General features: G+C 43.2%; 1 protein-coding gene across 2 annotated transcripts; it reads left to right on the plus strand.

The window, feature by feature from the left end:
- The first annotated feature begins 19,907 nt into the window (after nt 1-19,907).
- LOC120734981 (aryl hydrocarbon receptor-like) lies at nt 19,908-51,058 on the plus strand. Of its 2 annotated transcripts, none has more exons than XM_040034113.1 (11): nt 19,908-20,367; nt 30,946-31,136; nt 39,449-39,549; nt 41,887-41,976; nt 43,797-43,908; nt 44,996-45,123; nt 45,206-45,408; nt 45,572-45,681; nt 46,447-46,588; nt 46,699-48,406; nt 49,083-51,058. In XM_040034113.1, the coding sequence occupies exons 1-11, from the start codon at nt 20,309-20,311 to the stop codon at nt 49,152-49,154; spliced, it is 2,916 nt and encodes a 971-aa protein (XP_039890047.1). In that variant the 5' UTR covers nt 19,908-20,308; the 3' UTR covers nt 49,155-51,058. The 2 variants fall into 2 exon arrangements, with proteins under 2 accessions (XP_039890047.1, XP_039890048.1); XM_040034114.1 differs by having other exon boundaries at nt 49,086-51,058.
- Nucleotides 51,059-53,037: the final 1,979 nt, after the last annotated feature.

Raw genomic sequence — 53,037 nt, forward strand, 5'->3', positions numbered from 1 at the left:
TGCAGGGACTGATGATGGCAACATGCTGTGAGCCTTTTAAGAGAAGTAAAAGTGAGTGCTGGTTATTTCTTTAATAATACTGAAGGATGCTGTCATGACAACGGTTAGTATCCACATCAGTCTCTGTAGGCTTTATCTTCATCACTGAGATTAAATTCAAATTCAAATTCAAATTTTATTTGTCACGTACACAGTCATACACAGTACGATATGTAGTGAAATGCTTGGACAACTGCTCGTGACCTAAAGAAAACAAAAAGGAAAAGGCTATGAATAAGATAGGAAATAAATATGAAAAATTAAAAAGGGTAAATTTAACTAGGAAGGAATAAAATATAGATTAAGGTTAAAAATGAAATAACTGTACAACACAAATTAGAATGAAGGGTAAATTTAACTGGGAAGAATAAGATAAAATATATAAATTAAAGTTGAAAATAAAATAACTGTACAACAAAATACACAATATAGAACTATATAAGAATGTATGAAGAAATCTAAATATAAATAAATATATACACAATAACAGCAGCTGTACAAGTATTAACCGGAAATGAAGAATATAGTGACCAGTGTTGTGCAAAAACAAAGTCCAGAAAGTCCAGTGTGTGTAAGAACTGTATGTGTGGGTCAGTACTGTGTGGTGGTGTGATTGAGAGACCGTATCGCCTGCGGGAAGAAGCTCCTCCTCAGTCTCTCTGTGTTGGTCTTCAGGGAGCGGAACTGAGGAACTGAGCTCGTCTTTGCGTCTGCTGCTGTTAGTGTCATGTAACAGGATTTAACTTCAGATCAGAAGTTTAGTCTCTGCATAAACTGAGTTCACTTAACTTGATTTAATGCTTTTAAAGCAGGAGGTTAAAGAAAGTGATGACCGCTGGTGCTAAAATAGTTTATACTTCACTAACAAGTGCAGAATGTATGTTATTCTGTAAAATGATCCACTGCTGATTTAAATAAAAGCATTTTGTTTCCAAGGAGCCAGACTTTGACTCTTTTAAAGTGGTCCTGAGTGTTAGTTCCCCAGGATTTATGAGTTTATGTCTGGGGGTTGTCCTCCCACTAGGGTCACTGACCCACTACTGATCATGTGCCTCGTCACATAGAAAAGGCGTGATTCATTATCAGCAGAGGTTTTGGGTGAAACCATTGGGAGATCTTGCCTCACTTGATCATGTGACTGGCTGAGGTCACCTGATGCAAGATGTGAGGGGGGATTGAAGCGCCTGAGAAGAGATCTCCACACTGCAGACGCTCCCTCTTTCATCAGTATGATTATAAGCTTTGTGCCATCTAAAAACAAATGTTAAACAAATGTTCCAAATGTTGGATCATTTATGATTTTGCTGTTGTTAACATCATCATTATTATTATTATCATCATCGTAATACATTAGTTATCCTAACCCCGCTCTACAATTGTACTATCCTTCATCCTCTTCCACTCATCTAATGATACTTTTACCCACCAGCATAAAGCACACTGAAATACTACACACATTCTAACAGTGCATGGTGTTTCTTTTGGGGGTTTTCTTTCAGTTAAACAAATTATAGATGAACTCAAAATGCAAAAGTCCACATACTGCCACTTCAGTGTGACGTGCTGCGGCGCTGCTACCAAAGTCCAAAGTGGACAAGTGCAGGAAATAAATGTCAGGTCGAAACTGTTGTTGTTTTTTGGTGCTTTACAAATAAAATTGAATTGAACTGCAAAGCTGAGGTGATTATCCTGCTTTATTCGTGCTGCTGTGCAAAATACATGGAGTCATTTTCAGCAATGCTGTGATCAGCAGCCTTAGTAAATATTAATGCCTCAAATGATTTCTCTCAGAGGATGCAGGCTGTACAGAGTACTGCACATATCAGTTTTTAAACAATTCATTGGGAAAACTCAAACTGCTTTGTGACACGGATGCTTGAAACATGAGCGCTCAAAGCTGAAAATAGAAAAAGAGCCTGTAAGTACAAAGATTAAACATATTTGGACCTAATGGTTTGCTAAGCGTCATTGTGGCTCAGGGGGTTGGGAATCGCATCTGTAACCGGAAGGTCGCCGGTTCGATCCCTGGCCTCTCTGTCCTGGTCGTTGTGTCCTTGGGCAAGACACTTTACCCTACTTGCCTACTGGTGTTGGCCAGAGGGGCCGATGGCGCGATATGGCAGCCTCGCCTCTGTCAGTCTGCCCCAGGGCAGCTGTGGCTACAACCGTAGCTGCCTCCACCAGTGTATGAATGTGAGAGTGAATGAATAGTGGCACTGTAAAGCGCTTTGGGTGCCTTGAAAAGCGCTATATAAATCCAATCTATTATTATTGTTTGTTTTCACTTTGTTGTTGTTTTTATTTGTTTTTTAGTGTTTTATTGATTAAGTGCTTTATAAACTCAATAACATATAGTCTGTTTACAGACTTATTTATTTCAACATGGTTTTTTGATCAGCTGACGAGTCCCTCTTCCTCCTCACTGCTATGACCTGATGCAGGATAGAAGAGAGCAGGTGTTCCCTACTGTTTACTTCTCTTTCCTTAAGCTGTCTTTCTTGCCATTGGGATTAGCAAATCCAATCAATCCATATTGTTCTTGACAGTCTAACACCAACACTGAGCTGTAGTGGGCACCTTTTTGTCTCTCTTTGCACTAAAGTCTCTGTGAGTACTTCTGTCGGGACATCAGCATCTCTGGCTGCCTCACTCGTTCTGTTTACAGGACCGACTGCAGGCGTGCTGTGACTCCATGTTTGCACCTGACACTGTCTGGCTGTCCTATGTCCTAAAAGATATGCAGCAGGTACTGAAACTGCTCACCTGAGTAAACAGTTTCAGTACCTGCTCAATATCTTCTTACCTGAAAGCCCAATCGAACAGTCTCTGTAGTCAGGGCAAATTCACTCATGTCCAGGCTTATCTTTATGAGAGTCATCTGTCCACCGGCAGATTGTTTAATCGCTCCTCCACGTGTTTGATCTTCTTATGCCTGATCTCCAGGATTTGATTACAACAGTCCATCAGGAGGTGTGGTCTGTAGTCTGCTAGATTAATATGCACACTTCTGCTGAAATTATGTTGCAGGGGTGGTGGTGTGGTGTCAGTTTGCTCAGTGGAGGCAGTCTGTGGGGTTCACCTGCTTCAGCTGTTGTTGGTCTTTCAGCCCCCACAGAGGACAGTGAAATTATAACATACTTGAAGTTCAACTAAGTGTTAAGAACAGTGAGGAGGGTCCACTGCAGCCCCTGTACGTATTTTTCACAGTTCACAGTTTTTCCTAATTCAGTTACAAGAAAGCTTCCTAAGAGAGTTTGGGCTGGAGGGTGGAGGGTGGGCGTAGCAAACACCTGCTGTATAGGCTGTTTTTGTCTCTGTTTTCATGTGTGGTTGCACATGTTTCAATAAATCACATTACTGACTGTTTTCCAAAGTTTAATAATGACGCTGTAAAAGATGTTTTTAAGATAAGAAAAGATAAACCTTCTTTATTCCATAAATGATGCATGTGCTCATCTGTGCAGCTTAAGAAAAAACAAGCGTTCTAGCTCAGATTATTAGCGACCTTAGGCTAACCTCAGGTGGGACAGCTATATATACTATAAGCACACAGATACTGCAGTATAGTACATTTCCTGAAAAAGTACAATTCTTTTTATGATGCTGCAGTGTCCTGACGGGAAATGGGGATTTCTACCAGCTGCCTTAAATAACCTGGAGTTGAGGATATAATAGAGTTAGTCAGTCACATCTCACTGTGAAAAATTCCCTCCTGTCTTCACACGCAATTCTTCCCTTTCCAAAGGGCAGCAGTCCTGCTTCTTGTCAAGCCTCTGCCTGTTTGAAAAGCCCTGCAGTGCACTGTTGTCCAACAGGCATCTGATGCAGTTTTCTTTCAAACACGCAGCAAAAAATGAATCTTTCTGTGGTATGTAGCAGCCTCACAAACTAACAACACAGCATCACAACAACCCAAGAGCTGCAGTACAGGAGGTTCCACATTTACCTCGGTTCCTTCACCAACAGACGGAGAACTAATAACAGAGATGCTGCTCCTCCCACGTGATCGTCTTTACATCCATGACATATAAAACCTACAGAAGTTCTGTTGCTCGCACACAAAGACCTTACTGACCAAGTTTAATGTCAGGGCCCACCCTTCTGTGCAGCTGATTCCACTCAGCAATTAGGCCCGGAGTACTTCAGGCCAGGCAGCGCAGCGTGCCAGAGAACGTCTCCTTGCACTGAGCTGTGTTTAAATGCATTCTTGTGCTCAGTGGAGAAGAGGGTATAAGCACTCAGTGCAGCCCTATCATCAGTTATTCTTCATGTATTGGGAGAGTCAAACCTGTCTCATCTGTTCAGACTGTTGCAGCATCACCTGCTGTATAACAGCCTTTAAATGCTCCTCTTATTATCTATAGGAACAGGCCTGGGGAGTAACAAAGCACAAATACTTCATTACTGCACTTAAGCACAATTTTAAGGTGTCTGTACTGTACACAGTGTTGGTCAAGTTACTTGAAAAAAGTAATCAGTAACTAATTACTGATTACTTCCCCAAAAAAGTAATCCCGTTACTTTACTGATTACTTATTTTCAAAAGTAATTAATTACTTAGTTACTTAGTTACTTTTTAAAAACACGATTTACAACCTGAACAGGTGATAAAGTGATAGATCTTTCAGCCCAATTCTACTTTTTCTGCATAATCCATCATACAAAATGTAATCAAATGGAAAAGTCTCTTTTTAAACTTGTTTTATTAGTTTTAATCTTTTAACTTTATGCATCAAGCAAACATGTAATTATCTGCAACATTCTCTGACTGGAAGAAATTAGTTTAACATTTAAACCTATTTTCTGCACATTCCAGCACATAAAATAAAATATTTTTTGTGTTTACACTCAGTCTTTCAAATAGATGCAAGTAAAACACAGCAGAAAATAAATAAAGTCAAAGACTCAGCGGTCCTGTTGCTCGATTTTCACCTGTAAAGCAGGAGTGGGGTAGGCGGAGGTTTACCCTGGTGCAGGTGTGCCGCGGTCAGTGGAAGAATCCGCGAGTTTCTCTGTGAGTTTCCCATTACGTCGTAGCTACTCGGTGCTTGTTGGAAGTTTAGGGGTTTTTTCGCTGTAAAAAGAAGTTTTCTTCCCACGCACAGCGGACACTAATGTTTTTGTCACTTTTTATGGAATCAAACTCAAAGTAAGGTCAGTACTTCCACGCTTTAAACGCTGCACGCTCATACTCTCTCTGCACTCGATATATGATCCATTGTTGATCTGCACACAGCTGTTGTCACCAACGTCGCACTCGCTTACGTCACTCTCGTGAGACACTCTCGCAAAAAAATCACGGTTTTAGTAACGCAGTAACGCAGTGTTCCTACGGGAAAGTAACGGTAATCTAATTACCGTTTTTGCAATAGTAATCCCTTACTTTACTCGTTACCTGAAAAAAGTAATCAGATACAGTAATGCGTTACACGTTACTGCCCATCTATGACTGTACATGAGTATTTTCTCTGACTACTTTACTTTAACAAATAGCTGTACTTTGACTTTACGTTTAACACATTTGAGGGGCGTTATTGTTTCATCACTGCAGGCCTTTGAACATCAAATTGATTTGAGCCTGAACAGAAACACATGAAAGGCAGACATGTTTGTGTATTAAACACCAGGAGAGACACAAAAAGATATGAAAGAGGCAAAACTGTGTGCCTGCCAGGGTTCGAGTCTGACGGTGCTTTTTTCAGTTTGTTGTTTTTGCCCAACACTGGAACAACTGCAGGGGTCCACACGTTTCAGTTGCGGTATTTCAGCATCATGCTAGCCCCACTGAAGACCAGTGATGGGAATAAACGGCGCACCAGTTACTGTGAGTTGTGAGCCATTACTCCACCTGCTGAATCCACTTTAACCTCGTCCCTTCTCATTTTCCTGTTAGAGGCAAAGTCATTGTCTACAATGTAGCTCATGTTTTTTCCTCCTTAAAGGGAAAGACCATCTCTGAGTCGAGGAAGGGGCCTAAGGGTGCATCTGTCACCATCTTACAATGCTGTGATTGCAGCCATTCCCCAACTCTCTGTGAATGGGACTCATGGACACTGATCAGTGGTCAAGACAATTTGCATATTACTGATCAAGGAAGTGATGTCTCAGCCCATTGTTCCTTCAGTGGGCTGGTTTCAGTCATTATGCAAATCTAAGGTTTTCTAAGGTTGGAAACCTGCAGTCAGCTGAGACTGAAGACGTCACCTGGATGATGACGAAACGTTTCTCCCTCTGAAAACATCCAGATGGACAGAATCAACGTTTTGGGAACTCCTTAAAGGAAAATTAAAATTTAGACTGAAATTGTTTTTATTTCCATCTTCTAACATTTTGTTATTATTACATTAATAAAGCACAAGGTTTAGTTAGCTTTGCAAACAGATAGCTGGCAGAAGCGTCCTCCAAAGAGCTACTCTTTACTTTTTTACTTTCAGTACATTTAAGAATCTGTACTTTTCACTTGTACTTGAGTAAAGAAAGAAAGTTGAATCTGTACTTTTACTTGAGTATTTTTTACTAGTATCTAGTACTTCTACTTCAGTAGTTTCTGTAGTTTGGCCACCTCTGTGTAAAAAAAGTTTGAATTACTACATTTTGAAAAATACCTAACAAAAGTGAATATATTCAGTATTGTTAGTTATTTTTCAAACTGTAGTAATATGATACTATGATATACTATTATACTATAAACTATAATATTTGGCATTATTTAAATTTAAACAATGCCAAGTATTATAGTAAGTGTATCCTCAGAACCTAGGAAGCATTATTTAAAATGAGTGGTTTTAATGGAGTTATTTTTGGTGGCAAAGCAGCAGCTTATTAAAGACCTGTGGATTCACCACAGCCTCCCAGCACTACCAGCACTGCATCACCTGCTTAGAAAGCAGCTGCAGTGACAGAAGCCTCAGAAACCTGTCGCTGCTGCATGCTGTGCTGCTGCCAGTGTCTGCATTTCACTCCAACGTTTGCAGCGATGCATTCTCACCGGCTCGGTTTGGTGGATGTAGGTAGCTAATCACAATCAAGCTCATGTTCATTTACAGCTGAATTCATTTCTGTTTCAAAAATCATGCCAATCAAAGACCGTGTGGAAATGATCTTGATGAAGTGTGCTGATGATGTGTAAATTAAACTGAGATAATTTAAAAGCCTATGAAAAAAAACCCTTCTTATTGGGAGAATCGGTAAAAGTAAAATTTCCAGGTCGACCTACAGTAATCACTTTCCCTGCTGCACTTTACAGCAGATCTCATTCACAGTAACTGAAGGCCTGAAGGCAACGTGGTAGAGCTTTCTTTCTAAAGCCTCCATCTCAGGCAGTGCTCTGCAGGAATACAAGATATTTGCACACGTCTTCTTTTAATGTCAAAGTTTATGTTTAAATCAAAATTGTCGGCTCTTTCAGAAAGTCATGACCTTACTGACACAAAGACAAAACAACCCAAAACACTTGAAATCTGACAGCACTTTTTCATGAAAACAAAGCATTTACATTAACACGCTGTGTTTGTGCTGCAGGTGGAAACTGTATCTGACATCCTGTTTAAAATGATTCTTTGTGTGTATTTGAACCAGTGACAGTTTTTCAGGAGGGAATGTGAGGATGGCATCTGTTATGAGGAAGTAGCTGTTTACAAAGAAACGATCTGGGTAGCTTAGGGTGTGAGCAGTCTCAGCGAGAACTGTCTGTCAGCAGGGTGAGGTCAGGTGACGCGGTGAAAATCACCCTGTTAAACGTCTGAGAGATGCTTTTCACAGTACTAACATGAAAATACTACACTGCGTCCCAGACAGAGGTGGGTAGTAACGAGTTACGTTTACTTGAGGAAGTTTGGGTAAAAAAATGTACTTGTAAAAGTTCAGTTTTTCAGATCATTTATTTCACACATTAGGTACTGCTAATAAGAAATCATGCTGCCAATGGATCTACCTGTAACTTTTTCACCAATCAGATGTAGCCGTGCAGTCACATGGCCAGATACAAAGTGTGTGGTGTGTCCTGTGTGAGCCGAAACAAACGGACATTTCAGCGAACAACAGCTCACCTTCTCACCTGAGGAAACATGTGGCAGTCACTTGGCTCTAAATATCTTTTTGCTGTGGTAGGTGGACGTCAGTCTTACGTTACAGCAGCTGTGTCCCTGATCCAACACGTGAATCAAGTGGCTGAAGCACCACCTCAGCATGCAGTCAAGTTCCTGATCATTTTATCCAGGTGTGCAAGTTTAAAAGTTTCAGGACAGTGGCCCTCGAGGACTGGAGCCTGACTTCTCTGGGTTATAGAATCACAGTCTCAGGCCTTGTTCACATTTACATGTATATGTCACGGCTGCCGAGGCGAGCCGTGTGGATTTAGAAGGAGGACCCAAGATGCAGGCAGTGGATGAGATACCGGTGGTTTTATTTACAGAGGTGTAGTGGCAAACAAACAGTGGGGCATAACAAACAACTAAAGACACCTAAACTGGGAGAACTAAAAATAACAGACCTGGGAGCATATGACAACGGATGATGAATAGCAGAGAGACGCAGACGAGGAACAGGACACCGTGGAACACAGGGTAACAGACTGACACGGAGGAACACAGACGAACCAGCAACAGGCAGGAGAACACACAGGGCTTAAATACACACACCAGTAATCAGGGGATGAGAGACAGGAGGGCAACACAGCTGGGAGGAATCTGAGCTGACGGGACAGGGGAAACGTAAACTGAGCACACTCACATATGACACAGACCTTCACAATAAAACAGGAAACTCAGACACATGGAACCAGACAAGACATTGAACTAAACAGACAGATTCACAAACAGATGGGGAGACACCATAGACAGACAGATACAGATGCGGACTCAGAGGCAGACTGAATATAACACATAGAACTTAAACAATCATCATCAAGAAAATGATAACGAACTAAAAGCGCTGGGTCACCGACCCAGGACCATGACAGTATATTTCTGCTGCGTTTGCAACTTTATTATAAGAAAAGGTTTTTGTTTTCTTTTTTTACCTGAGTATGTGGGGATTGTTAGAAAAAAAATATCCCTTTCTCTGCTGGAGACTACATCAGCAGGGGCAGCTACCAGAGGGGAAACCGGGGGCCTCCCCCTCCCAAAATACTAGTCCCTAAAATACTTCTTATAGACTTTGTTTTCTTAGAATATGATACAATAACTTGATTTAAAGTGTTTTTTGTGGATGTTTTGTTGACTCCATTTACACACAGGGGATTTTCACATACTTTACTGTACAGCTATGTGCCACCCTGCTTAGACCTCTTGTGCCTCCTTTGCCACCCCATGAAAATTATCCAGAGCCGCCACTGTTCATCAGTAATTAAGCTGTTTTATTATCTTTTCATCATCTTTGTCCTGACTCCTTCTTCAATGAACTAAGAGGAAAGGCTAAACGCTGTCAGAGAAACTTCCAGTTACAGTTTTTTAAAAGACTCTTTTAGCTAGCGCTGCTTAGCCTTGTATATATTCATCTTTTTAATCTTGATTTTGAAATCACCACAAACTTCTTCGGCCACAAGCGGATAGACAAGGCGACATGGAAGGCCCCCGGTGGCGGATATTCAAACGAGATCAACTACATCTGCATATCATCCCGCTGGGCGTCCACCATTAGCAATGTGAGAGGGTGGCGTGGAGCCGACCTCAACTCTGATCACTACCTGCTAATCGCCAAATGTAAACCTCACCTGAAGCGCCTCCAACCACGATGGCCAAGTCCTGTTAACGTTCAATGCCTAAAAGATGCAAATACGGCAGCGGAATTTCAACTCGAATTGAGAAACCGCTTCCAGCCAGGAAGGAAATAATGGAAACAACGAAAACTCAGCTACACTCTGGGATGAGCTAAAGGAGGCTGTAGTTGGTGCAGCAGAATTGAAGATTGGTCGTTGATGGGGCGGTTGACCAAGCTGGCATAGGTGTCCCCTGGCACGAAGCGCATAATCTCACTGACCTGGACTCGACTCGGACTAAACTCAGGAAGACTTCCAAAAGTTGACCACGGCCCTGCAGAGGGAGGCAAAGAAAGTCGGATTAAGAATCAACGCAGAGAAGACCAAGTTGGCTATGCACGTGCCCGCGTTCCTGTCATGATCAACCAACAACGTGCTGAAGAGGTAAAGAATTTCACATATCTTGGCAGCATCATCTCAAATGATGGGATCTCTGACTGAGATGTTGACGTCAGAGTAGGGAAGGTGGTCGGTGTCCTGCGACGTCTCCAACCTATTTGGAACTCAACCTCCCTGAATGTTAGGGTCAAGATCAGACCATTGAACTCTATCGTCTTTCCTATACGCTAGTGAAACCTGGCGCTCAACAAATGCAATTACTCGACACATGAAAGTGCTTCAACAACGTGGCCTGCGGTGAATCCTGAGAATTTCCTACCGAGACCGAATAACGAATGAAGAGGTCTTACGAAGAGCAGGCACCCGCCCTTTAGCCAATGTTGTTGCAGAAAGGCGCTTCCGCTTTGCGGGCCATATTTTACGTCTACCCCCTTATCGCCCGGCCAAGATTGCCATTAGATGGCTCCCACGCACTGGCAAGTGAAACCAAGCTCAACCAAAGATCACATGGCGTCGAACATTTATTGATGATCTGAGAACCGTTGACATTGCCTGGGACGAAGCTTAAGCAGTCGCCGCTGACTGACATCGATGCCCGATGCGACTCCCGGCGTAGGAGGAACTAAGTAAGTCACCACAAACTGTTTGCGCAGGATATGGATGGCACAATTTTTGTTTTTTAGTGGAAACACACAGACGGTATGACCTTTTTTTTTTCTTTCAAAAAGGGGGGAAAATATATTTCTTAAAGTGTATACAAACTGCTTAGTCACATGTAGTTTCATAGTCTGATTTCTTTTTTCTGCCAACAGAGGGACCAACCCCACAAAATTAAGATCTATACAGAACAAATAGACTAGGAAGACAAAAGTCTTCCTCTTCTACTGAGCCACCTGTGAAGAACTCACTGGCTCTACGCAGGTGAAACTTCTGCTCCTCCTGCAACTCCTGCTTACGTTGGTGAGGCCAACCAACCATTTCCTATAGCTGAGATAGCCTCCTAAAGAATATCATGGAAACCTAGCAACCTCAGTGTAATGCCAAGGAAAACTTTGTGCTCAAAAATACAAGAAGCTGCCAAGAACAAGAAGAACATAACCATCAAAAAACTGAGCACTGTCAACTATGTTGCTACCACACAGACTGCTGGTCAGCCAGAAAACAGCACCTACAAGTCACTTGTCCCTGGATGACATCTCTTTTTTGCACTGACTTGTAGACCTCTTAAAAGTTTGACTTTCTTACCGCAGCATTAGAAGAAATCCATTCAAGGGACCAGGACATCAGATAGTGGTTCAAACTTCTTGACGGCCTTTGGATTATATATATATATATAAGCCACCAATGGACAGGAGGATGGAGGGTTCTTGATGATGCAGTTAGAGGTGGAGTATCAAGATGTGTGTGCGTGTCATCTGCTCAACCTTATATCATCAGCCACTGCTGCAGAAGCTGCTAATGATACATACAAGAGGTTGTCTCAGTTAGAGTCTGCAAAATGACATGCTCTGTGAAATGAAACCAGCAAGTCAATCATCGCTAACGACAAAGTGGAACATGAGTAAGCAAGTTTCAGTTTTTCTGACCCCGTCAGTCTCGTTGGAGCTCCGTGGTCCTTGATGTGCAAAGAGTTGTGCGCATTCATAGAGAGAAAGCAATCTGCAATGTTTGCATGCCGTTAACAATCAAGATGTAAGTTGACAGAACTTGTACTGTTTGTAAATATTAATGTGTGACTAATGGGTGAATCCACACTTCTTTAGTAACTCTGTGTCACACAGACAATGCACAGTAATCATATTATTGTGAGAATGGCTATGGTTTATCTTTTTAAACCTTTTTAGGTTAAATGCTGCTGAAATGGGATTTTTGGCTGAGTACACTGCTGTGATGAAGCCTGTTGCCATGGCCCGTTACATCCTCCAAGGGAAATCATCTGTGCACATGCTGTCAACACTTTACCAGCTGCTGGAGAAGCTGAGGAGGCTGAGTCATCTTGCAAAATGTGTAGAAGTGTGTTGATACCCTGCAGGACGGGATCCAGAAACGTTTCGGGGAAGTAATGAAAAACCCTGATTGCAGCTGCAGTACTTCAAGATTCAGGACATCCTGGACCACAGAGGAGAGCATCTTAAAAGCTGGGAAATATGCTTGTTATGCATTAAATTGTGAGCCACTGGACACTGACTTATATTGACTTTAATGGTTACTGTGATTTAGGATTATAGTGTTAGTTAGAAAAAAACATCAGTGTTATAAAGTTGTCATGGCAAACATGAGACGCTTGGAAGTCTGTACAGCACAAGAATCACGCACAGACAGAAACCTCTCGACTTCATCAGACATCACCCTGACACAGATGAAACCAGCACAGAGTAATATTATATGAGCAATATTAATTTAAAGTAATGCTACTCGAGTACAATTTCTGGCTCCTCAACCCACCTGTGGTCCCAGATCATACTGTTACTTCATATTGTGCCAAGACAAAACTGTAAAAAATTATTTACATTTCAATCCTTGCACAATCCTGAACTTTTATTGTACTAAAATGTTTAATATTGTTTTTCTTCCAGTCTGTGTTCCTAGTTTCAACAAAATTAATGGAATTTTTAAAGCCACAACACAAAGATGTGTTTAGACCATAGTGCTTCTAGCGTTGCAGCGGTTTTTTTTTTGTTTTGTTTCCTGTTCTCGTGCTGTCCTACCATGGAAGCACAGCATGAGTGGAGGTCTCGTTTTTTCCTCTTGTACCTTCCCGTTGTTGTGCACATTTCAGTGTTTTTCTGTAACGCTACCGATCTCCGACTTGTAACCCCATGTGATGTCTGTGTTATGTGTGTAAGGTCGGGGGGGGGGGGGGTTCCCATCTCGCTGCAGGGCAACCTGCTTGTGACAAATAAAGCTTTCATTCATTTTCCTGCTGTAACATCACAATAGCCCAGTCCACAGAATGAAGTCATTAAAGCAACACGTTTGGGTTCTCAGGGACTGCTGGAAACATCCACTTTTTTATCATTTAATTCCAAAAAATAAACTATTTTATATTCATTTCACATAAAGTCAAATGATTCAAGCTTCTTTTTGTAATCATTGTGATTATTATGGCTCATAGTTCATTCAGAAATCCAGTAGAGAGGCAAAGAATCCAAAGTGTTTTAAGTTCAGTGTGAAGCTTCCAGTCTGTGATGATTTAGGTGCCGTGTCGTGCTGGTGTTGGTGGTGGTTCGTCCACTGTATTTTATCAAGTCCAAAGTCAACACAGCTGTTGACCACATTTTAGAGCACTTCATGTTTCAGTCATCAAGCCTGACAGAGATGTTCATTTATTTTTCCAACAGAACTCGGCATCCCCCAAATGGTCTGCTGACCATGCTAACATGTTAACAACCGCTCATCTGACCTGAACCCAATCCAGAATTTGTGGGATATTGTCAAGAGGAAGATAAGAAACCCAAAAATACAGATGGGTTGAAGGCTACTTTCAAGGAACCTGGACTTCAGTAACAGCTCAGCAGTCCCACAAGCTAACTGCTACATGCCGCGTGACTTTGATAGAGTAATTTGTCATGAAGGAGCCCCAACAAAAAAACTTTCAGAAGCTGGACGTTTCTTCCAAATCCTTTTTTGATTGGTCTTAGAAATATGTTCTAATAACATGCTGGATTTCACGTAATCATGGGATATATAATAATAACAATGACAACAAAAGTTCCAATCCTCTAAGTTTCCTCTAACAGCTTGAGTGTTGATTTCTGTGCCAAAGACTCAATTTTCTGTGAAAATCCAAAGGATCTGACATTGATGCTCCCTCCTGTGTGCCATGCCTCACTCCCCTCTTCTACTTTCTCACAACTGTGTAAGTAAAAGACACACTACAGGGATGGGGAACTCCAGGCTTCAAGGGTCAGTGTCCTGCAGGTTTTGGATGTGTCCTTCATCCAACACAGCTGGTTTAAATGTCCTGAAATTCTCCAGAGGCCTGGTGATGAACTAATCATTTGATTCAGGTGTGTTGACCCAGGGTGAGATCTGTCCCTCAAGGACACCTTCCCTCGAGGCCTGGAGTTCCACACCCCTGCCAAGAAGATTACAAATGAAGTCCACTACATCAACAATCGATCAGCTCACAGCACAGTCAATCAACACAAACACCAAACAAACAGAAAAGAAAACAGGACTGGCTTCAGATAGTAGCTATGGTGAAGGGCTCACTGCCAACCGGAAGAAGTGTGTAGATGGACAGAGTTAGGTACCCGGATTGCCGCTTGCACAGAGAGGTCTATATTTTCTTACAGGACAAATATTTACCCTAATCCAGTCTTTAAGAGATGATGTGATGAATCCTGCTTCCGGGTCCAGACTACTCAGCGTTTAATAAGGGTCTTGTGTTTTTAACATGTTTTAATGCTCTGTATCTTGTTCTATTTAATCTGAACAAGCCCCTAAAAACAGTCAGTGATCACTGTCAGCCTCTCTCGGTTTTTATTACCGCTGTTCATTTTAAAGCTCAGTTTTTAAACCCTTCCGATGTAACTGCAGCCCAGCCCATGCAGCAGTATGTTATGACTAATCTCGTATTGTGGATGGATTAGGATGACCATGTTTTGATTTCCAAAAACGAGGACACTTAGCTCAGTCATGAAGAAACATATTTAACATATTTAAACCATGCCTTCTCTGTGAGGTTAATGAATTGTGAAATAAAATATGTCATATTGTGGTGGACCACCAGGTGTCTTCCCTCACACCCAAGTTGAAGGGAAGTGCTGGGGTGGAGATATTGGCGCTTACTGTATATGAAGTTCTACAGAGTCAGTTAATAAAGCTGGAGTGAGACACTGAGACCTCTCCTGTCGTTATTACATACCTCCACAATATAGGCTTTTACAAGTCAACAAGTGCAAAAAAAACCCCAAACTTATAAATCTCTGGAATTAAATAATGGTACAGAAATAATGCCTCATCTGCATAAGAAAAGAGGGCTGGACTGGAACAAAAATCGGCCCGGGCATTTTGACTAGAGACCGGCCCACCAGGTATTACAGGAAAAGCGATAAAGCCTTTGAATGAAACGCTGTTGTGACAGTGATGTACACTGTCTTGTTGGTATATGTATGATTTCTATACATTTTACATCAGATAAAACTTTGGTCGTAAGATTCAGATAATTATTTATTAAAAGCGAGACATTTTAAATGAGAATAAGAAAGAAAAGTATTTCTTTGTGCCCCCCTCTCCCTGTTAATGTCCTACCTGGCCCCCCTCATTCCTGTCACCTAAAAGGTAAACCTGTTTCTCCATCACTGTTCAGCTCTGATGATTCAGTAAGGACATCTCCTGGTTTCATCTTCATGTTTCCCTCTCACCACATATCTGTATAGAAGCTGTATAGCTGTATAGAAACTCCTTCATGCTAGCTAGTACACAGTACGAGTTATTGTAACTGACTGTAAAAAGTCAGCACAACAAAAATAAACTCCACCTAAACTTGGTTTATATCTGACCCAGATAGACTGCAGGTCATAACTTCTTACATGAAGTTCAGTTCACCTGACACTCGCCTCGGGTCTCTGCTCCTCCTGCCTCCCTTTTCCCTCATCAACCTGCTGGCCTCTGAGGAAGCTCCACCATAGCCACCACCAAACAACTGAGTTATTTTTACACATCGGCCATCGGGAAATTTCTTTTGCAGTTCAAAAAGATGTACATCTGAAAAGATGCACTTGCGCTTTGGGATCTTTTAAACATCATTAGGCGCATTGCTGCGCGCTGTCAGTCCCGTCTGTGAGCACAGAACAAGCGCTCACAAAGCAGCAGTTTGGGGATGACGTCACATACATGGGTCCTCTGTCGGAATATAGGAAAACCCGGACATTTTTATCAATCTCGAAAATCCCGGAACGTGAAAAGTGGACATGTCCAGGGAAAAGAGGACGGTTGGTCACCCTAGGATGGATTATCTCAGTTGTTCTCCTGACTGAAGTTTGGTCTGTTTACAGCATCCTGCCATGTGATTGCATTTGTCCCTAACCATCAGGAACCCTCACGTTAACTTTTATCGAGGGGATGACGTTAGCGTTCATCCTCCAGCTTCACTGTGTTTATGTTATGCTAACAGCATAACATAAACTGTGTAGCTATCCACCACGTAGCACATCCAGAGCGTTCTCACTCCCGAGGCGTAACATGTCGACGTTTTGTCACGTCCCGCGGCGTTCCTGAGGAACGCGAAAGGAGACCTTCGGCGTTCTTATGGTACGCGGCGGGTTATGGCTGGAATCCAGTGCAATGACGCTCCCGCGGTAATAGACGTTCCAGCCCTGTATTCCAGCCCTAAACCTAACCTTATCCCTAGCCCTGACCATAACCTTATTCCTGACCTTAACCAGGACTTTAATGATGTTAAATAGCGTGTTTCTAAGCGATTTGAAGAAAAAGAGCGAACATGTGTAGATTCAGTCCAGACGGTTCTCATATTTCCTCTTTTTTCTGAGGTCGTCATTTAGGAACGTGGTGGGTAGCCGAAAATGTAATATGGTGACGATTTGTCACCTAGCGTAAAATGTTACGCTTTGGGAGTGAGAACGTGTTGGCACATCATTATATACCAGCTAACCCAACTTCAGTAACCCTACAAACGTCACTGCTGTTTAATTTCCTGTTTTCATTTATGTTGGAAGTGATAACAGAGCTGTACGTTTTAATTTGTTTCAGAAATCTCTCAATAAGAACATGGTATATCATGTTTAGGTGGAAACTGGTGAGCTAACTTCCTGCTAACTGCTAACTCTGTTAAATTTAATAAATCCTGTTTTCATGGATGCCTGGATGTTAAACTTAGTAGTTACACCTGGTAAAGCAGCAACACTGATCATTTTATTAAAGATGAAAGAATTTAGACATTTTGTAACTCTCAGTGATGCTGCAGTGTTCGTTTGGGACCTTTGGGACCTGAAGTGGACGGAGTTTAGGACCCAGGCATGGCTAATGACATCAGACTTAAAGACCAGATTAGACATTTTTGCAGACACTGTGTGGCACAGTCATCTCACATTTAACTTCAATATTTAATATGATATAATATGATGGTATAATTTCAATAGTACAGAATTCCAATGAAGTTGGGACGTTGTGTTAAACTAAATAAAAACAGAATACAATGATTTGCAAATCCTTGTTAACCTATATTCAATTGAACACACTACAAAGACAAGATATGGAAATATGTCAAATGTCAAGATATGTCAAGATATGTCAAACTGATAAACTTTATTGTTGTTCTGCAAATCTTCACTCATTTTGAATTTAATGCCTGCAACACGTTCCAAAAAAGCTGGGACCGGGGCCTGCTGACCACTGTGTTTTATCACCTTTCCTGTTAACAACACTCAGTAAGTGTTTGGGAACTGAGGACACTACAATTGTTGAAGCATCAATTTTTCCCATTCTTGCTTGATGTACAACTTCAGTTGCTCAACAGTCCTGGGTCTCCTTTGCCATATTTTGCACTTGATATTGTGCCACACATATTCAGTGGGAGACGGGTCTGGACTGCAGGCAGGCCACTCTTTTACTTCGAAGCCACGCTGTTGTAACACATGCAGACTGTGGCTTTGCATTGTCCTGCTGAAATAAGCAGGGACGCCCCTGAAAAAGTTGTTGCTTGGATGGCAGCATATGTTGCTCCAACACCTGTATGTGCCTTTCAGCATTAATGGTGCCTTCACAGATGTGCAAGTTACCCACGCCTCTATTGTCATTTTAGCTGCAGTCATGTTAGTTTTTTGGAGCCAGAAGTGACCATATTTGGAGAGACTGGATGCTACCACATAATAGCCAGCATAGAAGAAATATGCTCTCTCTTTCTAGTCCTCGTCAGTACGCTTTCTGCCATGTTTTCGATAAACTGGAGTTTTCCTGATAATAACATATAGTCCAGCCTAGAAGTAATAAATGCATGAACTGGTTTTTCAGTGTCTCTCTGACACAGGATATTTCTAACTTGAGAGATATTGTGCAAATGAAAGAAAGCAATCCTACATAATTGTTCAATATCTGAAATTAACATGAACAAACTAATAAAATACTAGACTTCAACTCAACTAAACAGATGCACAAACATCTTGAATGGTACCTAGAAAACCATACATCTGGAAAGTATGGGCAGAACTTCACTTGTTCCACATTTGCACAGTTCAGTAATGTTCAGATGTACAGAGACACCCTTGATAATAACCTGCTCCAGAGCACTTTGTACCTCAGACTGAAGCAAAGGTTCTTCCAACAGGACAATGACCCTAAGCACACAGCTAAGATAACACAGGACAGCTTCAGGGCCACTCTGTGAATCTGCTTGAATGGCCAGCCGAACACCTCTTGAGATATGTAAAAAAGTCTGTGTGCTGACCAGATGAGAAGTTGTGCAAAAAAACAATGGGACAAACTGCCCTAAAAAAGGCGTGAAAAGCTTTTAGCATCACACTGAAAGAAGGTGAGGCTGTAATTGCTGGCAAAGATACTCAAACAAAATATGCAAATGCTGTGAATACTTAAGTTCAGGTTATATTTTTAGAATAAATATGCAAGGATTTCAAGCACATTTTTAACTTTGTCATTATAGAGTATTGTGTGTAGAATGTGTAGAATTTTGAGGTGAAAAATGAATTGAATCCCCTTCAGAATAAGACTGTAACTTTAAAAACTGTAATTTAAACAATCGTAGTTTATCTGGACTGTCTCACTTCTGCAGCAAGCCTCATGTTGTGCCTAGAGGAAGTGCAGCTGTTGTTGTGTCATTTTTCAGGCCCTATGGTTGGATTTGAACTGTGCATAAAAACTGTGATAACCTGGAACAAACAGAAATTTGCATTTGAAAAATGACACTGACAGAAGGTCCATTCACCGGTTGCAGTCACAGAAATAATGTAAATAATATATAATGGATTGGATTTACATAGCGCTTTTCAAGGCACCCAAAGCGCTTTACAATTCCACTATTCATTCACTCTCACATTCATACACTGGTGGAGGCAGCTACAGTCGTAGCCACAGCTGCCCTGGGGTAGACTGACAGAAGCGAGGTTGCCATATCGTGCCATCGGCCCCTCTGGCCAACACCAGTAGGGTAAAGTGTCTTGCCCAAGGACACAACAACCACGACAGAGAGCCCAGGGATCAAACCAGCGACCTTCCGGTTACAGATGCGATTCCCAACCCCCTGAGCCACGGTCGCCCCAAAAAGTTTCATCCATCCATCCATTTAAAAGTAATTAAATAGACAATGTTTTCTCATGAACATAGGTAGAAAGTTCAATTTTAATAAAATCAAAGTGATATGTGCTGCCCGAGTTCTTAGAGTGAAAACCAGGAATGGTTACTCAGACTTGCACAATGCAAAGAATCAAGGTCCAAACACTGCAGCTGCCCATGCTGGCTCACATGAAATATACACACCTCTGTGTTCACAGAATAAAACGTCGGACTGTGTGTGTGTGTGTGTGTGTGTGTGTGTGTGTGTGTGTGTGTGTGTGTGTGTGTGTGTGTGTGTGTGTGTGTGTGAGAGGGAGAGAGCGATAGGGGGACACAGTCCCCAGGACAGATTGCTGCCACTATGGCCATGACGTCACGACCTGCTTTGGTCAGACACCTCAAATAAATAACTTTTTTTTTCAACTCAAAAGACGCAAATATGGTGGATGTTACAAAAGCAAACGTTCTCGACATCCACAACGAGTCCATTCCACCTTAAAAAGCTGTCTCGACAGACTGTACACACGTTTCCTGAAAACGCCCCGTGTAAGGGCGAGAACGAAAACTCGAGTGACTCCGAATAATAATAATAATGATAAGGCGGCGTTGTTTATCCAAAGGAGAGGGGTTGGACATCGGTACAAGCCAAACATTTTTCCATTTGCTCCCCTCTCAGTAAACCTACCAGCACTACCCAGTGTACCCTCACTGCGCTGCCGACCAAGGTCAGCAACAGTGACCGCCAACGGCAGCTGTCAAGGCGGCAGCAGCCCTCCGAGGACCCCGGCAGGTCTATAACCTGGGATTAGGATCAGCAGGCTAAATAAAGGACTGTCGGATGGATGAAAGCCCCGGAGTGGAGGAGTGAACGAGCTGAAGTTATTCTAACGTAAAGGCTGTGAGAACTACCTAGGTGACACCATGCTGAGAAACCCGGGGACCTATGCGAACAAGAAAAGGAAGAAGCCCGCCCTCAAACAGTAAGACTTTTTACTGTTTTTACTGTTTACCTTATAATAATAGCAGAGTTACCGCTGTTGATAACAACATTATGAGCACACGTGTTAGCGTTAGGGTGACGGTAAACTTCACTTTGGGCAAAAAGCCGTAAGCAGGAACTAACTTGTAGTTCACTTTAAATCTCTGTGCGAGTATAGAAAGGTGACTGAAGTTAAACACTGCTTTGCTTTTATAAGTGCGACGCTCTCGGTTACTTCGCTGTCAAATTATGAAATTAACCTGTGGTGGAAATGACAGATTAAACCAGTTAAGGTGGACTGTGTTCTCCCGTTATCGCCAAGTCAGCTGTGTGTAATTATAAAGCCGTATACTTGTAATGTTTGCTGAAATGTGGTGCTGTGTTTCTGAGACGGCGTGTGAGGGTTCCTCCTGTAGGACCACCTTAAGAATGCGCCTCCATGCTGGATCTGGCATGGATATCTTGCCCTCGCGCATTAATCACAATCAAGTTTGAGAGTCGGCTGCTGCTCTCACGCGATGCTCCGGGGAGGGCGGGGGTGGAGGAAGGGGAGCGCGAGCCTCTGATGTTATTGTAACGTGATACGGCCTCGCGCCGTGTGCGTCTTTCTCGCTCTTTTCCACAGTATTGTTTGGCGTTTCTAGCTCTTAATGCTCAGTTACACGAACACGCGGGTACTTAAATTACTTTAACATACTAATGTTTTTGTTAACCAGATGTATGAAACGTAGGCCACCGCCTCTGATCATTTCATTGCGAGTTTTCTTACTTTCAGTTACTTTTGTTTATTGTGACTTTCTGCGCGTTACAAATTACATACGCGAGACAGTCTTTTAGTGTAAGCTTTTGATGGTTTAGCACTGATGAAAATCTGCGTCTGTGTATTAAAGTTTCTGCCTGCAGGTTATTGTGCTGTGATAGGCCCTGTGTGTGTTCCTGTCTAGCTATCTTTGTGAGCACCGAAATCTGCATTCTACTATACTTGTGAGAACCAACAGTCACTTGTGAGGACACACCCACGGTCCTCACAAGTTTGAAGCCTTTTTGAGGCTCAAAATGTGGTTTTAGTGTCAGGGTTACAATTAGGTTATGGTCAGGGGAAGGGGCTAGATAAAGCATTATGTCAATGAAGGTCCTGACTAAGATAGCTGAACGGGCTTCTGTTTGTGTGTCTGTGTGTGTGTAGGGGGGGTTAACTCTGGGTACTATGGCCTTTTCTGTTTAGTTTTTTTTCTTGTGAACCTTATTATACAGCAGATTGTTACACTAGCATGACCTATATAGTCAAATTTCCTAAATACCAACTTCCAAGACTTACATGCAAATTCAAAACGTGCACAATAGCAGCTGGCTGTGGACCCATCGATACATTAACCACCGACATGTTTTCAGACATTGGCCAACTCAGGTTTAGTCTAATAATGAGGTGGTAATACTAGAGTCATAAACTAGCCTTGTTTATGACTTTTACTCTAACTGTATTTGTGAGGGGGACGTTGGTGACACTTACTGCTTTTAGAGTTAGAATCCTGTTAATTTCACTGTAACACGGTTGGGCTGAATTATCTTAATACACCAGAAGGATAAATATGTTGGAATACACAAACAGTAAAAGGTTTCTGCAATAAAACTGGATTTATTTCTTCTTACATTGTATTTGGTCACTAACAAAAGCCGGTTACTTAAATAGTGATAACTGTGTTGCTCTAAGTTACAGTAATAAAGATGCATGAAACATCATTTTACATAAATAGCAGACATTTGTAGAAAAAGACATTGAATTGAACAAATGCTACTGAAAGTGACATTTTTATGTGTTTGTATGTAACCTCCCCTACCTCCTGGTTATAACTGTGTTTTGGGAGTGTGCCCGTAACCAAGAGGAAAATTAGAGGGCTGCACAAATATTCATAGAACTGCAGTTATGTTCAGCAGCTGTAGTTGTATTCAAATAAGATGCTTTTCAAAAAACTGCAATGCTAACCCTTCCTAATGTAGGGAAAGTGTTTCAGCTCTGCTTTAAGTATTCAGACTATAGTAAAATCTTCTCTCTGCAGCTCTGGGACTCCTGTGCAAACGGAGTCAGCTTCATAAACTGTTAAACACAGATGCTGAGAGTGAACACTGTGGGTTTGATGTGTCTGATTATACCGATCTGGTATATTGTGTATGGGCTGTTCCCGGTGTAAATCCCAAAATAAAGCGTCGGCCTGTGTGTAGACGTCTGTGTTTCTGAAAGTGTGGGCTGTGCAGTGAGGACTGAGGTTTCCTGGACGGCCAGCTGTGCTCAGCTGCACAAAGGACCCATTGAGCCTGACTGTAAAAAGCTGTGGTCAGTGCACAGGGACATTCCACGGCAGATCTGTCCATCCACAATCTGTTTTATTATCCATATTCTTACCATGTATGTTGCCAGTCTCCTTTGCCATTGTCTATTATGTTAAATATTCTGCATTTTCCAAGTTTATTCTGTGTGAAAGCAACATTGTTCACACGCTTCCTGATTTCTTTTGTTTTGTTTGTCACACTTAGATGTCATTTCATCTAATAAATATTAATATTATACATTTATTATAGAAAAAAAGGAATCATAACCTACCTGGCCACATGTGAAAGTAGTTGCTCCCTAAACCTGACACCTGGTTGTGTGAACTGTAGCCAGGCTTTAATGATAACTGCCAATGAGCCTTTCACAGCGGTGTGGAAGAGGAAGCCACACGGAGGATTTCCAAGCATGGATGGTCATGTTTGAGCATCTCAGTCAGAGTTGGGTCCAGACTTTGATTGGCCACTTTAAAACCTCCAAGCACATTTTTCTGTGCATTCTATCAAACACATTCACACACCAACAGATGCATCACAGAGAAACTTGGGATTCAACATCTTGGCCAAGGATACGTTGGCATGCAGACTGGAGTAGCCAGGGACTGAGCCAGTAACCTTCCAGTTAGCAGATGACCTGCTCTACCTGTGGAGCTTCTTTTTGGTGTGTTTCATTGTACTGCTGCATAAACCAAACGCACTTGAGGTTCAGGACACAAACTGATGATTGGACATTCTTCTTCTTCTGTGTGTGTGTGTGTGTGTGTGTCCTTTACTTTTTTCACCGCTGGTCATTTTTGTTAGTAAAGAAGTGAGGTGTGCTTGGGGAGGGCACAGTGGTACGGAGATACGTGAGGCTGGCTCATGCTGTAAAGTGGCTCAGGGCGCTCAGGGTAATCAAAACCTGTAAAACGTCTGAAAACAGAACTGAATTCATTGTTTATCACATCTATCAAACACAAAATGAGCCTTTACAGACTAAAAATATTAACACGAAGAAATGGACATTTATGTCCACAGCTCCATCCTGGACTATCTTACAGGTGTCCCTTATCAGATTGGTCCAAAAAGGTGGAGCTCTTGACTAGATTACAAGTGCTGCTAGTACCAATCAAAGTTGAGCCATATTAGGCAAAGCTCTGTGATTGGCTCTGTGTGTTTGAACAGGAGACGGGCCAGAGGCATCCTGACAGAGCAGGTGAAACACGAGCACTGAGATGTGTCTGGTTCCCATGGTAGTGTGTAGGGCTCCTTACCTGCTGCTCTCTCTGTGTGTGAATGTGTACTCAACACAGACTAAGTGGATTAAAGTGTGGTGGTTCCAGTGAGTGACGATGGATTAAAGGTGTGCGCTTTATAGCATCAGCATGCATTCGCTGCAGTGAGCAGTTGTGTCCTTATTAATGGGGATAATATACTTGCAGTGCAAACATTTCTTTTGACTTGTAATCTAAAGGGATTGTGAAAAAACACAGAGACATGCTGATAAGAGGTGTGGCAGGACATTACCCTTTGTTCTGTGGCCTTTGTTTCGATTTTCACTTGTACACAAACAGTACATGCTTTTAACCTTTTTTTATTATTTTTCCCGAAAGGAAAGGATGTAGCCACCAAACACACACAGAGAAGTGTTCCCTAATGACTCACGTCTGTTTCATGTTGAGGTGTCACAAGATAAAGTGCAAATAATATGTATACTGTCAACACTACCATTCAGCAGAAATACCAATGTGTGTGTGTGTACAGAAAATATGCACAATAAATGTGGAGTGCATCAAATATAACCAGCAGGGTGCAGGTCAGTGAGCTGCAGAGTCATTTCTGCGTCCCGTGTGCCTTCAGAGCAGCTGCCTGCCTCTGTGCTTTACTCCCAGAGTGAAAGACGAGGGCTCAAAGTGGGAAAGCAGTCCCAGCCCTGGAGCCTTTTAAAGTTCCTGCACAGGTCTGGCCTGAGGAAACTTTTCATCCAAATCCCTACCAACATTACAGTACAGTTAATGTCACATTTCTATAAAAGGCTTTTAAAATGTTCTCCTAAAACTTTGCAATCAGGGAGCAAAACTATTTGAACTGACACATAATTAATCTTCAAAAACTCCTCCTGTTCCTTCCACCACCAAAAACACAGTGTTCCCACTGATTATGACTTAAACACAGGATTAATGCTGAAGATGAAATTATTACTGAATAGGTTTCCTCTGATTCTATCGTTTCTCTTTATAGCGATGTCGGGCATAGTACTAGTTCATTCAGGCTACTTTAGCTCACACAGTCCTCAAATCTCAGCTGATGCCCTCCAACGTACCTAAATGGTTATTTCATGCAGGACATGCTACTCAAGCTGTTTCAATCTGCCAATGGTTGTGCATCTGCAAGCCATTTTGCAACCCACCTCTACCACAGCTCATCCTTTCATGCTGTTTCTGACTTAATGTTACATCTTGTTGTCACTAATGTTTGAGCTTTTCTGTGCTGGGGATCTCCTCACGTGATCCAGTGGATACAGACAGGTCACAACGCACAGCCGCAGATGGGAATAACCATGTTCTTTCAGCTCTCGTGGTCCTGACTCCAGTATTGTCACTGTAACTCATTTGTCATGTCTCTGTCTTTTTTCACATGTATGTAGAACACGTGGGATTTAGTGTAAGTATTCTTTTTCCTCTGTCGAGGACACTCTTCTGCTTCCAGTTTTGCCACCTGTGTTTGTCAGCATGTGTTTAGAAAGCATGTGTTTCATACTTTAGCACCACCGAGTCATCCTTCTGCATCTGGCAGATGCGCTGCCTGTTCAGAGCAGACAAATGTGCATCAGCGCTGCCTTACAGCTGAGACGAGGACTCTGGGTTCATATCCCTGCTTTGCCCTGTTGAGATGAGGAATCCTAACAGATATGCTAAAACATCTTCCTTTTATACAGCGAGTCCCCAGATGTCTTCAACCCTGTGATCCATGGCAAAGCAAAGTGGAAAAAATGCTTCTGAACGCTGCCTTTTGTCTGTGCTAGCATTTCTTGAGAGTGAAGTCAGGCTTGCACCATTTGTGGGAAGGTACAGCTCGGGTAAGTCGAGTTAGTGCTGCAGGAGGAAATTTAATAACCTGCCATTAACCAGAGTTTTGGTAAAGAGAGAAAGAGACAGCCACAAACTCTAAATATGCTACAGTAGTAGTTGAAGGGGATGTTACTGGTAAACCAAGTGGTTTAATGTGATTAGACTAACACAGTTTACTGATTGGTTCCACTTCATAAGAAAAGATTTGAAGAAAAGCCTCCGGCTGTAGAGACACAGCTGTTCCCTGACGAGTCTGTTCATATGAATTGAACTCTTTCATGTTGAGGTGTCACAGTATCCGGTCGTTAAGTGATGACGTGACGAATCCTGCTTCCAGGTCTAAAGTAGTTTAATATGGCTTTTGTGTTGTGTTGTATGCATTTTCTTCTATTTAATCTCAAAAAGCTCCTAAAACAGTCAGTGTTCACTGTTGACCTCCCTCGGCTTTTATTTTACAGTTTTTTACAGACGCTAGGACACATTTCTCAATACTTAGGTCACGTTTGCAAAACTCCTCACACAGTGAGCACAACAGAAGTCTATGTGGGCTAAACTGAGGACCAGTTATCATTGTTTTGGCACAAAATGCATTCAATGACTACATCTCTCAAATTTCATGAATTATCTTCTCACTCAGACACAACAACTGCCAAAAATCTTTGTACGTACAGGACATTTTGCATGTGCTTACATACTGTTTTCAGAACTGTTACAGTTTTTTCTGATTGCTTAAGCACATTTTTTGTAACTATTGGCTAATTTTGCAAAACTCTTCACACAAATAAGAAAACCTGTCACCCAATAATCAAAACATTGTAGTTCTCTTGCAAAAGCGAACACAGCTAGATTAACTCTTCACACCTTCGTAAAAATGGTGTTTCCGTATCAAACAGTACACACAAGCAATCATCTACTAAGCACACAATGCGCCAACTGCACACTGATGGTATGAATACAAAACACATCTGGCTTTTGCTTTCTCTGTGCACAAGGTAGGCTATGTCAGTTTGAGCTCATACTTCTGTCATAGATCCGTAAGCATAGAGGGATCCAAACTTCAAGTACTGGTGTTTATTCACACACATCAAAACAAACACAAGTGGTTATTTCCAAGTATAGGATTATTTGCAATCGCCATAATGACTATATGGGTTACTTGGTCTGCAGTGAACATGCTTCCTCTGCCCCAGCATCTGGTCATCTAGCAATTCTGTACAGTAACAATTTCAGTATTTTTACATCAATGGTATTGGTGTGTTTCTCATTGGCATATGGCAGTGCTACAAATCTTTGTGCGAAGTGACTGTACTAACCGATTCTCATTTCAAGATGTCCTTATGGTACTTGCTACAGTGTAGCGGCTCGAGTTAGGCTGGACCCGTTGGCCAGCTACCCTCAGGGTCATTCCACGGTTGATTACATGGTCCATTATTGTAGCTCTGATGTCATCAGCAATTCTATTTCTTACTCTTCCTACCCTTCCTCTCCCCCCTCCTCATCTTCCTCTCCCCCCTCCTCGTCTTCCTCTTGCTCCTCCTTGTCCTTGTCGTCCTCTTCATCCTACTTCTTCACCTCCACGTCCTCTTCCTCGGCCTCCTCTACTTCTCACTCTTCCTGCTCCCTCCATTGTACTCCGCACACACAGCTTACCTGTATTATAGTGCTTAGGCTGATTGCAAAGTGAACTAATTATCTAAAAAAGTTTTCACATGTGAAAGTGTGCCAGACAGTTGGCAAATTAGTGTTAATGATAGCCATACATGTGTATACTTTTGCTAGGAGTGTGTTGGAAATTTGGTAATTGAGTGTTGTGCAGTGAATTGTGCCTACAGTTTTGCAAAGTGTGTGTTACAAAATTGCAAACTGAGTGCAAAGCAGTTTTTGTGCTTTTAGTTTTGCAAACTCAGTGAGTGGTTTTGCTACAAGTCTGAATAGTTTTAGAGATTGTGCTACAGGAATCACAGTTAGGGTTTAAGCATTCAGAAAAAACTGTAAACTTATGGTCAAAACAATAACATAATGCAAAACTTAAAAAGACAGCAAAATTCAACAGCAATATTTTATTGAAACATATTTTAAATCTAAAAATGTTTAGTGCAAAAAAATAAAAATACATAAACAAATATTAACGAATTCTGCATGATGTCTGATTCATTCCAGTAACATATATTGAAATTATAAACAGAGATGTGTCCTTGTTTTACACAAGAAAACACTGTGTAATGCTACATGTTGTTAGTGTTTTTTAGGTCATTGTTTTGTGGGTGACAAAGTGTGTTTGTCGGCTGTCAACCTTTGCTAGTGTTCTGGAAGAATGAGTTTATTTGAGACCTGAATAAAGTGTTTTGGTAGTTGTAGTGCATTTTGAATGTGAAATGAACTGCTTTGCCAAGCTGACGGTCAGTTAGGAGGATTGTGTGAAGTGTTTTGCAAAAGTGACCTAAGTATTGAGAAATGTGTCCTAGCGTCTGTAAAAAACTGTAATCATTTATTTAAGCTCAGTTTTTAAAACCTTAGGATGTAACTACAGCCCAGCCCATGCAGCAGTATATGAATGACTAACCTCGTATTGTGGATGGATTATCTCAGTTGTTCTCCTGGCTGAAGTTTGGTCCTTTTACAGCATCCTGCCATGCGATTACATTTGTTCCTGACCACCGAGAACACTCACGTTAACTTTTATCGAGTGGAAAAAAAGTTAGCTTGTTTATATTATGCTAACATAGCTGTGTCGCTAGCCGTCACGTAGCACATCATTATATACCAGCTAGCCCAACTTCAGTAACCCTACAAACGTCACTGCTGTTTAGTTTTCTGTCTTCATTTATGTTGGAAGTGATAGCAGAGCTGTACGTTTTAATTTGTTTCCAAAACCCCGCAGTCAGGACATGCTATATTGTATTTAGATAGAAGCTAGCAAGCTAACTTCCTGCTAACTTCTAACTCAGTTAAATGTCATAACTTCCGTTTTCATGGATGCCTGGATGTTAAACTCAATTGTTACACCTGGTAGAGCAGAACGCTGATCATTTTATTAAAGATGAAAGACTTTAGACAGTTTTTCAACTCTCAGTAATGCCATAGTGATCGTTTGATTTATGGACCTGCAGCGGAGTTTAGGCCCAGACACGGCTAGTGACATCAGACTTAACAACCGGATAATGACGGTAACTGCAAAATTAATTACAAATAATGTGTCGATAATATACATATTATAAAAATGTAAAGCAACAGTAATTATCTGGTTGGCGCTCCATCCTGGTCCTTTTTGGTGGCGCCATCCACCATAAAGCACAGAAAAGAATAAGAAAAGGAGGACGCATGACTACCACAGTGCAAAGATACACTGGGAGAGCTGCTAGAGCAGGTCATCTGCTAATCGAAAGGTTGATGGTTAAATCCCTGGCTAATCCAGTCAAATATCCTTGGGTCAGATACTAACCCCAAGCTGCTCTCCAATGCCGAGTGTGACTGTTAGATAGAAATGGTGCTTGTATGAATGTATAGAGTGCTTTGAATGCTCCGGGAGGGTAGAAAGAATCAGCACATTTACCATTTCCTGGAGGAGATGTAGAAACTGTTGAATCAGCAGAAGAGATAACCTCGGTTGGTAGACAGCACAACTCCAAGTGAATAACTGCCGGCATCAGGAAGTGGACGGGAAGCTGAAAAAAGTGACGAGTAATGAGAGTAATGAATACCACTGATTGAGACATGACCTGGTAGCAAACCGGGCAACCAGAGCCTGAAATGTGACTCGCCATGAGTCTGTTGCCATGAGTGAATAGCTTCCAGTGTGGATGCAGCTTAAGGCAAACCTTAGTTTAACCTGTCGTAATATTATTGTGGAAGTTTTGTAAAATGGTAAATGGCCTGCATTTGTGTAGCACTTTAATAATAATAATAATAATAATAATAATGGATTGGATTTATATAGCGCTTTTCAAGGCACCCAAAGCGCTTTACTTAGTCCCTATGGACCCCAAAGCGCTTTACACTACATTCAGTCATCCACACATTCACAAGAAAGACCATTTAGAACAATCTCTAAAATACATTGGTTAGTTAAATCCCAGGTTATTGTTCAGCACAGAAGTAGGAGGGAGAACATGGAAGAAGTCATCCTGATCATTTGTTTCCATATCAGTCAGTGTGTACTTCAATAGTCACAACATAAATCAAATGATTGTTTCTGTCAAGCTGACAGTTTCTGTTTTATTACTGGATATTCAGGTGTTATTTATTTTCTGACATAAACATGTATGTAGAGATTATACAGCTGTTTTTAAATAGTGAACATATATAACGATCTAAAATCTTAATTCTGGATGTTACAAGTTTAAAGTGTTGTAGAAGAAGACAAAATATAAGAGTAGGGTCTTTGATCATTTCCACATAAATAAAGCAAAACCTTTGTAGCATTCATGACTGACTATAACTCGTAGTTTCGTGACGTAGGCCATGTTGGGCTTACGCTGCTGAAACCTGAAACAGCATCTGTCACAATTTTGGTTTCATGTTTTTTACTGTGTCTGAACTGCAGGATTGTCATTCCTGAGACTTCTCACGCTTTTGCTCCATCTGGTGATCCTGGCATGAGTGAGCTGCCGTGTAGACTTAAGCAGGTGGTTGTTTTCTGAACATTTGGCGGTATTTCTCCTCGTGCGGTGAGTTTGCAGGTGTTCATTGAAGGAATGATAACAGTGCTGATCGCTCACTTTCACTGACACTTGGTCTTCCTCCCAGTTCAGCATGTGTTTGTGATTTGTGAGTAATGACATGTATCTCCAGTGAGCCTCATGAGTTCCCCCTTTGCATTTGAGCATGGGTGGTCAAACAGATGTCCGCGGGTGTCGTGGTTAAAAACTGGTCTTCCTCCTGATCGAATGACTTGTGGAAACGTGTGTTTTGTAAACTGCTGTCTGTACTATTTATCCTGAGCTGAAGATTGTTTCCTTGGGAAACCAGTCTGCTTTGTTCTGGTGTTTAGAACAATAGATATGTTCCTCTGGTGTCATGTTAGCATCAGAGTTGGATTTCTCGCTCTGAGTTTGTCTCGTCATGGTTTAGTAACACATGCAGCTCTGATGCACGGCTGACTCAGTGCATCCATGTGCCGTGCTGCACCCCGGTTAGCCAGGCTCATTCACTCTTCATATTTTGCCATGAAATCACTAACCGGATATTTTCTTGTAATTCCTCAGAAAGAAGGTCAGTGAGGGTAATGCAGTGGTTAAATCCAACCCGTCAAAGCGCCACCGGGATCGGCTGAACGGGGAGCTTGACAGGCTGATGGACCTGCTGCCGTTTCCTGAGGAGGTGCGCTCTCGCCTGGACAAGCTGTCAGTCCTCCGTCTCAGCGTGGGATATCTGAGGGTTAAGAGCTTCTTCAAAGGTAAAGACCAGCCACAAGTGCATATCCAAAGATTTGTTGAAATGTCAGTGCTGTGTGGTGAAATGAAATGATGATAAGCCCACTCTGACCTCCACATTCGCTGCCACAAACACATGACAGCCTGCTCTTTGTACCACAGAGTAAACGATAATATGTCTGGTCTTACCGACTCTTGTGTTGAGTAATACTGTGGTTGAGAAATGTGTTTAACCACACAAAGCCAACAGCGCATACCTCGACCTTGCACTGAGCAGACGCTGACTGGTTGACAAGCCGACCTGAACAGAGAAGAAGCTTAGCATCATCAGGAGAAATGCAAGAGGCATCAAAGATAAAGAGTGCAGTATGAAATGCAGCTGCAGTGGCTGCAGTGCACACTTTACATGGTCTTTAACACTCAGTTTCCCTTCTGTTCTTTGCATGATATGATTTAGTTGTCCTCTGCGGCTCTCAGAGACCAACAACAGCACGAGGAAGAGCAGCCCACAGACCGGTTCGACCACATACTTTGGACACTGCCTCCGTTTGGCAGCAGATGCTCTCTGCAGATAGGCTGTCTGCAGCTCCCTGCAGTCTGCCCAGGCAAAGCTTTGAGTCAGGGCAACTTGTAGTAGAACGGTGGTTTATAATTGGAAATAAAAGAGATGTAGGTGCACTGTGTCACTAGAACCCTGTCAGTCCAACAGGGGGACGTGTAGGACTAGGGATGGGTACCGGTGTCCGGTGCCATGATGGCACCGGTTCTGACATAAACGGTAGTAACCAGACCGAAAAGCAGCGCACATTTCGGTGCTTTATTTCGGTGCTTTTTTTTTCCTGAGCTGTGATACACTTCTAGCCAATCATTTTAGGTTTCCGAGGATAGTAGGGGGGGCCAGGTACGTACGTTCTGTTAGAGCAGAGCTACAGATTAAAAATGCCCAAGGCGAAGCGGTCAAAAGTCTGGCTGTACTTCACAGCAAAATATGCAAACTCAGCAGCAACAAATGCTTTAAGCTGATACTGTGATACTGTCAAAGGAGGTAACACCAAGAATCCGATTAAACAGCTGGCGACGCATAGCGTTTTTTTTAAAAGCCGAGAAATGCGCCGTATTTGATAGCTTGCTGCGAGACCTCACACCGTGCATGTCGGGTGGGTTGCCAGTTATCGGACCCGGAGCAACATCCCCCAAAAACCCGAAGAATAGAGTCCTGGCCCCTAGCCCTGCCAGTGTAGCAGAAATGATGAGGATGATGATGCAGCAGCAGCAGCCGTTCTTCTCTGCGTGAGTAGCTTCATGTTGTTCGTGTGTAATTTACGTTGAGTAGGCTAACCACGTTATTACATTAATGCAGGTAAGGTGAACTAGCAAACATCATCATAGCTACGTGCGGCTGTCTTCTTGTTTGATGGCAGATACTCCCTTCACCCTGCCAAAAAGGCTAAAATGACCAAAGAAAAAGTGGAAAACAGTTAAACATGAGAGGTTTTTGGACAAAGTTTGTGTTTTTTTCCATTGTTTAAGTACTGCTTCCAGCCAAGAGTGATACCATATATGCCACATAGCTGCAGAAAAGGCTAACATTGTTATCTTTTTACAAAACAAACCAGCTGAACATGAGAGGTTTTTGGACAAAGTTTGTGTTCTCCATTCTTTAAGCACCGGTTCGAGCACCGTTTAAGCACCGGCACCGTTTCAAAAGTACCGATTTGGCACCGGTATCGGATAAAACCTAAACGATACCCATCCCTATGTAGGACTCAGTAGGCATGAAACAGTGGACGCAGTGAAAGGTATATATGAGAGGTAAATCAGTATAGAGGCTAGAGTTTTTAAGTCAACCGTAATAATGACACAAAAGTCCAAAATACTGATAATGAATACAAGCAAACACTTGTATGAATGAGGTAATGTATGTAGACTAAGGTGGGAGTAAAGGTAGACAAAGCTTGATAACTGGGCGCAGTGAAGCCAGCACTGGAAGTGACTGAACTACATCTGACAGTTGAGGCAGGAATGAGAAGCACGCAGGAATCCAGTTTTAGGAAACGGCACATCCTCACTGCCGCTAACCTGACCCCACCTTGCCTCCGAGCAATACCCACAACAGCCTCAAATATTTCTCAAATGCTTTTTAAGAGTTGCTGCACCTTAATTAAACGTGCAGGCTTTGAAAAGCTGATGAGTCAGAAGAAAGTCAATGACATGTGAGTCGTACACAGCAGCAGAGGATCCCTGTCTTTAAGTACGACAGACGTTTTAGCCGAGTTGTTTCCTGACAGACTGCTGAGTAAGTTGCTGTCTCTAACAATAGACATGAAGTGTCTTATCTCCAGGTGTCTGCGTCTCTTGGTTCAGGAGTCGTACAGAAGTAGAGGTAAAAATGCACAAAGTGAATTCCAAAGACGGATTTTATCAGTAACAGACATCTTTGAAACCAAGTGAAATTATGAATGCTGTGCAACTTTAAACAGACAGTGTGTGAAAAGTGTGTGTGCTTGTTGTCAGCCCAGCTGTTTGCAGTGTGAATGGATATTACATGTTATCACATGAGCGCTGGCATTCCTCTTCCACCTTTCTGTCTGTACAGGTGAGACAGGCTCCCGTGTCTGTAGGAGACTTTCCCAGTGCATTCACAGTTAGCTAAGCACTAAGACGATCAAGAGTTTGAGGACTTCAGATTTTACCGTACAACTTTCTTCTTCTTCTCTAAAACTAACATTGAAATAAATCAGTCTGAATCGAAGCCTCCCGTTGATGTTTGTTTAGGACCAGCATAAAGAGCACACTGGCTCGACCCTCTGAGGGTGGGCTTGTGTTTCGTTCTGGTCTCAGATCTTTTTCATGTAAGGCAAAATGCTTAAGTACTACAGCATGAGGTCACTGCTCCATGCTGCTGCTTTAAAATGCTGCTGTTCACATTGTAGCCAAAAAAGATGTTTGTCGGGGAAACATCAGATTAGACCGTCAGGCGCCGCAGCATTTATTCAATAATAATAATAATGGATTGGATTTATATAGCGCTTTTCAAGGCACCCAAAGCGCTTTACAATACCACTATTCATACACTCTCACATTCATACACTGGTGGAGGCAAGCTACAGTTGTAGCCACAGCTGCCCTGGGGCAGACTGACAGAAGCGAGGCTGCCATATCGCGCCATCGGCCCCTCTGGCCAACACCAGTAGGCAAGTAGGGTAAAGTGTCTTGCCCAAGGACACAACGACCAGGACAGAGAGCCCAGGGATCGAACCGGCGACCTTCCAGTTACAGATGCGATTCCCAACCCCCTGAGCCACGGTCGCCACAGTCAAGTCAACAGTTATATCTCCAAACAAGGCGTTGAATCCACTGACTTTAATGTGTTTCAGCCACAAACACAGAATATCCTGCTTTTGCTGCAGCTACTCTTGTAATAGAAAAGTCCATATGAAGCTTACATTGAACTGTTTTATTATCATGAGGCCAAAAGCACGGATTGCTGTGTTGTATGGTTTATTATTCAATCATTGAGCGGTAAATCTGAGTCGTTCTGAAAAGCATCCATTTGAGCAGCTAATGCGGTTCTTGCATGGTGCAGCTGGAAGTGACTGTGGCATGTTTATACTGCGACTACAAACAGTGCATTCACTGCATGTTCTAAGAGTGTTTGTGCATTTCTTTATATTGCTGTGGCAAAATGCATTGAGGTGTCTGCAGACAGCCCTGATCACGTACAGGAGCTTTGATGTTTGCTCTCATTTTGATTTCAGTTTGATGCAGATGTTGATCTGAGTCGATACCTGACTCAGATCAACATCTGAGAGGAATGCAGAGTTCTTCATCGCTGGCAGATGTTGTGCTCAGTATACAGCTCGTAGTTCAGAGTTAAGCTCTGTGTGAAGAAGTGTTGGGTTGCATCATGAAAGAAAACTCAAACGTGTTACTCTTTGAAACCAAGACTCCTGCATGAGTTTTGACCTTAGAGATTTTTCAGTCAGCAGCATTTTTTTCTGGTCATCAAGGGTGACTGTCCTGGTCAAAATATGAGCGCGGAGCCCGAGCGTTCAAGTGGTGACATGCCGAGGATTTAAGATACGGATCCTGTAAAACCAAAGTAAAACACTTTGGCTCAAAGAAAAGGGCCTAGAGGAAAAAGAAACAGGCAGTTTTAGGGGCAGTTTCCATGACATGATCATGAAACATTATCAGGCTGCCTGGTGATTGCAGATCTCCCTGAACAAGCTGGGCCCCCGGCCTCATAGCGTGACTTCGTGAAGCAGAGCTGGATGTTTTGGAAGGCTTGTGGCGAGCAGCACAAATATGCAGCGAGCATATTTGTGCCAGTAGAAAACCGAGAAAAATGCAGAGTTTCCAAGTTGATTGAAAACATCCAGGCCTGTTAGCAATCGTAGTTGAGGTGGTGCACTTTAATGTGATGTCATCTGGTATTTGTGATGTCTTAACCATGTAAACACACACCTGTACACGTGACACGTGACTGCAACAGCAGGAACGACGTGGGAAGACGAGAGAATCAGTTTTGAGGAGACCGGTCTGGTCTCAGTCCTGGTGGGCTCATTAGGAGGAAGTCTGTGGCCGTGCTTCGTTCAGCTCTGTCTCATCACATGAGACCAGTGTTGCTGTAGTGACAGCCAGCTGGCGTTTTGATTGCATGTCAGTGCATCGTGATCCTCTAAGCAACAACTGGCAGAGCAGTTTCCATCTTTTCCATTCTCTGAAGGTTTGTCCTCTTCTTCAGAGCGCAGCGCTACATCTCTCTTCATACCCACAAGAGTCCCTGCTGGTCAGCCTGAGCTCACCAAGGCTTTCTGTGAGGACATTTGCTTATTTATGCCCTGCCCCAGCATCGGCTGTTGTCCCACTCAGAGTTTGGATGGACACCAGAAACATAGAACATGTGTTATTACATTTATTTAAGCACTGTGATTCAAATCTGCCAAGAATGTAAACGTCAATTAGCTTTTAGAGATCATAATGATCATAACATGTGTCCATACTTGAAGCATTTATCTTCTAGCAGCATCCAACTGCTTCAATCGGATTTGCTGTTGCTGTGTTGCCTCAAACTGTTGATTCATTGCACTTAATGAGGTGGAAACACCTGGCACAGTCAACATAATGTCCTGTTGTGTTATGTTTTCTGAACTCTGGAGACAGTTTCTCCCACGAGTCGACGTCCTAGCAAAGTTACCCCAAGAAAGTGAACCCCTCTGCTCTTAAAACCCGTGCAAAGTGGCAGAAGGAGCGTCCAGACTGCAGCTGTGGGACCTTGTGATGGTGGTGAACCCTGTTTTGAGCACTGTGGCCAAAGTGCATCCTGGAGCTGACGAACACCTCAGCACAGCCAGGGCTGAGGCCCCAGATTCTTACACCGGCTATCCTGAGCTGTTGTTGTTTCACTATATCGCTCTTGTTAAGTCTGGTGTTGGGTTTGATTTCATTTGTGTCATTTGAGTGTGGAGTAACTCGTTTATAGATGTTCGGGGTTGTTTTCTCTCTGTGTGGTTTGAGGTATTAAAGAAAGCGTTACGCACCCGTCAGCACAAACACCTGGCTGGGGTGAAGCATTTTTAATAAACCCAAACAGCTGATTGAAGATTCAAAGCTCTCCACTTCTTACATTTTTACTGTTTGTACTTTATCAGGTCTGAAAATGATGACATTTGCATAACTTCATGGCGGCGTGATGGTATTTAGCACATCCCACAATTTACTCTAAACTGTGAGTGCGCTCAGCAAACCTGTTTCCATCCAAAGCTTCATTTTTGGGATCACACTGAAGTCTGATACTGAGCGATAGAGGCCAGGTGTTCCCCCTAAAATCAGGGAGGTAAATGGGTGCACTGATCGAAGGCGTGATGGGAGGATGAACCTTTGGACCAAGTGATCCAGCTAATTGGCTTCCTTGCAGCGAGCTCTGCCCTTTCCTGCACATCTGCGTGAGAACAGAGATCTCTGTACAGGATCTACTGGAACTAAATGTTTTCAAATCTAGATAATATTCCCATATGCATTGCTGGCATGCTTTATACTACTACTCTGAGTTTGGCAGACCTCCAACTGTGACTGCATTTCCCTTTTCTCCCCTTAGCCTCACTGTGCCTCCACTTCATGCTGTTACTCTCAAGTACACGTTACATGCTCAACAATCCAATTCAGTTGTTTATTTAGTCTTATTGGCTTATTTTAGTGTCTTTTCTTTGCTGTTCTATCCAGAGCTGTCACTGTTCACTGATGTAGGTGTTCTGTCTCCTGAATATTCAGACTTCATAGTTATTTAATTACCACATGGAGCAAAGGCATGAAAGGCTAACACATCCCTGAACGGCAGACATGGATCTTCCATCAGAGGTACAGTGGACCTTAGCCAGTCTGTTTAGTTAAACAGGAAGCTGCAGTTTAATGTTGAAAGAGGCGCTGTCATGGTGTCACGTTACACTGTAGCCTGCGAAAACAAGAAGAGCCATAAAATGGTTTATCATTCGCTCTGTCTTGGTGCTGTCTTGGTTTTCGCAGTAAGGCGGAGTCACGGACATAACAGTCAGTGTTATTTGGGAAGCTGCAGGACGGATCCTTCTGGTTCGCTCGGGCCAGTTGCTGATTTGTTGTTTCTAACTGGAGCTGACGCCACAGAGAGCACTCGCTTCATTTGGTTTTACAGCTCAGAATGCAAAGATATACTGTGATCATTCAGCTTAGTACATTTCAAACGTGCACTCGCGTCACAGGTCACAGGGTTCAGTCTAAGCAAAAGCCCGATGGCCCAGGGCCAGTGCTAAAGTATAATGAGCAAGCTGAGGTTACCTGTCCAAAGAGCTCTCAGGGTTTCAGTGGAAGCACCGACAGCGTGAAAGAACTCCTGTCACTGCCCTGCAGCTGCCTTTGTGCCTGGGCTCAGAGGAAGGCTGAGAAACCGTAGACTGCTCACGACTGCAGGGCACATCTGACTGTTAGATATCTGCACAGTCTCAAGGTGGCTGTACATGTGCAGACTGTACATGCATGTTAATGTTAATCTGTGTTTCTCTTCTTTCACTGCCCCCTGCAAGCCCTCAGAAGTGTTTCCTAAGACGTGGTCAAGCATCTATAGACATGCTTGTTGCACAACCTCACAGAGCTGTCAGGACGCTCCACAGTGCCATGAGCTGTTGAGCTGTTAGCGATGGAAAAAGGAGAACCCAACGCAGAGTTCACACAGCTCGAATGAAAACAAACAGACGCCACAAAGAGGCCTACTTACTCACGCAAACACTGAATTAGGAGGAAAAAGTGATGGAGGAATGTGGTGGCTGGTCCACATTTGGACAACAGTGTGCTGTTTGTGTATATGTTTGGCTGAAGAAGCACAAATGAATTATGTCTGTTTATTTCTAATACAGTTAGCATGATTGTCTGTCTGATAGCTTCTACAGCCACACGTGAAACTCACATTTTCTGCTAGCAGCGGTTGTGTGTGTGGCTTTCATTACATGTCAGGTCTTGAGCTTTGTGTAAAAGTCAGGCTGTGCAGGTCAGAGTGTTTGTGTATGTGCTACGTGAGTCCACGTGAGGCGACGGGGTGGCGCTCAAGAGCCGCTTCTCTCATCAAAAGATCTGTGCAGCAGGACTGGACGACCAGAGTGAGAGAGGCCATATCCTACAGTGGCTGTCCAGATAAAGGGAAGCATTAGTGTAGCTGTTGCCTGCTAAAAGTCCCCCCAGGCAGATGCATAAATGTGTCTGTGTGTGTGGATATGCAGCCTGCCAGATCAGCTTTCCAGTGATGGGAAAACCGATTTTCTGGCAGAGAAACCAGCAACTGGACCTCTGCTAAAGCCAAAAATCTGGCTTTGCCTTTTCTGCTGCAAAAGCATGATGTGGCACCCAGGACAGGCTCCACAGGTCACCATTAACCTGTTAATGTAGTATAAGAGTCTAGTTTCATGATGCAGAGTGGAACCAACTTGAACTTTTAATTGCATACGTTATTAGCATGATATAGCTTAAAGCTTGCATCACAATCAGCTATTGGAACCTTAGCTGCACATGTTTAAATTTCATTGAACAATAAGAGAACTTCTCTGAATCTGAACATGATACGACATGTTCAGATTCACTTTGGTTTATCTGTTTGCAATGCATGCGCCTCGCACACACTCCTAATGTCACAAAAACATAACGGACACATTGCCAAGTTTCTCTACCTGGAAATGGTCGTCCGAACTAGCTCTGCTGCTGCCGTGGTTTTTACAGCAGCTCAAATGAATGCATTAAGTCACTGGTCGTGCTGTTGATGGTCAGCTGATTCCTGTTTCCCTCGGTTCTTTGCCAATGTTTTGTGATGCAGCCACCATGAAGAACAGCAAAAGCAGCGTGATGTTTCCTGGGCTGAACGGACACAACAACATGGACGCTACAGCCCTCTCTGAGGGCGACCTGCTGCTCCAGGTAAGACTCAGGAGCTTTTATTATAAACGTCCCTCTGCATGCCAGTTTTACTACGTAATGCCAACTTTAAACCTTGAGCAGTTTTTTGTTTTTTCATTTAATTTTGAAGCTAGAATCATTTTCATTTCAGTGCACACATAGAATCAACAAAACTGCTTTGATAACTTTATCACAAATGAAGGTGATTTTTTTATTCGACCCTGTGTGCTGTTACAGAGCAGCATGTGAGTCTGGTCAGATAAACAGCTCTGTAGCCAGAGTCATGACGCTGACAGATGAGCACAGTAACAGTGTTGGTCCTGAGTGATCGGTGAGCCGCTGGCAGGTGCACAAACACACTCAGCCTCTGTTTGTTTGTGTCATAGTTGTGTTTTGTGTGGAGCTAATCCACGTCTGTCCAGTCATGAGGACGTTATGACAGGTGAACGTGCCAAAACGTGTTACGCTTTGTGCTTCCTGATAGAAACCAGTGTTTATTAGCACTTTGTCTTTTACAGAAGACGTGGAGAGAAATTTTCTCCAAAAGCATCCAGATGTTACAGTATGATCCACAAGCATAAACTCCTGTGAACTTCTGAGAACTCACAAACGTAGACTTCAGTCCACACACAAACACAAATCAGTGTGACGACATGTAAAACACATACATCACTGTGATGCTGCTAATCTTTGTATAGTGTGAATATTGATATAGTCCAGGTAATGTGGAATAACAGCAGGCTAACATTCATGTCAGCTTATTGAAAAGGCCCAAACACGACTTCAGCAGATCTGGTAGAGCAAACTGTAGCGGTTGAAACGACACAACGTTGTGCTCTGTGATGCATTCAAAACAAAACCCACAACACGAGACTCTTCCAGTATGGGCTCAAATTGTACTTGTATATCAGTTTTGTGTGTGTAAAAAGAATTTGTGTTTGCGTAAAAAAGATTTGTGTGTGGACTTAGCCAAATAATACGTGTGAAACTCTGCACTCAAGTTTCAAGTTACAAGTACGAATTTTGACCCTATTTTTCTTCCTTTAAGCTGATTGGTCAATGTCATGTCAATCACAAATGTAACTATCCAATCAGAGAACAGATGTATGGGCTCAAAATGTGGTCATAAATATTTTGTACTTGTAAATCGGTTTTGTACTTGTAAAAAAGATTTGTGTGTGTAAAAAAGATTTGTGTGTGGACTTAGCCCAAAAAACCCTGCAAGTTACAACTACGAATTTTGACCCTATTTTTCTTCCTTTAAGCTGATTGGTCAATGTCATGTCAATCACAAATTAAACAATCCAATCAGAGAACAGATGGGTTTGGCTGTCGGAGGGGCGCTTTTTTGAACTGCAGGTCCTTAAAGGGTAATCTCTATATAAATATCCGATAGCAGCTAGGTCCCCTAACTTTCAGCAGCTGTTGAAAGGATAAAGTTGTGCTATATCAGTGGTTAGAAACACCATCATTACTTTAGCATTAGTTTAACACAAAGTCAGGGCTGACCCGGGACCATTGCTGTGAGTCACAGTGCGCAGCATAAAGGTCCTTTCACATCGGACGCAGGATGTGCTGCTAATGCTAACTGCTAACTGAAAGCCAAGGATACAGAATTTGTTGCTGGCTGCTGGGCTCTGTGGGTTTTTGCAGCAGCTCTACCTGCACTAGATGCACCTGCTCCTTGTCGTTTTTATCTCTGACTTTATGTGAACTACAAGAGTTTCTGTTTTTTTTTGCTGGTTCTTCAAATGTTCAATAAAAGCATGTATGCTAATTAATAATGAAGAAAGCTTTGTAATGAAGACTGTCATTTCCAAAACACTGCCCCCCCCCCCCTGCGTCCGCAGCGCTGTTGAAAAGGCTGTGGAAGTCCCTGTATTAAACACGTAGACCTGTGACACAAAAATCACCAAACTCGGACGACCACAGACTGTTTTCCTTCGTGGTGATGAAGGAAAACGCTGGGTTGGCATGTAAAAGGGCATTTATTCCCTTCAAAGACCTGCAGTTCAAAAAAAGCGCCCCTCCGACAGCCAAACCCATCTGTTCTCTGATTGGATTGTTACATTTGTGATTGACATGACATTCACCAATCAGATGAAAGGAAGTTGTAGCTTGCAGGGTTTCTTTGGCTAAGTCCACATACAAATCTTTTTTACGCACACAAAACTGATTTACAAGTACAAAATATTTATGACCACATTTTGAGCCCATATTCCAGCCTCACACAAAGATACTGCTGCACAGCGTGACAGTGTGTGTACGATGTGCTGAGAGATTTAGATGAAAAACACAGTGAATGTTCTGAACTTGTGTAGGATGTTTGTGTCATCAGCGACTGTGTTGTCTGTACAGGCTCTGAACGGGTTCGTCATGGTGGTCACGTCAGCTGGGTTAGTGTTCTACGCCTCCCCCACAATCAAGGACTACCTGGGCTTCCACCAGGTGAGTCACTGCACACACACACACACACACAGTGCCATTAAAAAGTAGTTGTTTCAAATCATCAAACACATTTGAATATTAAATAACCCGTAAATACAAAATACTGTTTTCAAAGATGATTTTATTCATGAAGTGATTAAAAGTTCTCAGGAAGGAGGTAAATGGATTTTGTATATTTGCAGGAAAGCTTCTTTACAAATTTCTTTGTGATGTTAAAAATAAAACAAAAACTGAGAGGTTTGAGAACAGAGCGCTGTCAGTGTGTAGCTGTCGTAATCAGCAGGAGAGCACACACCAAAGCACAGACAGAGGCTAATGCTGGGCAGACACTGTGCGATTTTTTCAGTCGCGCGATTCAGCTCCAGCTCAAACTGCACGATTGACTCGCAGAGGTTAGAAGTTGGTAGGTCACGATGCAGGTCTCACACTATACGGCCCGATGCTCTGATGCGACCTGAGTGCTCACACTGTGCGTCCATAACATGAAGCTTATAACAGAAATTCTGTCGCTCGCTCTCTCTCTGTCTTTCACTCACACAGACACGCCACCACCATCAACTTTGCTAAATTGCTAATGAAAAACATTGACCAGGCAGCTGTGATTGAGCAGCAGTGTAGATCCAACTATTTTCACGGTTGTTGTGGCCGTGATCATTTTGTGAGGCCACATCGAAAAGGCTCGGATGAGCTTTCCAAAGTTCTACAAGTTGTGCCTCCGTCGCCTGTGTCCAGATCACACGCTGCACTGCCGTGCTGCGCCATCTTTTTCGCTGACATTTGTGTTTGCGCATGCGCAGTGTGACAAACTGCGGTGACACCCTCACGACCAAGCGATTGATGATCGGGAGCTGGTCGTGAGGTGTCAATCGCTTCTCGTTACCCCACGTATACTACACGATGCACGACGCACGATGAAGGCCAAACTCGGGCCGATCACCAAAACGGTCGCACGACTCAAAAATCGGCTCAAAATGGGCCAAAAATCGCAGAGTGTGAGCCCAGCATTAAGCCACACACTGCCATGGATAACTGAGACAAATCAGTATGTGGAGGCTGTGTTCATGTGCTGCTGCTGACGGCGTGTGGAGACAAAGGAGAACACAGACTGAGGGGTTTGGATTATTTTATGACTTTGGTGTGTGGATAAGTTGGTCTGAGTGTGAACTTGCACTTTAAAATGCAGAAGTCACACAAACACCTCCTACTTTAAATGTTGTGTTTGATTAAAGATGTGAGGAGCAGTGGTAGTAACGTTGGATGAGTCTAGTAATCGAGGGTCCACCACCCAAAACAACAGAAGAGATTACAGGCACACTGAAGGATAGCAGCAACAGTGAAAGGGATGATTTACAAGGTCAAGGCTGAGATGGTTCAGGTGTGCAGGGCAGAAATAGTGGCTGCACCAAGCAGGGAATGCTGAATATTGAGGACAGGGAGGCAGACGAGGCTGTGGCGACCCCTAAAGGAAGCAGCCAGAAGTTTCACACATCAGTGGATGAAGTTAGTATCCACCTCCATCCTATGAGGTTTCACTGTTGGAGCAGTGCTGAAGGAGGCCGAGCCAAGAGAACAGCATATTGAGTTCAAAGAAATGCTTCATTCACACAATATTAGAGTTCATCAGTATACAATAAAAAGAATCATATGAAAATAATATTTTTGAATCTCTTTGGAACATTTATAAATCCAAGCATGTGAATTACAGTCCTACTCTGTACAGATGGTGACATCCATTGTGTTTATGCCTTGTTCACATGTTTTATAAGCCAAATTTAAACTGTGCAGCTTGACTGACCGACGCTGTGCTCCTCTGCCAACAGTCAGACGTGGTGCATCAGAGTGTGTTTGATCTCATCCACACTGATGATCGCAGCACATTCAGAGAGCAGCTGCACTTTGCTCTGAACCCACCTGCTGCAGCCGACGAGGATGGTGAGTGCTTTTCAAGCAAACGTGTACATGCATCAACATCTTTGCTCCAAACATCCTATCAGATAACCTTTTTACCTCTCCGTCGTAAAAGGCCAATCAGGTATCACTGTTGCCGTCTCCCACGGGTGGTGTGGATGGTGTGGAACCCAAGTTAGTGAATGCAATAACTCAGGAACGAAGCAGCGTGCAAGTTTCAAACAGATACCACAGGTGTAGCTGCTAAACATCTGGGACGAGTTTGAATTCCTGTGACCTCAAGGTCAGAGGTCAAGATTTCTGAAAATCTTGTGAATGTGATAACTTCAGAATAAAGCGGTGTAGCGTTTTCAAATTGATACCACAGGTGTATCTGCTAGCACAATATCACTAAAATTAGAAACATCCAAGCTAATTCATGCATTTATTACTTCTTCTACTGTAATTCATTATTATCAGGAAGTAAAAACTCCCTGAAAAGCCTCCAGTTCATCCAAAATGCTGCAGCAGGAGTCCTGACAGGGACTAGAAAGAGAGAGCAGGTTTCTCCTGTACTGGCTTCCTGTTAAATCCAAACACACGTGTGTGTGTATTTAGTGTTATATTCACTAAGTATGTTGTGCCCTGACAGATGTGCATGTTACACATGTGCACTGAGGCCCTATACCATTACAGATACACTTCAGTAGTGTTGATTCTGATTGGAAGGAATCGTCTCACAGTGTGACTCAGTATTATTTTTGTTTGGCTTTATACAACATTTGAGTGCCTGAAGTACAAATTATGGCCAATGACACACGTATGACACACGTATGACCACGTATGACCACGTATGACCACGTGGCCTCCAGCCGTCCCTGTCATTGATCCATCCATGCTGAAGTGGGGCTGGAGCTCGTCCCAGCTGTTATAGGACAGGCGGCAGGATGTACCCTGTCTATCACAAGGTTCCACAAGTACAATTTCAATGCATGCAACAATTCTGCACCAAACCCTGATGTGCTGCCTGACCTGGCTCCTGTTTACAGAGTCTCTCTCCTGTTATGGCATAGATCAGAGCTTCACATCAGACTCTTCTGTCGTGCAGTAACAGCTTCACCTGCCTTCTCAGTCTTGCAGAGTTGTGGTAATACAGTCATGCACAATCCGGAGCACCTCCCGCCGGAGAACTCTTCCTTCCTGGAGCGCAGCTTCGTGTGTCGCTTCCGCTGCCTGCTGGACAATTCCTCGGGCTTTCTGGTTAGTTTAAAGGTTGAAGGTTAAAGGTCAGCTCAGAAAAAAAAGAAAAAATACATCTCATGCCTTTCCTTGTGTTAACCAGGCTCTCAAGTTCCAGGGGCGACTGAAGTACCTCCACGGCCAGAGTCTGCTGAGGGACAACGGGGCATGTCACAGACCTCAGCTGGCCCTGTTCGCCATTGCCATGCCCGTGCAGCCTCCGTCCATCGTGGAGATCAGAGCTAAAATGCTCCTGTTTCAAACCAAGCACAAGCTGGACTTCACTCCCACAGGGATCGATAGCAGGTACAGCAAATTATCTGGGCTGGTGTGTTTTTTATATTCTTCATATATTTGCTCTTAAAGTACTTAAAGTCTCAGAACACCATCCTCAGTCACGGTGGAGTCAGCTTTACTGCTAACTGAATTTTATTCCTCTGGCCATAACTCCACCATTTGTTGTTTCCAGGGGGAAGATCGTGCTGGGCTATTCCGAGATTGAGCTGTGCATGAAAGGCTCCGGATACCAGTTTATCCACGCAGCTGACATGATGCACTGTGCCGACAACCACATCCGCAGTATGTTAGCAATTCAAAGTCAGCCTTCAAATGACATGCTGCGACGCAGCTACTGCAGACTGAGATCATGCATTAGAACGTGAAGCTGCTCGTGACTCGTCTTAGTCTGAAAGTGTCTTTGACGTGTGTCTGACATTGTTGGGCGTAAATATTTAGTGAATGAACTCTCATTTGCAAGAATATAGTCAAACTTTGTATCAGAGGGAAAGTGTGATTGTGACTTGAGCCGAACACAAACTTTATAACCTGGTGTGGTCGTTTAGTTGGAGCATCGTCAGCTGTGCTGGGACGGGAGATTACAACGAAGTGATTGTGACAACATCTGGAATAAATCCGGATGTTTATACGCGTTTGGGTGACAGAGCTCGGACTTCAGTTCAGAGGATGAGAGGAGGGAGGAGAGAGCAGTGGCGGGAGGACGAAAGACGATGAAAAATGACATCTACACATGTTAAACAGTTACATAGGTTAGGTTTGATTGTGGCCTTCTCTAGGCACAGACATAAGACATCTACACACATGAATCAATGTATATTCTATATATATATATTCTATATATATATACTAGTTTTAAATGTTACAGTGTTTTAAAAACATGTTTATTATGAATTTTATATTTTTGTGACAGGACAACATTCTTTTAACGTGAACGCAGGAGACCAGCTGCTGTTGTTTGGTTTCCCATTCTTGCCTAATATTGGATTTCATATAGCATGAATACAAGCACACCTCCTCTCTCACTGTGAACCCTTTCCCGTGTGTCAGTGCTTAAAACAGGAGAGTCTGGGCTGACTGTGTTCAGGCTCCTCAGCAAACCGGGCAGCTGGGTGTGGGTGAAGTCCAATGCCAAGATCATCTACAAAGGAGGGAGACCTGAGTTTATCATTGCATATCAGAAAGCTATAAGGTGAGTGTCCCCTCGACTGGTTGTTTAAAGGATGAAATCAGAGAGTCACATGACACTGTAAGAATAAGAGGTTGTCTGGTGATGGACTGTGTTGTGTCTGGTTGTTCCAGTAACGCTGAGGGTGAGGAGTATCTGCGCCAAAGGAGCCTGAAGCTTCCCTTCAGCTTCACCAAAGGAGAGGCCACCCTCTATAACACCGGCCCCACCATGGACATCCCGCAACATCAGTCCAATAAAGTGTTCAGCAACAATGACATGAAGAAGGACGTGGTGCCTGGCTCTTTGCTGGACTGCTTCTTGAGTCAGGATGAAAGTCTTTACACCCAGACTGTGGAGACCCCACTGCCTGTGGATCAAGTGTTCATGGACAGCAGGGCCCTGGTCAGCGTTGTCAGTGATGCGTGGCAGGGGAACGAGGCAACGGTCACAACAAGTGAGCCTGTTGTGGTGAAAGAGGAGGCCAAGCAGTCCGTCATGGCCGTGATCGGCAGCTTTGAAAAAATGGTGCAGAGTGGGGATTTTTATTCAGCTTTGCAAACACTGGAGGTGGATAACGCCGAGCTCTTAGAGTGGGAAAATGCTCTGAAGAGATTAGGACAGGAGGATTCGCAGAGTAAGGTCAGTTCTGATCTGGACAGCATCGTCGCCAGCGATGTATTTGACTACATCGACAGCATTTTGTTCAAGGAGAAAGCCGAGGATTGTCTGGACACCGTCCCTCCCAGCTGCCTCACCGCCATCAGCAACCATCAGCAGGAGCCCTTCACTCAGGCTGCCCTCGTCTCAGCCTCTGATCTCTGCGAGCCACAGTTATTACAGGCACCCAGCCCTGACTGCACTTACTCTCCGGTGAAAGGCCCCTACGTTCACCAACAGGATGCGGTCAGTGTAGCAGTGACATCAGGGCAAAGCGCCCAGATGCTGTCTCACCGGGGTCCCCGGCCTGACCCCAGCCTGCCTTCTCTTCAGCAGCTCCAGCTCCATGACATCTTCAGCCCATCTATTGAGCTGCCTGATCTCACTGTCCCTGACATCTCAGCTGGTAATTCTTTAGCTCCTTTTCAGTCCCATGACCAAGCGTCTGTCGCACATATGGGCTTCCGTCAGGACAGTTCTGGTCAAGTCCAGCAGTCCAACCATCTTCTGCTACACCAAAGCAGTTTGCAGGCACCTGTAATGGCAGGAAGTTGTCACATACAGAGCTCTGTTCCCCAACCAAACAGTTCACCACCCACTGTTATGGACAGTGTGCCACCACTGATTCCTTGCCAAGACTTTACTTCCTCCAATGCACCTAATATTCCCTTTCAGTTTTCCTCACCTCGCCTGCAGGAAAGTCTTCCATTTGACAAGCACAACCTTCCTCTTCAGCAGTGGCCACAGAGCCAGCAGCAAAAGCTGCTTCATGCTAGCATGATGCAAAATGGACACAAGACCATGCCAGCACTGCAGAGCCAAAATTCACAAAACCAAACCCGTGCTACTTTTTTCCCGAGGAATGGCACCAGACTGAATGGCACACAGCAGGGAGGGCTGGCAGGTTACCAGGCAGCTGCACCCAGCAGCTGCATGTTTTCTTTCAACCCAGACATCCTGTCCATCTCCGAGCCTTCAAGCCTCAAGGTGCCTGGCACGTCTTTGGATCAGAGTCCTCCTCAAGGTTCCTGCTACTCCCAGTGGAACCACAGTGAGCCTGCGGTGGGCGCATCAGCCATCAACCTGCAGAACCTCAGGGCTCTAATTGTTCCCCCCAATGTGCCTTCCTCAGAGCACTCACACGGCATTCAGCACTACCTAGAAAGCAACAAGCACATAGAGGTAAGCACTCAGAACTGAACAGTCACCCCCAGCTTGTACTACAGCATTAGTAGGTGGCCCTGAGTCCCGTCATCGAAATGTCAAATGCATGAATGTAGGAGGCTTTTTTGGAGGAACTGCATAATTGGCAGTGAGATTTCAGATGGTGTAGTTTGTGTTACCAACGGTAACTGTGGTCCCAACTGCCTTCACATAACATTTTAACAAGTGTGGATTAATGCTGATCCACCACGGTTTCCATGATCATCCTCATCCCATGACTTTGCTCAATGCAAGTCATTGCACAGGAAATGACTTTGCATTGAGCTCCAGACGGAGGGGACCTGATTTCATAATCACAGTAACAGCTGTCACCTTCTCACCTACAGTGTTGGTCAAGTTACTTGAAAAAAGTAATCAGTACCTAATTACTGATTACTTCCCCAAAAAAGTAATCCCGTTACTTTACTGATTACTTATTTTCAAAAGTAATTAATTACTTAGTTACTTATTAAAAACACGATTTACAACCTGAAGAGGTGATAAAGCGATAGAGCTTTCATCCCAATTCTACTTTTTCTACATAATCCATCATACAAAATGTAATCAAATGGAAAAGTCTCTCTTTTTAACCTGACTGACTCTGCTGTGAATGTCTTTGTCGGTGTAATGGTTGAGCATCCTGTTGTCTGTCCAGCAGAACGACATGAGCCCCGCTGAGCACAACAGAGCTCCCTTCACACTTTCTCTGATGCAGCCACACACCTGATGGGATGGAGACACGCCTCCGTGCCGCTGCTGCTGGTGCTACAGTTGCTGGAGAAGGACAAACCCCAGCATATCTTTGCCTGTATCAGTGCTTATCCACACATCCACACACGTACACTTATTACTGTGTTTTATATCCCTCTGTATCAGATACGCTTTGTCCGGCCTCTGTCGTCTTTAAAAGCTGTTGCTTTAGTGAAGATACACTATGATAATAATGAAGTATGAAGCCACAAGTGCATTTACTATGGTGGAGCTCGAACCAGGTAGAACACAAACAGCCAAAGATGTTATTTAGAGCCATGATGTTTAAGTATGTTCATTCTGATAAAGTTGGGATGAATTTCAAATTTATTATAAAACAGCATAAACGTCAGCGAGCAGTACCTTCCAATATGTAATCTGGATACTTTAAATAAAACCCTTAAAGGGCTTGAGTGCATAAACGTGATACTAGTTGTGTTTGTTTAACAAACGGTCTGCACATGTTCAGCACATGTTATTATGTCATACATGTGTGTTGCTGTGTGCAGCGTAAATGATGGAGAGTTTGTTCCAGGACGCAGACAGAGCTTTGTGAGTTTGGAGGCTGCTGTAGAAATTCAAACATTACTTCATGAAGTCATTGCCAAAACGTAAAAAACAACCATTGCTGGACCAGAGTCGATGTGGGTGTGGTTGTATGGGGGTGGGGCCACGCACCGTGTGGATTTGGCAAAAGACGGGAATTTACACCCTGGGAATGAGAACCGGGGGACATTAGAGTCGCTGTAACTGTACGGACGTTCAAGTAGAAGCATGTATCACTGCAAAGTGTTACAAACCTGTGGGAGCTGCACACCTGGACAACAGGTAGCGAACAACTTAAAAGTTTTAAAGACAGTTTTAGGTATTTCTTAGACTCACACCTCATTAATAGAATGGACTTCTGACCTGGTTCAAAGGATGTGCTACCTGAATTTTACTGCAGTTCATTCATACATGCTTTATGAGACGCGTCCAGCTGGATATGCAGCAGCTTTGCTCCCCTTTCCATTAATGTGATGTAGCATGGACAATAAACACATTAAAACTGAGCCATATCCAGTATGACCCTTTAGATTCTCTGTGCCTTCTCACTGAACAGGCAGCTGAAATCATCTCTTATCTATTTTTATTTTTTGCCTTGTTGTAGAACGCAGATCAAATCAAATAAATCTTCCTGGTTGTTGTCCAAGTTCCTCAGTGGTAGGGAAGCCGTGTCTACAGGAGATACAGCATCGAACACGGTTGATCTTTAGGTGCATCCAGCGTTCATTCAATGCAAACCAGGGAAACTAAAATGAAAATGTGTCAGTGTTTTCAGTGAAACGTGGAGATGTTTACTGTTTCGTCGACTTTGTGTTCATCTGATGCCTCTGTAATATATTCACACTACATGGAACATCATCTCCAGTCACCTGAGCAGCAACAGCATGAACAAGGCAGCTTCTTCTTATTCCTGCTGCACAGCGGGAATCTGTCATGTTTATATTTGGAAGTGAGTTTTGATGCAGTGTTTAAATATGAAAAGCATACAATGTTAATTGAAAGCGCACTAAAAGTCTGTAGTTTCTCTTTCCTGCGTCGTGTCGAATGAGCCGTGATGAAAACATTCACTCCCAGCATGAAGCACTGACTGTGGAGACAGAGGCCCTCGAGCCCTCGAGAGGCCTGTGATGCTGGACTTTGATGCGGACTGAAGCCACTATGAAAAACCCGGAGCCACATGTTTGGCTCAGTCGTGCTGCAGTTTTGACCTTTTATGCTCGTGCCTTCTTTGTAAAAACAATCAATGTAATCTACTTTCATTTTGTCATACTATATGTAAGTTTAACAAATAATTACCTTTTGTCTAATGTCCATAAATATGTGTGCAAGTACGAACATTGTGTTCAGCTTATTTACAACTGTTTGATCTCATTGGCCTTTAAGCCACGTGTCAGAGGTTGGAGGCTTGAACAGCAAGTGGGTTGAGTTTTTGTGTTTTCACACCCACAGCTGTGTGCCTGGGATCAGCTAGTTAGCATATTGGGGTTCTGTGCAACCACATAGTCGTCTTAAGCCTGACGTCTTGGCTCATGGACAAATTTTGGCCACGTTTAATGTAACACTATATGTAAAATAAACGAAGACAAAACTGGTTAGTTAATTGGGTGTTGAAGCACCAGTGTCTACCAGATACATTTGTTTCCAACCCATAAAATGATACTTAATAGTAAAATGTTTACTGCTGTTATTTTCTTGTTTATTTAATTAATCAGAATACAGTTCGAGACCACAGGCCCTGAGAGAGACGGGAAAGGAGAGCAGACTTTCTTTCTGTCCTCGAGCGTGTGGCCCAGAAATCAGGAGAGGAAACTGCATGAAAACAAAGCCAACATTTAAACTTTAAACTTGCAGATAAACACCACAGGGAAGATTTTTTAGTCATTTATTAAACAAACTTATTAATGGATGTGATGGCTCTTGGCAGTAAAAGTACACTTGGTGTTAGAAATGAGGAGAATTTATGTTTGGGTAATGTCCCATTAATCCCCATCCACTCGATGGAGACGTTTGAGGGGTTTCTTGTCTGATCTTTCAAACAACTATGAACATGTTGATAAGTCACCACATCCATAGTTGGATTAACACTGTGATTCATGTCCATGACTCCAAAAAGCTGCTCTTTGCCTTCATGTTCACTGCTCTGATGTACTTGTGAATGGATGGATGGAAGGGCAAAAACATTTTAAAGGAATCCCAGTGAAACGTTTCCAAAGACAGGACAGGACTGAGAAAAAGTACTGTGACCTGTTCCAGCCAGTTCACCAGCTAAGACTGTTCAGTTTTCAGAAACCCAAGCAGGGAGTGGCATGTTAAATGTTAAAGTTCATTAACAGTGCAGTTACATGAGGACTGAACGTGCATAGCTCCAGCCCAGTCTCCTGTTCGTCAGTGCCATCATCTTCAGAGAGTCTCTACTGTATTGTAAAGCTTCCCTTTCACTACTGCTTTTCCTCCGTCGCCCCTGTTGCTCATCTTCACCTGCTCCACCATGCATCGTCACCTCTTTTGCACACTGCCTGTTGCTTTGGATGGTTGACCTCAGGTCTTTGAACTCATCTACTTCCACCGTCTCTGCTCCTTGTGTGTACACCCTCTTACCCTGTCTTTGATTTCTTCTTTCTCCAGTGCATACCTCCACCTCTCCAGACTTTCTTCTACCTGCTCCCTACTCTTACTTCAGATCACAATGTCGTCTGCAAACATTAGAGTCCATGGACACTCCTGCCTGACCTCATCTAACAGACCGTGTGTGTGTGTGTGTGTGTGTGTGTGTGTGTGTGTGTGTGTGTGTGTGTGTGTGTGTGTGTGTGTGTGTGTGTGTCCGTCCATAGCAAACAAGGCGGCGCTGGGAGCAGATCCTTGATACGATCCCACCTCTGCCTTGAGCTCATCTGTCACTCCTGCTGCACACCTCACCACTGGCTCACTGTCCTCCTATATATAGTTCCTGCACCAGCCTCATGTACCTTGCAGTTGTGCAGGACCACAGTTCCCCTCCTGTCACCATCACATCCTTTCTCCACAAAGAGACAGCGTAACTCCTTCAGACCTTCTCCACATCTCTGTTGGTACACTTGCTTTTCTCTCAGCATGAAGCCATACTGCTGCTCACTGTCACGTTGCTTCTTAAGCAAGTCTTTCCCATTGTCGTCAACTTCATCCCCCTGTATTTACAACTGCTCTGTGCATCACCCTCGTTCTTGATACCTGTACCACCGCACTTCTTTATTCCTCAGGCATTGTTCCCTCTTCTTAAAGTACATGTTCATCACAGCCATTTCAATCCTTTTTGCAAAATCCACCATAACCTGTCA

The sequence above is a fragment of the Simochromis diagramma genome, unplaced genomic scaffold (genome assembly GCF_900408965.1).
Source record: "Simochromis diagramma unplaced genomic scaffold, fSimDia1.1 OVJJ01000176.1, whole genome shotgun sequence".
Lineage (NCBI taxonomy): Eukaryota > Metazoa > Chordata > Actinopteri > Cichliformes > Cichlidae > Simochromis > Simochromis diagramma.

Bases quoted from the DNA above. Each gene is read 5' to 3' on its own strand.
- LOC120734981 (XM_040034113.1), top strand. From the start codon at position 20,309: ATGCTGAGAAACCCGGGGACCTATGCGAACAAGAAAAGGAAGAAGCCC. The intron at 20,368-30,945 runs GTAAGACTTTTT...GTAATTCCTCAG, and splicing joins AAGAAGCCCGCCCTCAAACA to AAAGAAGGTCAGTGAGGGTA. The intron at 45,124-45,205 runs GTTAGTTTAAAG...TGTGTTAACCAG, and splicing joins ACAATTCCTCGGGCTTTCTG to GCTCTCAAGTTCCAGGGGCG.